The following is a 72,089-nucleotide window of genomic DNA, read 5'->3' on the forward strand; positions in this document are numbered from 1 at the left end:
AACACCTGATTATGCATGAAAAAAAAATACCGTGATACCGTGAAAAAATACCGTGATATGTATTTTTGGTCATACTGCCCAGCACTACAGTGTACCATAAGAAAAAGAAAACAATCAGAGTGGTGTTTGACTGCACTGCCTCGTTTCAGGGTAACTCCTTGAACCTCCAGCTACTCCAAGGCCCTGACCTGACCAACACTCTCCTGGGGGTCATCCTCAGGTTTAGACAGGAGCACGTGGCATGATGGCTGACATCGAGGGCATGTTCCACCAAGTGAGAGTTCACAGCACCGACGTGGACTTCTTGCGGTTCCTGTGGTGGCCCGATGGTGACGTACATCAGCCCCTTGCCGAGTACAGGATGGTGGTACATCATCTCGTTAGGCAGCAAGTGTTGGATGATGAGAGCCTGCAGACGGTTCTCTGTGAAGTAGAAAGTATCCTGAACGATCGACCCATCACTGTAGTTTCCAACGATGTGAGTGACCCAGAACCTCTCACACCAAACCATCTGCTCCAACTAAAGGGAAAACCCCTGCTGCCACCAGGAGTGTTTCCAAAGGATGACTGCTATGCTAAAAGAAGATGGAGACAGGTCCAGTACTTAGCTGACCTGTTCTGGAAGCGCTGGGTCAAAGAGTATCTTCCCCTAATGCAAGAAAGACAGAAATGGCACATGGTGAAGAGGAACCTCAAGCCAGGTGACATAGTCTTAATCATGGATGAGACATCACCACGAAACTCATGGCCAAAGGGAAGAATAACAGAGGTCATCTCAGACAGCAGAGGACACGTCCGACGGGTCAAGAGACGAACAGCAAGCAACGTCCTAGAGAGACCCATCACAAAGCTGTACCTTCTTCTGGAGGCCTGACCTGTCTGTTCTTTGAAGTTTTTCAGATTTTTGCCTTTTTGAGGATTATATATTTTTTGAAGATCATTTTTGTTTTTTCTGCCTTTTGAACATTACAATTTTGAGTTTTTTGCCTTTCTACGACGACCTTTTGAAGGACATATCCTTTTGATAATCTTGCCTTAAAAGAAAAAAAAAATTACTTTGATTTTCCTGCAGATATGGACTATGATGAGTTTGCATATATGCTTAATGGACTCTACGTATACCCTTAATCTCCTGAATTATACTTGATGGCTCCATGTTTATTACTGTAATTGTCAGATAGTGTAGACAATTAGGGGCCGGGATGTTGGAGCCATTTTCTATATTTTCTATTTTCCTCACTTTATGGTCATATTTAGTTATTTAGATTTATGTCTGCTTATTGATAATTATTCATTTAGCAATATCTAGTAAATGTACTATGCATTTGGGAGCGGCACTGGTGCTTGGGCTATAATGGGCTCTGATTGGTTGCTCCTCCCTACTCTCGCCTATCCAACCGGAGCACAGGTGGCTCAGTGATGAATTGGATTTCTGATGGCGGGTGTAGGAAGGGAAACAGTTTTTTGACCGTGTAGGTGTCGTGTAACCATGCTGAACAGTGTTAATTTCGTATACTTAGTTATTTGCTTAGTTTGAGAAGAAAACAAGAAGATCTGTAACGTAAAGAGACCCGAAAGAAAATAAATTTGAGCACTGAGAAATAAGAACGCGCGTCAGAACTTAACTGGATACTCCCGTCAAAGCGACTCCAGCTGAGGCAGCCAGGAGGCCGCTATAGCTGGGTTCCTTTGAGAGGCTAAGGCTACGGCTACACAAAAACGAAACGAGGGTTTTTTTGAAAACGGGTACGAAAATGATTGCGACCACACAGGGAAGCTTCTCTGTCCACATGGAAACGCCACACTTGCTGAAAACGATGCAGTACACACGCCACACCTCTATGTGCGCTGTAAGCCACCCCCACCGGTTACACCAGAACAATAGAAGAAGCAATGCGCATGCGTGTACGCCCCTACTTCTACCAGCGCATCACCTGTAAATGTTCCTTCAACAACGCCGCTGTAGTTAGCAGTGTCTGCAGCAGTGCTGCTATCAATGTTGTGGGGTCCATGATGATCGCTGTCTGTCCTTGTTGTGTTGTCTTCTTCTTCCGGATTTTGAATAGAAGCCGCTTTTTGTTCTGGTCACTGACGTATGTGTATACGTCACTGCGTTAGCCATGTGGCTGTGACGCAGATGTAAACAAATCCGTTTTGGCTGTAACAATGGAAACGAAACGACGCCGTTCTCAGATCTTCCCACTCTGGAACCCGTTCTCCAAAACTATCGTTTTGGGGTAGTGGGAACGCCGGCTCCGTGTGGCCGCGACAGCCAAACGATAAGCAAAAGTATCGTTTACAGTGAAAAACGTTTTCGTGTAGCCGTAGCCTGAATCTTCTAAGTCACTAAAACCTGATTCATCAAGAGTGCTCCACTCTTCACAATGGCTGGTTGATAGGCAGGAGGAATCATCCTCTCCTCGAAGACTGTTGTCAGACCTGGGCTTGAAAGGAGGACTCAGATGCAGATAATCCAATTGGCAGAGTTTATTAGAATATTCCAACCACCAATGCGACGTAATGAAAATAATCAGCTATGAAAATATACTTCTATCTATTATATAAAACTTAAGAAATAAAAGAGGACAAAACAACTTAAACTCACTCTGCTATGAGGAGGGCAATAAACTAAGAACTATAAACCAAAAATCACTCCCTAAGGCGGAAAAACAACTAAATGCACTCCTACAAAACCGGAGGCTCTACAAAATCTTGAAACGTAATCTATAACGAAAAATCACTCCTAGAGGAGGCTATCAAAAATGGCTGTGAAAACTTAGACTAGATTACCAAAATTTCTAAACAAAAAATCACTCGCAAGGAGGCAAGGAATCGAGGCTTGGAAAACGAGGCAAGATTTCCTGTGACTGTGGCAGGCTCGGGTGATCGACAAGACGAAACACTCAGGCACAAGACTTCTTCTTCTTCTTCTTTCGTTTATTGGCAGATTACATCTTTTGGTTGTTGTATACCGCCACCTACTGTACAGGAGTGTGTAGAATGATACTATGGTAAAATAAAGCTAGAGATGATAAGTAATAACAAAACAAAACCAACAAATAAACAATAAAAAATAAATAAAAATAAAAAATAAAATAAATAAATATATATATATATATATTAAATTCTTTTCATTAATTCAGTGTCTTTTAGGAAGGTAAATAATGCTGTAATTCTGTCTCTTTGCATTCCTTGTTCCCCAAGAATATCCTCAATATGATCATCTAAGTTTTGCCGTATCTTTCTTTGCTCATTGTACCTCCTACACCTAAATAAAACATGATCCACATCTTCCTGTGTTAGGCATTCAGTACATAGACCATCACTTTTACCTAATATTTTAAGTGTTGAATTCAATCTTGTCTGTCCCATTCTTAATCTTGAGTACACTATTTCTTCTTTTCTATTTTGCATATTCATTCTTTTTCCTCTAATATTTTTCTGAATATTGTAATAGTGCCTAGCCTTTGGTTCAGAGTCCCAGTCCTGTTGCCATCTCTTTATCATTTCAGACTTAAGTTTAGCTTTCGCTTCTCCTTTCCCAATTAGAACATTAATTTCTATTTCTTTTTTTTTTAGAGCCTTTTTGGCTAATCCGTCTGCCTTTTCATTTCCTCTAATTCCAATATGTGCTGGAACCCAACAAAACTGAATCATTAAACCTAGGCTTCTAATACTTAATAAGATGTGTCTAGCTTCTATTATTAAGTCTTCTCTGACTGATTGTCCACTTTCAAAACTCTGCAGTACAGCCATTGAATCTGAGCATATTAGGGATGCTAACAGTTTTATCTCTTCTATCCATCTTACAGCTGTTATTATGCCCGTCATTTCTATTGTATATACTGAAAGGTGATTATTTAATCTGTATTTCAGTCCTTTTTTAAATTCAGGAATGTAAATTCCTATTCCACAGTGACTATTTTGATCTTTTGATCCATCAGTAAAAATTTTAACAAAACCATAAAATGAAGAGGATAAATATCTTTCACTAAACCATGCAAAACTCTGATCATCAGGGTATTTCCTCTTTTCTTTCAGTATTTCTGTATCAACCTCTGGAACTGGTAGCATCCAGGGAGGAACCTCACTCAGAACTGTTGTAGGACTAAATTCTAAATCTTTGATGTCATATTGCTCTGATACTTTGTTTATGTTCCATCCAAACCCTTTAGCCTTAGTTTGATATTCCCAACAATCATTTAGTACTGATGCTGCTGGGTTATTACTATCTCCCATCAATCGCACCCTGTATGTTAAAGCCAGCTTAATATGTCTTAATTCAAGTGGGGCTTCCCCCGTCTCTACCAGAATAGCACTTGTTGGAGTCGTTTTAATAGCACCTATGGCCATTCTTAGAGCTCTAAACTGAATTCTGTCCAACTTTGCTAAATTAGATTTGCATGCTGTGCTATACACTATACTCCCATAATCTATGATCAATCTTATTAATGCAATATAAATATTAATTAAAGACTGCTTATCTGCACCCCAGTTATGTCCAGTAATCATTCTCATCAAATTCAAGACTCTTTTACATTTAGTTTCCATGTGATGCACATGATCTTTCCATGTAAGTTTTTCATCCATCCATACTCCTAGATATTTAAATTTCATGACTCTTTTCAGAGCTTGATTATACATAAATATCTGGTAGTTTTCAGTAATTTTCTTTCTTGTAAAATACAGAACATTTGTTTTTTCAATAGAAAATTTAAATCCCCAATCAACTCCCCATTGTTCCAAAATTTGGATTTTCTTTTGCATGATTGTTATTATATATGGGAAATTTCTGCCTCTTTTCCATATTACTGCATCATCTGCATATAATATTCCTTCACTTCCTTTTCCTTATTTAATAAATATGTCGTTAATCATTAAATTAAATAAAATGGGACTGATAACACTTCCTTGAGGGATTCCACTCTCTACTGTAAATTCTTTAGAGTGTTCTGAGCCCACTCTAACTCTAAAAGTACGTCGTGAAAGAAAGTCCAGTATGAAATTATACATTTTCCCTCTAATCCCCATTCTATCCAATTTAATCAGTAGCCCTTCCCTCCACAAAGTATCATATGCCTTTTCTATATCCAAAAGCACTGCCACCATTATCTCCTTCATCATCAGTGTTTTTCTCCACTTCATTACACAACTTCACCAAAGCATCTGTCGTAGATTTACCCTTTCTGAATCCGCTTTGATAATTTTTAAGAAAACATTTCTTCTCCAAAAAAATAATTTAATCTTGCCACAATTAATTTCTCCATTAATTTTCCTAAATGTGACGTCAATGCTATAGGCCTGTAATTCCCTGGATTGCTTGGATCTTTTCCTGGCTTAGAGAAAGGAAAAATATTTGCCATTTTCCATATCTTTGGTAATTTGCCCTTTTTCCATACATTATTGAATAGCTCTTAAATCTTAACCAATAATCCATCAGGTAGCTTCCTAAACATAGCATAGCATAAATTGTCAGGTCCTGGTGATGAGTATGCAGTAGTATTTAGGGCCATTTTAAGCTCTGACATAGTAAATTCTGCATCAAGTATATTATTTGACTCTTGTTTGGCACTTAAAATATTTCCATTTTCCCTCAAAATGTTCTCTTTCCTCTTTTTGAACCTTTCATCTAGGTGATTTCCTTTATGAATTTCAGCAAACCTTTCACCCAACATATTTGCTTTATCAGCATCTAATATAGCTTTATTTCCTCCATCAATTAACACTGGAATTTGAGCTGGTTTATATTTACCTGTCATTTTCTTCACCATCATCCTGTCCAAAGTCGTTTCTCTTCCAATCGTTGAGCAAAATTGTCTCCAAGCTTCTTTCTTGGTTTCTTTAATTACCTTTCTTGTTATAGCCTTTTTCCTTTGATAATCTACTAGATTATCCATAGTTAAAGTTTTACGCAGTTTCTTAAATGCTTTATTTCTGTCTGTTACCGCATCTGTGCATTTTTCATTCCACCATGGTACTTTTCTTCTCTTATTTTGGCTTTTACTGATTGGTATATTTTGACTTGCTACACTTAAAATCATGATGCTTAAGGATTCATTCATTTTATCTATTGTCTCGTCCTAGTTTGGGCATGAGTCATTTATCTCATCATTGCAACATTCCATATATTTATCCCAGTCAGCTTTCTGAAAGCACCATTTGTGATTTATATAATTTGGTTGTACATATACATTTGTTTCTATCTTGCATAAAATAGGAAAGTGATCACTACCAATACTTGTATTATGGTCCACTTCCCATTCACATCTATTAGCTATCCTATCCACTAAAGTTAAGTCTAAACATGATGTTTCATTTCTATATATATTTATACGTGTGCCAGAACCATTATTTAAACATACCAGCATTCTATCACTGATCATTTCTTCTATAATTACACCGTTTGAGTCGGTATTTTGACTTCCCCATAGCGTATTATGGGCATTAAAATCACTACACCATATTTCCCTATGACCTCTTTTCCTTAAAATATTCTTCATTAGTTCATTTGTCAATACTTTGCATGGGTTATAATAATTGATAATTATCAAGTTACCTTTATCCTCTTTATTAACTATCTCAGTTACAACACATTCATATCCTTCAGATACCTTTATTGGGCTGTATGATATTCCTTCTTTAATAAATGTCAAACATCCCCCTCCTCTGTCAATCTCTCTGTCATATCTTATATTATTATATCCTTTTAAGACAAATTCTAATTGTGGCTTTAACCATGTTTCTGCAAATGATATCTGGCTTAATTGGTAACTCCTTTACATTTCTTTTGAATTCTTGTCCATTTGCAATTAAACTACGTGCATTCCACTGTGGAATAGAAAAAAACATAATCCATTTAACCAATATGAATTCCATCATGGTTAGTATTTAACATTTCATGTACTTTATCAGCTATTGTAATGATTCAGGCACAAGACAAAGGGAGACGCAGACTATAAGACACATGAGGTAATGGAAAACAGGTGGACACAATCAGGAATCAGGGAAGACACTCCAACAGGTGAGACATGAGGAAGGGCAAGTGACCTGAAATAAGAGGAGAGTTACTCTTTAAAGTAAAACAGGAAATGACAAAACATGGAGACAAGACAAAAACCCAACTTGACCTCACCGTGTGACAACTGTAAAGCTGAAACAAACAAAAATACATCCCTGTCAGTAAATACTAGAGATGTAACGATATGAAAATTTCATATCACGGTTATTGTGACCAAAATGATCACGGTTATCATTATTATTACAGTATTTTTGAATGTGTTCAAAATGTTCAAAAGGTACTTTATTATAACTGTATTATAACTCTGATAAGTCAGTTGTGTTACTTCAAAATGAGTAATAAAAGCTGCTTGGAACTGAATAGTTGACTGTTATTACCTGTAGATTTAAAAAATCTTTCATTTGAACTTACATTGGATGCAGACCAAGACTTTCCTTATCTCAATAGGCTCCTGCAAGGTCCTCTGCTGCCACATAAATGAGGTCCTGGGTAGAGTCCACTCCAAGGTCCTTTATCACTTTAATCAATCTTTTTATTCCCTGGCTTTTAACCCAGCATGAGACTCTGTTTCTGTTATTGTTTTATTATTTATTATTGTTTTTACATTGTTCTTTTGTTTTATGCCTTATACTCCGTGCTGTTATTCCTGTACAGCACTTTGTTTCAGCCACGGCTGTGTTAAAGGGCTTTAGAAATAAAGCTGAGTTGAGTTGAGCTGAGGAGTTGACGTCCAACAAGTCTGAAACAACTTGTGCACACAGTGATGTGTAAACAATAATCTGATTGTAAAAAGATCTAGAATATAGCATTTGCTGAAGGGCAATGACATTTTTTAGGTTCGGGATGTTTTCGATGGAGAAAATGGCCTCTCTTTTTGTCCCTGTTAGCTTGGCTCCTGTCATGTTCGTTTGTCTGAGAGAGGAAATACAAACTCTAAGTGTAGTTCAGAATTTATTCAATGGTTCAAGGCTCAAGTTACACAGTGCTGTGGACCTCTCTCTGCCAGGTAGTCTGATCAGGAAAAGGGTACCACTCTTTCACAAAATAAGCTTTATATCGCCATACAAAACATGATGTCAATATTATTGGTCCAAAAGTTGGGGATGAGCCGTGGTTTAGACTTGGCTATCCCTAATTGGTCCTTGGTCTGATCTCAGCCTGGTACTCCATCTCTGCTGCATTCAGATGTCTTCTCCCTGTGTGGGGAAACTCCTCCCTATCTCCCTGTTTCCACTAATGTCCCACCACAGGCTTCACCCCACCTGTTCCGACTCCCCCTGTAGCAGTTTCTCTCAACACTCAACTCAGTCTCTTTCCTGTTTTAACCCTTCACACCGTGGGGTTAATGCTTGTTCCCTTCAAAGAGGAGTGCATCAACTCTGTAGAAGCACAATGCATAAATATGTAGAATAAAAGGTGATATTAAACCCTCAACACTCCCCCATGAAAACTGCTCCCTGCTTTTGGAAACAGAGAGTGCTCTGACCACCACCTGCTGCAGATTAGGCACTAACTATCTATAAGTACTTCCCTCAACCACACTACAAAAAACCTCAATTATTACTTTAATATACTTTTGTCCGCATGCAAGTTCAGATAAATTCCAAGATAGGTTCCACCAATGAGACATAGGCATATTCAGATGATGCATTTTTACATTTCAGTTCAGAGTAAGTAATGAGATTTTGTTAGAATTCAAAAGACATGATTTGAGACATTAAGAAAGGTAATGTGTCTGAATATTTTAAATTCATTGTGGCAAAAAGACCAGGCTGAAAGTTTGAAGTTGGAATGCATTTGTAATAATACAGATGTATTGCTCTGGGTTCATTCACTTTGTTTCACATACACCCTCTGGTAAGGGTCTGCAGAGGTATTCGGCCTGTGGACACCATTGTTGCTTTTAGTTCCTCTGAATATGTCAATCGTAAGATTTTTTTTGGAACTGGAAAATCTGACTCTTGACTCTTTTGTCCCATTCTACAGATATATATTGATGATGATACATCAAAAGAGTATCTTTCACATTATCCCTTTTTTTCGGCTGTGAGCTATTCCAACCTAGAAATCCCACTCTGCCTCTACTTCATCAACTTTTTGACACTTGTCATCCATTTGGGATACCTAGGCGTATACTGCTTCTTTATGCTCTACCTTCTCCACAATATATTGCCATTTGCAATGAGCTGATCCCCTCTAATTTAGCTAATTTAACTTTGTCCTGATGCATCTTCTCTTCTGGGCTCTTTTTCACCTGATCGAGGAAGCTTATATTTAGCTCCAATTCCCTTTTTTCTCCTGGTCAGTAATGTTGTTATCCTGTTAACTATTTGAGAACTTAAGCTCATAGTGTCTTCATCTTTGGTCAGTGGAGATGTTGACACACTTTTTTTCCCCCACTACAACCTGCACTGCCTGTATCTGCGCTGACAGGATCTCAGCCTGCTCTGATCTTTGTTCAGTAATTGCTTATTTATAGCCACGGTTATTGATTGATTGACTGTCCGCCCGCCCGCATAGCTCCTGTCCACTAACTTGTGAAAGTATTCAACCTTTTAAGTTTTTCCTGTTTTGTTGAATTGCAATTTGTAATTTGAATTGAAGTGTTTTGGGATTTTATTTAAATTGATAATCTCACTATTGCAGAGACAAGTTTTGCAACAGTTACAGCTTCTTTGTGCCACCTCGAGACACTGGGATTTTTGCACATTCTCCAAAACAAAAGCTTAGCTTCCTCAAGCTGGATGTGTTCAGGGTTTAGTAGGGGTACTACAATATTTTTGTCATACCACATTTTCTGTATGACAAAGGTCTACAACGCCATTCCAAGACTTTTTCTCTGGAAACTACTCAAGTGCCCTTTACATAGTATGCTATGCTTGGTGTCATTGGCATTTTGAATAGTTATCCTCTGCATTCTCTGCAAAACTGAAACAGATTTTCTTCAAGAATTTGCCACAAAGACAATCTCTAGTCTATGGCTTAAAGTGGTCCTGTGGACAGACACTACATTCTTTGCTGTGAAGTTTGCAGCTTCCTTGGTCTTTTTGTTTCCACTCTGATTAAATCCCTTCTTTTCTGGTCAGTGGCTTTTGGTAGCCTTCCCCCACTTGGCAGGTTTATGGTGGTGCCATAGTCATTCCAGTTAATAATGATCATATTCTAAGGAATATTTTAAGTTTTTGATAATTGGCATAATCCAACTGTAATCTATCTCCATGACATGTTGGGATAGCTCCTTGGTTTTAATCATTCTGCTTGCTTTATTTTATTAACTTGGCTTTGTTACAAAGAAATGTTAATGCTGATTTTAAATGTCGTTGGAGTTGGGTGCTTTTTGGTACTAAATGAGCAAATTTCAGAGGAAAAAAAAATAACAAAAAAATGACCCCATTGATTTTAAATGTCTTAATTTAAGCTCTCAAAAAAGCTAACACAGCACTTTCTGCAATTTCTGTTTTTTTTTTTAACAATCCATTTAGGACAGGCCATCTTAAATAAAGATATTTAAACTTATTGGATTTAACTTATTTATATTTTTTCTCAAAATTTTAATGAGATTGAATTCCTTTTCCAAATTTTTCCTAAATGCTATTATAATACAACTGGCGTCATTTGCTTTCTTAAATGAATTTATTTCTTGGTTATAGTTTATGCTGATCTGATCTATCTCAATTGACCAACTTCCCGCCTGTCTGTGGCCTGGAGTCCCTGCCACCTTATATGCCATCCATATTCTATTCAGGAATTTCAAAATGGTGAAGGACCCTAAACTCATATCCCATATCTCCCCAAAACATATTTGCCCCAAATGTCTTTTCAGTGTAACAATGTCCCTTTTAAAAGCATGATCAAACAGGCTACTGCAGACAGTCACTTGGGCTGCTAAGCCTAACACCCTCTGAGGGGGAGCAACCCTTTTTACCAGGGTAGCATCTCTAGGCAAAATGCCTTGAGATGAACCTGGGTCTAACTCGTCTGCCTCACCTGGACAACTCTTATCCATAAGTAACGTATAATTACCAACAAGATTTGACCCCAATATTTTCCAGCCTTCCACAGGAATGGAGCCCTGAGACAGAGCTGGGGTATCTTGTAGCAACCCAGTGGGTCTGAAAGGACTTGTGGGGCTAGCAGGACTTTTAGAGCCTTGGATAACAAGCCCTGAAACAGAGCTTTGGCTTCCATTGATTAAAAGTCCAGATTGACGCTGAGAACCATTGATTACAAGTCCAGATTGACTCTGAGTACCATTGATTACAAGTCCAGATTGACTCTGAGTACCATTGATTTGAAACAAACCTGGAAAATTCATTCCATGGGACCCATCATCTCGCAGAATCACGTTCTGTGGATTCGGTTTAACTGCATAGTGCATGGGTTGCAGTAAAGGGTTGGCTGAGTAGTAAATGGGCTGCTGTAGTAGCACAACAGTCTGAGTTGGGTAAGGCAGTTTAGCAGAATCCCTAATGTTAGAATGACTGATATTAGTAATCTTTGATTGAGGAACTGTCATGGATGGTGAGGTGGGGCTTACTGTGCTGACAGACGATGTAACGCTGTTAGCAGACGATACAACTTTCTCCGTCTTCATCTCAACATGCTTTGTCTCAACAACATGCTCAAAATTGGGCTTAAAAACAGGTCCAATGATATCAGCTGTGGTTTTGACTGCACCTGTTGCTTTATGTGTCAAGGTGGATTTAGGTGTTGATATAGTAGGGCAACAAATCTCAGCCAGAGTTTTGAACTTTGACTCAAGGTCAGTGAGGAATTCCAGGTCATTGTCAGACTCCAAAAGGCTGCAGCAGCTCACTGAGCCAGCACAGGAGCCCTGGCCCTCAAATTCATATTCCAACAAACTGTCTGTCACTGGTACAGCACAAACAGCTTTCTGTTTGGGACAAAGAAACAGAGAAAATATTAATGAGAATACACTCTCAGCATAGTTGGATATATAAACATGTGGCAGCAATAAACCGCAACATATTACCTGTGAGTAGTAATCACTGAGGAAAGCATCAGGAAGGGCAATGTCCTCATAAAGATCATTTGTGTGATGCAAACTATGAGTTTGCCTGCTAAATGAAAGAATGTCAGTGCCATGGTTATATGATTCTCTTGAAAGCCTGTAGGTGTTGTCAGCCTCCATTAATTTTTGGCTTGTGTCTCGAAACATCTGCACAGATTCATTATACATTGGTGTCTGACAAGTTTCTGTAATAGCTGAGGAAATGCTGTTGAAATTTGGTGCTGGTGCACTCTTAGTGTTTTGCTTTGTCTCCTGCATAATAGGCACACTTAGGAGTGGTATCGCCTAAAGAAAAAAAGAGGAAAAAATTCAGATACATTATTTGACACAATTTTAACTTTCAAGTTATTGCAGATAAGTCATTTGAATATGCAGTTGGATTCCTGGTCCGCAGATCCTTCCTGACTTTGCTGGATATGTATAACTGAGTTTTTTTGCTGGACCCAAATTAAACAGGAAGGCGAAATAATCCGTAAAACATTGAATTTAGCTTTCTCCAGTTTGCATGCAGCAAACAACAGTACAAGCCTCGCATAAAACTAACACCAAGGCTTTGCAGCAGCCATAACACTGAGAACTGCTGTGGAAAGTTCATAACCAAGAACTGCAGTGTTACTATGATGATAAAGTCAACAACTTTATACTGTACATATGGATACCAGAATCCTATGAGCTCCACACCAACAACAGCACCCTGAGAGCCTTCATCCAGGGACTGTGGAAGACAACTCCACAGGGGAGAAGAAGTATTTGACACATCAACATTTTTTCAGTAAAGGTATTTCTAATGGGTCTACTGACCCAATATTTTCACCACATGTCAATATCAAGTCATGTATTCCATTCATACAAAGACATCTAAACATTTGAGTCCATATATTGAGTTATGTGTAATAACGTAAAATGATGCAGGGAAAAAGTATTGAGCACATGAAGATAACAAGGTGCAAAAAGGCATAGAAAGCCAGGAAATTACCTGAAATCTGTCAATATTGAGAGAGAAAACCCGGCCCCCTATCAGTGATAATTTATATCAGCTGGTTTAGTTCTAAGTGATAAAGTTAGAGTGATAAACTGGCCTATAAAGGCTTCTTATTATCCAAGAGCAAGACACTGATCCCGATCACGAGGCCAAGGAAACAATTAATTGGTTTCAAAGAAAGAAAATCAAGTTGCTAGAATGGCCCAGTCAATCACCCGACTTAAATCCAATTGAGAATCTATGGAGAGAACTGAAGACCAGAGTTCATAAAAGAGGGCCCTGGAAAATGCAAGATTTGAAGACAGTTTGTGTGGAAGAAAGGGCCAGAATCACTCCTTAGCAATGCAGGCGACTGGTCTCTCCACACAGGAGGCGTCCAGAAGCTGTAAATACCAATGAAGGCTTTTCTACAAAGTATTAAATAAAGTGTGTTCAGTACTTTTCCCCTGTGTCTAACTTTAATTCATCATTGATAGAAGAGAATAAGAACAATCCCAGGTTTCTCTTCAGCACTGTAGCCAGTCTGACTAAGAGTCCGAGCTCTGCTGAGCCAGGTATTCCTTTAACTCTCAGCAGTGATGATTTCATGAGCTTTTTTATTAATAAAATTGTTTCTATCAGAGAGAAGATTGATGGAGTCCTTCCCACTATTATCAGTGATGTATCATCAAGTACAGCAGCTTTAGAAGTATCTTTAGAACCTGATTTATATTCAGACGGCTTCTGTCCAGTTGATCTCTCTGAACTAACAACAGCAATAGTCTCTTCTAAACCATCAACTTGTGTTTTAGACCCAATCCCAACCAGACTGTTCAAGGAGGTTTTCCCATTAATTGACACTTCCATATTGGATTTGATCAATCTGTCTTTGTTGACAGGATATGTACCTCAGACTTTTAAGGTTGCTGTAATTAAACCTTTACTTAAAAAAACCTACTCTTGATTCAGAAGTGTTGGCTCATTATAGACCTATATCCAATCTCCCTTTTATGTCTAAAGTTCTTGAAAAAATAGTTGCAGCTCAGCTTTGTGATCACTTACACAGAAATAATCTGTTTGAAGAGTTTCAGTCAGGATTCAGAGTGCATCATAGCACAGAAACTGCACTGCTGAAAGTTACCAATGATCTCCTCTTAGCCTCTGATAGCGGACTTGTGTCTGTGCTTGTCCTGTTGGATCTCAGTGCTGCATTTGATACGGTCGATTACAGTATCTTATTACACAGACTTGAACATGTTATTGGGATTAAAGGAACTGCATTAGGCTGGTTTAAGTCATATTTATCTGATAGATTTCAGTTTGTTCTTGTAAATGAAGAATCTTCCTCACACACCAGAGTAAGTCATGGAGTTCCTCAGGGTTCTGTGCTTGGACCGATTCTTTTCACTTTATACATGCTTCCATTAGGTAACATTATTAGACAGCATGGCATAAATTTCCATTGCTATGCTGATGATACTCAGCTGTACTTATCTATAAAACCAGATGAACCCAATAGGTTGGTCAGACTACAAGCATGTCTTAAAGACATAAAGACCTGGATGACTCAGAACTGTCTGCTTCTAAATTCAGACAAAACTGAAGTCGTTATCTTTGGACCTGAGCGCTTCAGGGAGAAATTGTCTAGCTATATAGTTACTCTAGATGGTATTTCCTTGGCTCTAGTTCTACAGTGAGGAACCTTGGAGTTAATTTTGACCAGAACTTATCATTTGACTCGCATATAAAACAGGTTTCTAGGACTGCCTTCTTTCATCTTCGTAATATTGTTAAAATCAGGAACATCTTGTCTCAGAGTGATGCAGAAAAACTGCTCCATGCATTTGTTACTTCAAGATTGGACTACTGTAATTCTTTATTATTGGACTGTCCCACATATTCTCTGAAAAGCCTCCAGCTGATCCAAAATGCTGCAGCCAGAGTTCTGATGAGAACTAACAGCAGAGATCATATTTCTCAAGTTTTGGCTTCTCTTCATTGGCTCCCTGTTAAATTCAGAATAGAATTTAAGATTCTTCTCCTTACATATAAAGCTCTTAATGACCGAGCTCCATCTTATCTTAAAGATCTCATTGTAAGATATTTTCCTAACAGAGCACTTCGTTCCCAAACTGCAGGTTTACTTGAGGTTCCCAGAGTTTCTAAAAGTAGAATGGGAGGCAGAGCCTTCAGTTATCAGGCCCCTCTCTGTGGAACCAGCTGCCAGTTTGGGAGGCAGAGCCTTCAGTTATCAGGCCCCTCTCTGTTGAACCAGCTGCCAGTTTGGGAGGCAGAGCCTTCAGTTATCAGGCCCCTCTCTGTGGAACCAGCTGCCAGTTTGGGAGGCAGAGCCTTCAGTTATCAGGCCACTCTCTGTGGAACCAGCTGCCAGTTTGGGAGGCAGAGCCTTCAGTTATCAGGCCCCTCTCTGTGGAACCAGCTGCCAGTTTGGGAGGCAGAGCCTTCAGTTATCAGGCCCCTCTCTGTTGAACCAGCTGCCAGTTTGGGAGGCAGAGCCTTCAGTTATCAGGCCCCTCTCTGTGGAACCAGCTGCCAGTTTGGGAGGCAGAGCCTTCAGTTATCAGGGCCCTCTCTGTGGAACCAGCTGCCAGTATGGGAGGCAGAGCCTTCAGTTATCAGGCCCCTCTCTTGTGGAACCAGCTGCCAGTTTGGGAGGCAGAGCCTTCGGTTATCAGGCCCCTCTCTGTGGAACCAGCTGCCAGTTTGGGAGGCAGAGCCTTCGGTTATCAGGCCCCTCTCTTGTGGAACCAGCTGCCAGTTTGGGAGGCAGAGCCTTCAGTTATCAGGCCCCTCTCTGTGGAACCAGCTGCCAGTTTGGGAGGCAGAGCCTTCAGTTATCAGGCCCCTCTCTTTTGGAACCTGCTGCCAGTTTGGGAGGCAGAGCCTTCAGTTGTCAGGCCCCTCTCTTTTGGAACCAGCTGCCAGTTTGAGAGAAAGATCCTTCAGTTATCAGGCCCCTCTCTGTGGAACCAGCTGCCAGTTTGGGAGGCAGAGCCTTCAGTTATCAGGCCCCTCTCTGTGGAACCAGCTGCCAGTTTGGGAGGCAGAGCCTTCAGTTATCAGGCCACTCTCTGTGGAACCAGCTGCCAGTTTGGGAGGCAGAGCCTTCAGTTATCAGGCCCCTCTCTGTGGAACCAGCTGCCAGTTTGGGAGGCAGAGCCTTCAGTTTTCAGGCCCCTCTCTGTGGAACCAGCTGCTAGTTTGGGAGGCAGAGCCTTCAGATATCAGGCCCCTCTCTTTTGGAACCTGCTGCCAGTTTGGGAGACAGAGCCTTCAGTTGTCAGGCCCCTCTCTTTTGGAACCAGCTGCCAGTTTGAGAGAAAGATCCTTCAGTTATCAGGCCCCTCTCTGTGGAACCAGCTGCCAGTTTGGGAGGCAGAGCCTTCAGTTATCAGGCCCCTCTCTGTGGAACCAGCTGCCAGTTTGGGAGGGAGAGCCTTCAGTTATCAGGCCACTCTCTGTGGAACCAGCTGCCAGTTTGGGAGGCAGAGCCTTCAGTTATCAGGCCCCTCTCTGTGGAACCAGCTGCCAGTTTGGGAGGCAGAGCCTTCAGTTATCAGGCCCCTCTCTGTTGAACCAGCTGCCAGTTTGGGAGGCAGAGCCTTCAGTTATCAGGCCCCTCTCTGTGGAACCAGCTGCCAGTTTGGGAGGCAGAGCCTTCAGTTATCAGGGCCCTCTCTGTGGAACCAGCTGCCAGTATGGGAGGCAGAGCCTTCAGTTATCAGGCCCCTCTCTTGTGGAACCAGCTGCCAGTTTGGGAGGCAGAGCCTTCGGTTATCAGGCCCCTCTCTGTGGAACCAGCTGCCAGTTTGGGAGGCAGAGCCTTCGGTTATCAGGCCCCTCTCTTGTGGAACCAGCTGCCAGTTTGGGAGGCAGAGCCTTCAGTTATCAGGCCCCTCTCTTTTGGAACCTGCTGCCAGTTTGGGAGGCAGAGCCTTCAGTTGTCAGGCCCCTCTCTTTTGGAACCAGCTGCCAGTTTGAGAGAAAGATCCTTCAGTTATCAGGCCCCTCTCTGTGGAACCAGCTGCCAGTTTGGGAGGCAGAGCCTTCAGTTATCAGGCCCCTCTCTGTGGAACCAGCTGCCAGTTTGGGAGGCAGAGCCTTCAGTTATCAGGCCCCTCTTTTGTGGACCCAGCTGCCAGTTTGGGAGGCAGAGCCTTCAGTTATCAGGCCCCTCTCTTGTGGAATAAGCTGCCAGTTTGGGAGGCAGAGCCTTCAGTTATCAGGCCCCTCTCTGTTGAACCAGCTGCCAGTTTGGGAGGCAGAGCCTTCAGTTGTCAGGCCCCTCTCTTTTGGAACCAGCTGCCAGTTTGAGAGAAAGAGCCTTCAGTTATCAGGCCCCTCTTTTGTGGACCCAGCTGCCAGTTTGGGAGGCAGAGCCTTCAGTTATCAGGCCCCTCTCTTGTGGAACCAGCTGCCAGTTTGGGAGGCAGAGCCTTCAGTTATCAGGCCCCTCTCTGTGGAACCAGCTGCCAGTTTGGGAGGCAGAGCATTCAGTTATCAGGCCCCTCTCTGTGGAACCAGCTGCCAGTTTGGGAGGCAGAGCCTTCAGTTATCAGGCCCCTCTCTGTGGAACCAGTTGCCAGTTTGGGAAGCAGAGCCTTCAGTTATCAGGCCCCTCTCTGTGGAACCAGCTGCCAGTTTGGGAGGCAGAGCCTTCAGTTTTCAGGCCCCTCTCTGTGGAACCAGCTGCTAGTTTGGGAGGCAGAGCCTTCAGATATCAGGCCCCTCTCTTGTGGAACCAGCTGCCAGTATGGGAGGCAGAGCCTTCAGTTATCAGGCCCCTCTCTTGTGGAACCAGCTGCCAGTTTGGGAGGCAGAGCCTTCAGTTATCAGGCCCCTCTCTGTGGAACCAGCTGCCAGTTTGAGAGAAAGATCCTTCAGTTATCAGAACCCTCTCTGTGGAACCAGCTGCCAGTTTGGGAGGCAGAGCCTTCAGTTATCAGGCCCCTCTCTTGTGGAATAAGCTGCCAGTTTGGGAGGCAGAGCCTTCAGTTATCAGGCCCCTCTCTTGTGGAACCAGCTGCCAGTTTGGGAGGCAGAGCCTTCGGTTATCAGGCCCCTCTCTTGTGGAACCAGCTGCCAGTTTGGGAGGCAGAGCCTTCAGTTATCAGGCCCCTCTCTGTGGAACCAGCTGCCAGTTTGGGAGGCAGAGCCTTCAGTTATCAGGCCCCTCTCTGTGGAACCATCTGCCAGTTTGGGAGGCAGAGCCTTCAGTTATCAAGCCCCTCTCTTTTGGAATAAGCTGCCAGTTTGAGAGAAAGATCCTTCAGTTATCAGGTCCCTCTCTGTGGAACCAGCTGCCAGTTTGAGAGAAAGAGCCTTCAGTTATCAGGCCCCTCTTTTGTGGACCCAGCTGCCAGTTTGGGAGGCAGAGCCTTCAGTTATCAGGCCCCTCTCTTGTGGAACCAGCTGCCAGTTTGGGAGGCAGAGCCTTCAGTTATCAGGCCCCTCTCTGTGGAACCAGCTGCCAGTTTGGGAGGCAGAGCATTCAGTTATCAGGCCCCTCTCTGTGGAACCAGCTGCCAGTTTGGGAGGCAGAGCCTTCAGTTATCAGGCCCCTCTCTGTGGAACCAGTTGCCAGTTTGGGAAGCAGAGCCTTCAGTTATCAGGCCCCTCTCTGTGGAACCAGCTGCCAGTTTGGGAGGCAGAGCCTTCAGTTTTCAGGCCCCTCTCTGTGGAACCAGCTGCTAGTTTGGGAGGCAGAGCCTTCAGATATCAGGCCCCTCTCTTGTGGAACCAGCTGCCAGTATGGGAGGCAGAGCCTTCAGTTATCAGGCCCCTCTCTTGTGGAACCAGCTGCCAGTTTGGGAGGCAGAGCCTTCAGTTATCAGGCCCCTCTCTGTGGAACCAGCTGCCAGTTTGAGAGAAAGATCCTTCAGTTATCAGAACCCTCTCTGTGGAACCAGCTGCCAGTTTGGGAGGCAGAGCCTTCAGTTATCAGGCCCCTCTCTTGTGGAATAAGCTGCCAGTTTGGGAGGCAGAGCCTTCAGTTATCAGGCCCCTCTCTTGTGGAACCAGCTGCCAGTTTGGGAGGCAGAGCCTTCGGTTATCAGGCCCCTCTCTTGTGGAACCAGCTGCCAGTTTGGGAGGCAGAGCCTTCAGTTATCAGGCCCCTCTCTGTGGAACCAGCTGCCAGTTTGGGAGGCAGAGCCTTCAGTTATCAGGCCCCTCTCTGTGGAACCATCTGCCAGTTTGGGAGGCAGAGCCTTCAGTTATCAAGCCCCTCTCTTTTGGAATAAGCTGCCAGTTTGAGAGAAAGATCCTTCAGTTATCAGGTCCCTCTCTGTGGAACCAGCTGCCAGTTTGGGAGGCAGAGCCTTCAGTTATCAGGCCCCTCTCTGTGGAACCAGCTGCCAGTTTGGGAGGCAGAGCCTTCAGTTATCAGGCCCCTCTCTGTGGAACCAGCTGCCAGTTTGAGAGAAAGATCCTTCAGTTATCAGAACCCTCTCTGTGGAACCAGCTGCCAGTTTGGGAGGCAGAGCCTTCAATTATCAGGCACCTCTTTTGTGGAACCAGCTGCCAGTTTGAGAGAAAGATCCTTCAGTTATAAGAACCCTCTCTGTGGAACCAGCTGCCAGTTTGGGAGGCAGAGCCTTCAGTTATCAGGCCCCTCTCTGTGGAACCAGCTGCCAGTTTGGGAGGCAGAGCCTTCAGTTATCAGGCCCCTCTTTTGTGGAATAAGCTGCCAGTTTGGGAGGCAGAGCCTTCAGTTATCAGGCCCCTCTCTGTTGAACCAGCTGCCAGTTTGGGAGGCAGAGCCTTCAGTTATCAGGTCCATCTCTGTGGAACCAGCTGCCAGTTTGGGAGGCAGAGCCTTCAGTTATCAGGGCCCTCTCTTGTGGAACCTGCTGCCAGTTTGGGAGGCAGAGCCTTCAGTTATCAGGCCCCTCTCTTGTGGAATAAGCTGCCAGTAAATGTTCGGGAAGCAGACACCCTTTCCACTTTTAAGACCAGGCTTAAAACTTTCCTTTCTGATATAGCTTATAGTTAGGGATGGCTCAGGTGATCCTGAAACATCCCATAGTTAAGCTGCTATAGGCCCAGACTGCTGGGGGGCCTCATCTGTCACACCTTTCCTCACTTTACTCTCTTTTTCCCCCCATTTAATTTCTCAAATGATATTATGTACATGTGACATTATTGTGGTCATTAACTCGTGTTTCCTTGTTCCAACAGATATCCTTTGAATGGTGTTACAGTGTTTGTTGTCCCCTCTTTTCTGTCCTCTCAAACTCCAGCTGGTCGAGGCGGATGGCCACCCTTCCTGAGTCTGGTTCTGCCAGAGGTTTCTTCCTGTTCAAAGGGAGTCGTTTCTCTCCACAGTCGCCTCAGGCACGTTCAGGACGGGAGATTGGACTGAAGACAAGTTTTCAGTGCAATCTGTTGGTTTCTTCAGCTAGGAAATAGTTTTTGAATTGGCTCTATATGAATGAATTGGATTATTTCGAAAATAATTATGATTACAATGAATAGAATTCCAATTGGCTTGAATTGGACTTCATTATTTAAGTGCCTTGAGATGACATTTGTTGTATTTGGCGCTATATAAATATAGTGAATTGAATTGAACTTTATTTCTTATAACTAAACTTGTATACTTAAATGTTCTATTTTCTTTGTATGAATTCAATACCGGGCTTACTGCCACTTAGAAATACCTTTACTGAAAAAAATGTTGATGTGTCAAATATTTATTCTTCCCGCTGTACAAAGGATATACGACACGAACAGAAGAGATGCTCTATCCCAGCTGTTCTGCAGAGGCCGGAACCGTCGCAGCCAGATCATCACAAAGAGAGGCTTGGTTCCAAAGTAGAACAGTCATCCTCACGTCCTCTTAATGCCAAGAATGAGTGAGGCGTCGAGTTACTGATTCTCCTCACCAGTATATACAGCAACAGTAATGGAATGTTATTTGGACTAAGCAACAACTGCTAAATATCATGGATGGAGTAGGCTGGGTTATCTTTAGCTCTTTTTCTTTGTTTTTCCTCAATGAATCTGAGTTTCAGGTGGTATGTTGGCTCCACCCCTGGCGAAGTGCTCCCTGTGTACCTGTTGGTCTGACACCTGCTCTGAATAAGTGCCATCAAGCTGAGACTATTTGAAGGCCGAATGAGCTGCGGTTATCCCTCCCGTATTGGTTAGGAGACTGATGATGACGATGCTCTGAGCATACAATGCACACACAGCCACAGTGAAGCCAGTTCTTAAATGTAGGTCAGGGAAGTCCACATTCAGTCCTGCAGGTTTTAGATGTTTCCCTGCTTCAGCACACCTGACTCAGATCAATGCATTATTAGCAGACTTGTGCAGAACTTTACAACCTTCTGAAGAGATCCATTTCATCTGAATAAGGTGTGTTGAAGCAGGGGAACATCTAAAACCTGCAGGACAGCGGCCCTCCAGGACATCCCTGATGTAGGTGAACTACAGAGTATTGGCTTGTGGAAATACTCAAGCTTGTGTGCCATGCATTTATGGAGCAGTTGTTTAGTTTCCCCATGTTCTTTACAATTTAGATGTTTCATACTCTCAAATCATAGCATAGTCTCTGTATTTTGAATATATTTTAGTAAACAGCGTAAAAAATTGCCATATTTTTGTCAATGTATAGGTGATTTGCACCAATTAATAAAGATATGGTATTTTTTTCTGTAAAGAAAAATGTCAACCCACCTTATCTTCACCTATGCCTTCAGTGTGATAAGATATCAGGTGGTCTTTGGTGTCAAATGGCAGGTCAAGAAACTGGTCAGGGAAAATGGTATCTTTTCCTCCACACTGGCAGAGCAACAGGAGAAGAGGGATGACTGCAAAGAGAAGACCACCTTTTTAATCGATACAAAGATTTATTCTTTAAAACAATAATGCCTTCATCTACTGTAAATCAGGAAGTTCCTTTTCCGAGGAATGCAGTTTTCTCAGTGATTACATTTTTGCTCATGTTTAGCTTCTTGTAAACACTTGATTGAGTCGAAGTAAGCAATGTTGTACAGTTATTAATATTTCTGCTTAGAAAAATGAAATAAAGAAAAAATATTATTTGTATGGGACAATTGCCCATTGTTTATCCATATTGTTTACATTCTTGCTGGCCCGTGATAAAGAGGTCCATATTAAACACAGTAGCGTTGGGTATTTCTTGATGATGAACTCACACAGCAGTAGGCAGGATGCCATTAAGAGCAGTCCAAGGGCTCCTGAAGAGAGTCCAGTTGTGGTTACTTGTTGAGATGATGCCCTCAAGCTGCAGTCCGTCACTGTTCCGTCACAGGTACATAATTCCACAAGAAAAACCTCATTGGATGGGCAGGACAGACCCTGTGCATCCACCACCTCCACCTGCAGCTCGTACATGCCGGCCCACAGTGGCTCTTGAGAATGAAGAGCAGCAGTTGTTTCTGGAGTAGCAAAAGACAGAAATGTCAAACATACACTCTATCAGTATTAGCTGTTATTTCAGCAGTAATGACACCATTTCAGTAGGATTACTACTGTGAATTTCCCCACTGTGGGACTAATAAAGGTTTATCTTATCTTCATCTTACTACTGTAGAAGTTGTAATAATATCACCATTCATTCAACTGAGTTTTATTTACAGTACACCTATAAAGTTCCAAATCCTAACATCACATCACAGTAGGATCCTCCATACATTCTAGACTTGTCGGTATGGGAGCATGGATAACCCCCAGGACTCAATGCTCAGTATAAGTATAGATATGCTCAGTATCTATATAATGTAAATTCATTGTAATGAACAGTTTTCTAATGATGACCAAGGTTCTGGCATTAGATAATCAAGTTTAACCATGTTTGTTTATATTCAGTACTCTCCAGGCCAAGTCCCACTATCTGAAGTTTGGGATAGATCCACTAAAAGTAATCTATCATCTATTCAATCTGGTTAGAATATTTAGGAACTGACGAATCCTTTCACATATTCACAGGTGGTGTCGTTAGGATTTGCTCTAAATGATTGAGTAGTACCAAAAAGTTATTGTTCTCGAAATTCTGGAAAGTCAAATAATACAAACTGGATAAATATTTATTCTAAACCTATCTTTTTACCTAAAAATCCTTTTTTCTCACCATTGATGACTTCTACAACCCAGTTGCCTTGTGTCCCATCAGGTATGATTCTGAATGAGAATGGAGCTGCGTTGGGAAAGGCATCTTCATCAAAGCCAGTAATATGAACAGTTTTTTCATCCGAGCACTGATTGGTGTATGTGGTGGTTAAAGTAGGACAGTGGTCGTTGGAGTCAGTGACTTGAATGGCTATTGTTCCTGTGGCTGTCTTTGATGGCATATCTGGGGGTGACAACAGCTTCGTTAGTGAAACACCACACAGAGCGTAATAAAACCCTAAAGATCTAGTCTGCACTGCAGGAGCTTAGCCTGTGGATCAGCTGGTGAATTTACAAGCACCTTCCAGGCTAAATAAACATCACAGCAGAAAAGTGTTGTTGTTTTTGACATTGCTGCTATTACCAATGTCTAGATGATATTCAAGTCTCAACTGTTGTTTTTGTGACTAAAACCAGGCAGTGGATGAGAATTATTTGGCCAAAGGGTTTCAGCTCATTCTTCCCACAAAGGGAGTCGTTTCTCTCCACAGTCGCCTCAGGCACGCTCAGGCCGGGAGATTGGACCGAAAAACAAAAAGTTTTCAGTGCAATCTGTTGGTTTTCTTAGCTAGGAAATTGTTTTTGAATTGGCTCTATATGAACGAATTGGATTATTTTATGAATTATGATTATTATTAATTAATTGAATTCCAATTGGCTTGAATTGGACTTACTATCTAAGTGCCTTGAGATGACATTTGTTGTATTTGGCGCTATATAAATAAAAATGAATTGAATTGAATTGAAAACACTGTGATTGACGTTTGACAGGTTCTGTCATGATCAATGTGCTTCATTTCGTGAATTAACTGTCCAACGTACATTTACGAATTCCACATGCAACTCAGAAACTTACAAGTGATAAATCATCAGTAGGAAAGACAGGGGCTCTTCATGAAGTCTTGTTGCCAATGGTATTTACCTTTGGTTATAGCCAGAATTTTGGCAACGTAGGTACCGTTGACTAAGAATGGTGATTCTCTGTCTGGTAGCTTGTTGAGCTTGATCTCAGCTGTCTCTTCATCAATAGTAAACCAGTTGTCTGGATCATAGGCTTTGGCATAACTGAGGCAAAAGGAACAATTAAAAAAAACCATTACAACATGGGTAGGATGTTTTATCACAGCTTCATTTTTAGTGTTTGATTTGGTTAAAGAGTAGTTTGACATTGTGGTAATGAAGTTTTTTTTAAAAAGGGCTACATGCAGTTGTTTTTGTATATACTGTAGTTAAAGCCAGGAGACAATGAACTACCCTGGCCTAAAATATTATGTTGTACACTTACAGTATAGCTGTTTCAGTTTTTATTCCAAGCTATTTTGGTCCCATCTTGACTTTGACATTATTGTTTAATGAGGCTCCACCTCAATACATTTACAAATTATAAGTGTATGACTGAATAAATACATGTGTTCTTAACTCTCTTAAGCCCCTCCAACAAAGCAAACACATTTTCTTTCAGTACTTAAGGATACTACTTTGTTGTTGTCAAGTGTCATTCTATAGTCAAAAAGTCATGAGAAAAAGTAAACCCATCCGATGGTAAATGGACTGTACTTGGATAGCGCTTTTCTAGTCTGGCGCTTCAACACTACATGCACATTCACCCATTCACTCACACACATACAGCACGCCAGAGTCTATGCAGAACTACGTGCTTCTCATTCATACACATTCATACACAGATGGATGCATCGGAAGGCAACGCGTCTTGCCCAAGGACGCTTCGACATGTGGCCCGGGGAAACTGGAGTCGAACCACCGACCTTCCAATTGTTTTAACACATACGAACAATAACAGTGAACTTCCCTTTGTCATGATCATGCTTGGCTGTGGTGTTTGTCTGGTTTCTGGCTCTGGCTCTGGGTCGGGGTTGAGCAGGTTTTCATAAGGATCTGCAGGAGCAACCAGTCTTTGCCAGAGTGTTCTTTCTGCCACAGTGGTAATCCCACCGACTTCTGCGCTTATTTCCTAGTGAAACTCTCTATGTGCAGTGTCTGTTCCTCCATTGCTCGTTGCACTCTGGATTTCCAAGATCAAGGATTTAGCTCTCCACTGTGGATCCTGAGACGCTGCCGGCTCACCACCTGCCTGCTCGCCCCACAGTTGATTCAGTATCTTCTGCACCACAGCCAGCACCCTCCCCTGCTGTCTGGAAACCCTCACAGATCAGTAAGGCTGGTCATTTTTTTACATTAAAAGAAACTAAGCTGAGGGAGAAGGGATCATGCTTTTCACTATTTCTTGATGCACACACATTAATCTTGCAAGGACGGATTAAGTTTATATCGAAGCAAAAATGGCCAGCAGATGATCATACAGAAACTTTGTATGCTTCCTGTATGCAGCAATCAAGTTGCATTAAAAGCTCCTCCTCTGATCATTTTACCTAATACATACATTCCGTGCCTTCCTGAGTATCCTGACTTCAAATTATTTTCTACATGTTCTGTGTACCCATTTTTTTTCCTTTTTTGCATTTTAACATTAGGTGCTTAATTTAAAAAAAACATGATTAAGATAAACAGTAGGTTGTTAGGAGAGATGAGTCCTTAACATTGTTACTGGTTTTGGATCAACTCTTTCTAGTATCTGCAGGACGCATTACAAATGCCAGGACAATCATTTTCAGAAAGAGGCTTAATGTCTAAACCATTCACAGTAGTGACATGTTGGCAACACCATGGCATTGAGTGAATAACGTTTTAAGTTCATCAAAGAAACATATTGTATGCATGCTTTTTAGGAAGATTGACTTACTTTTTCCATACTATTCATTGTGTTTATTTACTTAAACTCTTAAAATGCTTAAAAAACTCAATTTTATGTGTTTAAATACATCATTTTTACTAATCTATCAACTGTTTTAATGTGGTGTACTTTCTTTTTCTCGCAACAATTTCTGATACGAGACAACATCAACATCATTCAGCAATTAAACCACCTGTGGAGCACAATTTCCCCACCAACTAATGATGTTTCCATTAGCCTCAGGTGTACTTTAAGTTTAAAAGTTCATAATGTATTGCATGCATTAAATGCAAAAGCTGACTTTGGTAAACATTACAAACATCAATATGTCAAACATCAGTGTCTATGTACAATCCCAAAGAGCCGCTAGCTTGGCTGCTGACTACTATAATTTGACCTACTTGACATCTTCAGCTGGTTTTCCCGTATCTGGATCGATGGCATTGAATACAGCGATGATACCATCTTCAGGTGCCTCATTTGGGTCCTCAGACACTGGAATATTCTTGGTTTTGGGTACAAATGATGGACCCTCCGGCACATTATTTACTGCTATCTTAATAGGATAGCTTTTTGCTGGTGCATCTGGCTTTGGCTTTGGCTTTGGCTTCGGCTTTGGCTTTGGCTTTGGCTTAGGCTTTGGGTTAGGCTTAAGTCCTGGTCCTGGTTTGATTCCTGGCTTAACACCTGCCTCAGGTTTAAGCCCTGTGTCCAATTCCAAATCAACCTCTCCATCCAGATCTGCATCTAAACCCACATCTACTCCTAGGTCTACCCCGACTCCAACTCCAACTCCAACTCCAGCTCCAACTCCAACTCCAGCTCCAACTCCAACTCCAGCACCAGCTCCAGCTCCAGCACCAGCTCCAGCTCCAGCACCAGCACCAGCACCAGCTCCAGCACCAGCACCAGCACCAGCACCAGCACCAGCAGACAGAGGATCACCTTCCCCAATCTGAACATCCACATCCATAATTACAGCACTGCCAGTCACAAAAGGAGCAACATTCTCAATAAGCAGGCCAAGCTCAAGATTCTGTACTTGTTCAAAATCCACGGGCTATTTGATCCAGATGGAAGAGATATGGGTTGAGAGTGAAATAAACAAAAAGAAATAAGAATGAGAAAAAAACATGAGACCAGCTGCTGTAATAATAATAATAATTCAAAGTCATACTGAGAAAGTAAAAGAATACCTTAATCAGCTTCAGGATGCCCTCATTGGTATCTTTGTCTGTCTCAATGGAAAAGAGACCATCTTCATTTCCTTTGGCAATTGTAAAGACAGTGAGCCAGTTGTCACTGTGCTCGAGGTCTTTGTCCAGAGCTTTGATTTTCATCACAACTACATCAGCAACATTTTCATCCACCGAGCCGGAGTACTGAAAAAAAAAACAGAATTCTGAACACATAGCCTAAATGGCTAAATGAAGTGTTGAAACAGTGCAGTCTTACTATAAACTCTGTTCTCTGCACATGAAACAAAAAAGACTGGGAACAGCCAACAATATCTGTCTCTGAAATCAGCCCAAAATGAACAGATCCTATCCTTCTCCATACCTGCTACCACTTTTCATACAAACATGTGTCATGTGAAATAAAACTGAGAAAGTATTGATTGTTGGTAGGCTAGAGATTTTTATGTTACATGTACTGTTCTCTAACTTGTTCACATTTTCCTAATTCTACACCATCATTTGAAACATATTCAAAATAAAAAAGAAACAATTTTTACTAAAAATATGCTATAAATAACCACAACCACTTACAAAGTGTAAAAAAAAAAAAAGTCTTGTCAATGTGACATTGTGAAAATACCAAACTAACAATAACTCATTAACTGCAGTGCCCTGCTGCATAATTGTGTTACAAGGTGGTTAAAGTAACTGATTTATTCAATTACTATAAGACAACCAATGAGCAAATTAGCTCGGGTTGGTGAGAGGGTTGGTGAGAGGGTTGGTATGCCATCAAACTGAGCATGCCTTCTATATGCTGAAGAAGAAACTTAAAGGGACAAGCCCCCAGAACAAGCAGGAGTTGAAGGTGGCTGCAGTAGTGGCTTTACAGAGCATCACTGGAGAAGATACTCACCACCTGGTGATGTCTTCACCGACTTCAAGCAGTCATTACGCGTAAGGTAAATGCAATACAGTACTAAACTAATCATGGCTGCTACCATTACTTTGTCCCAAACATTATGGTGCCCTGAAATGAGGGGGAGCATGTATAAAAAAAAATGTTGTCATTTCTTTACGGTGGAACCAAAATACATAAAAACAATCAATTTAAATTAAAGCCAGGAACGTGCACTTTAATCACATCTGAATTGTTTGGAGGGTACTCCATAACGTCACCAACTGAAGAAAACTGAAGCTGTTTTTTGTCCTCATGTCCATACACTGTAATTTGATGGTGTCTACACAGCCTCTGCCCAGAAACATTTCACACCCAGCAAGATATGTGTCTCAGCAGGGAAACAGACTTACATTTGAGAAGGATTATTTTCTATATTAGCCTCTATATTTGTTTGTTTGTATTTAGTATTTTAGCTCTTCCTTTTAGGGATTTTATGCCTGGTATGTCTATGACAATGATTTTTATGGTTATACTTGAAAAGTATGTACCATGGTGTGTTCCCAAGTTCATTTTAGGATCTAATTCTTTGTTTATTTCTACATTAGGTTTAATTATCTTCAAACATCACCTTTGACAGCATCTACCGTATCAGGACAAGCTTCTAAAAATAAAAATAAGCCATATTTATTACCTCTGATTTTTCCAGTGTGGGGATGTTGTCATTTATGTCCAAGATCTTGATCTCCACAGTTCCTGTCCCTGTTAAGCCCCCTGGTCCTCCTCCCATATCAACTCCTTCTATAACCAGTGTGTAGAAGTCATGTGTCTGCCAGAGAAAAGGAAAAACAAAAATTACATTACGTTACGGTCATTTTGCAGACACTTTTATCCAAAGTGACTAACTAACTGAAAAACTATTTACACATAGCCTCCAGTTAGCTCCACGGAGAAAAGCTGAAAAGATCTGATGCCAGTAAAATTGAAGAGTGTTTTCAGGGTTAAGAAGTAGCAAAAAAAAAAAATTGCTGCTGTAAAACTTTTTTTTTTTAAGTACAGAAACCATAAAGAATAAAAGTTCACACCCCTATTCAAACTGTTTACAAGTGTCATAACATTGTTTTGAGTCATGGAAACGTATTATAAGTCAAGTAAACAGGTTAGTTATGCCTCAGGCCGCGAGATTGGACTGAAGACAAGTTTCGGTGCAATCTGTTGGTTTCCTTAGCTAGGAAATGTTTTTCAATTGGCTCTATATGAATAAATTGGACTATTTTGAAATTAATTATGATTACAATGAATTAAACTCCAATTGGCATGAATGGGACTTTATTATTTAAGCGCCTTGAGATGATATTTGTTGTAATTTGGCGCTTTATAAATAAACTGAATTGAATAACTTGAAAATTTGAAATTTCGAAAAGGCATATACTTGGGCGTCTGAAGTCGCCAGTAAGTAAAAGACAACCCAGGCTCTTTGTTTGAGCCCTATATGTGAGGCTAATGTTCCAGCAGAGTTAGCTAAAGACTGTGGATGTGCAGCAGCCACTTTTCATCCCGCTGTTTTAACAACTTGCTCCAGTTCAACGCTGGACTGAAGAAGCTGAGCCACAAAGAGGGCTCAGTTCCAACTCTCAGAGCCTGAACTTCAGAGCAGGGAAATGGAAGCATCTGAGAAATAATTCCTCATATTTATTGACCCATTTTTTTTTGTTTAGCAGTAGCTAACTCTTACGGCTTCGGTAATGAAGGTAATGTACACAAACTTGTAAGGATGGTTATAATCTTTACCCACAATCTGCACAACAGAGTTTACTGCAACAGATCACAACAGGCCGAGATCATCTAGCAGAATCCATCAAATGAGCAAACAAGAAAAAAAAAAGTACTGAGACAAGCCTTCCAAGTTATTGCTGTTCCGTTTTGAAAGAAAAACTTTTTGTTACACCAGCCTTTGGGTAATCGATTTCTTTCTAGTTGAACGGTTCCGTTCTGTAACTCATCAACCTGCAGCTGTGTGGATAAGGTGTGTTTCCAACACAACACCGGCCCTCTCCTCACTGAGTGCCGTGTACAACTCTCATACATAAAGTTACACTGCTAAACCATTTCTCTCAGATCAACAGAATAACCATCTATATCTATATATAGAGCTAGAGTGTTTTTGGTATGAAGGGAGGAATAGCTTAATTATATTTGCATTTAAAGTATTAAATTGCACAATGGATTCCGAAGTTTTGACGTCAGGTAATGTACATGAAGACACCACAACGTGCCATAGCCAGCATGATAGTGCGTTATAGTCATAGCGTGAGTAATTGCTGACCTCAATAGAAGGGCGTAGTGTGGGCGGAGCTGAGCACTTGGTAGTCTCTGCTTTCACCGCTGTGCTTAAACCAACAGGTGTTTTGACCAAATCCTATCTTATACATCTCAGTAAAACCTCAGAAAATTGCATCAAACTATTAAAAAAGGCTATAATATGTCACCTTTCAAAGAAAACGTCATAACTTAATGTGTCAAGTGTACAATTACTAATCTTTTATTATTACTATCTACTAAAAGGGTGATTGATATTTACAGTGTGTCCTGAGTGTGAAGTGATAATTACCTCTCTGTCCAGTGTGGGCTCCTTGACGTAAAGTTTGCCTGTCTTTTCATTGATAGTGAACATGTGACCTACACCGTGTGGCTTTTCACTGATGATCTTATAGTAGAGCTCTGAATTAATTGTTCCTGGCTCGTCATCATCTTTACCCTCAATCTGCATAACAAAGGTTCCTGCAACAGATTAGATCAGGCCAAGATCATTTTAGCAGAATTAATCAAATGAGCAAGCAAGAAAAAAAACATACCAGCTGTGTGGAGGAAGGCAAGGCATACGTTACATGAATCAAGCAGCAACGGAAATAAGTTACCAGAAACAGGAAAGGAAGGAGACATCCCTTTCTTGACCAGACACTGAGCAGACTGTTGGTCAGGCCACTATTTGAATGTCTGCTGATGGCCAGAATTGGTCAGGAAATGACACTGAGAGAAGACCCTCAGACAGACCACTTCATGGATCTCTCAATAAAATCCAAAAGAGAAAGACATTCTAATTGGTCATATTCTGGATGTTCATTGACAGACAGAACTGGTTAAAAAGAGATGTTTGATTAGTCCATTGTGTGAATGTTCAGAACTCGGATGAGCTGATAAATTCCTTGGAAAAAAGACTATTCTAATTTTTATGTGAGTTTCTTCATTCTCTGGTGGCAACTTTTTTTTTTTGTTCCATATTTTACAGTACTTTTTTACTTATACGTACATACCTAATTTACATCAATATTTCCACATAAGAAAAGAAAAAAGGGAAGCTTAGTGCTCTTTTAATACACCAAAGCTTGTGTCAATGAAAATGAGAATACCCAATTTGTGAAGATCACAACTCACTTTGGATAGGTTCTGCAAAGCTCATGTCAGCAATGTTTCAACTTAGCCTTATCTTATTCAAAATTTCATAGTCCATAGTTTTCCATTCACAATGTATATGTTTATGTTTATGTACTATATATACAATGGCAAATTTTTCATCAAGATTTTTGAATTTCAGTTGAGATGATGTTTAACTGGGAGCTGACCAGTCAGAGCAGATTTTTACGGTGGGAAATTGCCATAGCTTCTGTTCCAGAGGAAACATGTAAGAAATGAATCACTTTGACACATGTGTCCTTATTCTCACTGAATGAATAAAAGGAAATGAAAAAAAAAACAGTTGAAGAGTCCAGTAAGGGTCCAATATCACCTTGGATAATTTGTAGCAGAAATAACCCGAATCCACTGTTGTCCTTCCTGGTCATTTCCCACCAACCACTCCGAGTGCTCATTCACTCAGCAGAGGTGAACGACAAACTGGTGTTCAGTTGAACTGATGAAGTTATTTGTCCTAGGCCGATGGGCTATTTGGCTCCTCCCAGTAACATCCATCCATCCATCAATTTTCTTTAGCTGCCTAATCCACTTTCAGGGCTGGAGCCAAAGTCTCACCCAGACATCTTTGATATAAACTTGTCGACATAACTGCATTACATAATGGCTGCCGATAAAGCATTTAATTAATTTTTTTCACCAACTGACTGTGGTTTATGTGAGTTCACTATTTTTCCCCTGCCTTGTTGGAGACTCTGGGTGGTCTCCTGGAGGGGGTGCCACCTGGGGGACTCCATTGTCTCCTTTGGTGACTTTATTAAGATTAAGATCCAATTTATTGGTCATGCATACACACGAAATTTGTCCTCCGCTGTTAACCCATACAGGTTGCCACCTGTTGACACACACATGCACAGGGTCACACACTCAGAGACAGATGCCAGCCTGGAGCGGTGGGCAGCCGTGAAGCGCCCGGGGAGCATGGGGGGTACGGTGCCTTGCTCGAGGGCACCTCAGCCATGACAAGGAGGTGGACTGACACCCCTCCAGCTGTCAGTTCCACCAATCTTTTTTGAGTGGCGGTCGTCCAATAACCGGAAGGTTATTGGACGACCGACTCTAACCACTGAGCCACGGCCGGGTGTCTTAGAGGGGCAGGTATGGAAGTAACAACCTCCCTTTTCTAAACCTGAACTGTGCTTTGTTTTTGTGAATTGTCCATTAAAAGTAACCACGATTGAACATAAAGTGGTTCATAACTTGGGTCAACTAGGTTGATGATGATGATGCCATAACATCAGATCTGCAGTCGTACAGTGGCCTGCAAAAGTATTCACCCCCTTGGCATTTTTCATATTTTATTGCCTCACAACTTGGAATTAAAATGGATTGTTTGAGAGTTTGCACCAGTTGTAGGCATGTTCATTTTCAGAACATGCCTACAACTTTGAAGATTTTTTTTATTTTTTATTCTAAAGCAAACAATAAATAGGACAAAATGACAGAAAACTTCAGGGGGCATAACTGTTCACCCCCCTAAAGTTAGTCCTTTGTAGAGCAGGGGAGGGCAACTACAGCTGCAAGTTGCTTTGGATAAGTCTCTATGAGCTTGCCACATCTTGCCACTGGGACTTTTGCCCATTCCTCAAGGCGAAACTGCTCCAACAGCTTCTTGTTGGATGGCTTTCACTTGTCAACAGCAATCTTCAAGACGAACCACAGATTGTCAATTGGATTGAGGTCTGGACTTTGACTCGGCCATTCCAGCACATTTAAATGTTTCTCCTTAAACCACTCGAGTGTTGCTTTAACAGTATTGCTTCGGGTCATTGTCCTGCTGGAAGGTGAACCTCCATCCCAGTCTGAAATCACAGGCAGACTGACACAGGTTTTGCTCAGGAATATCCCTGTCTTTAGCACCATCCATCTTTCCCTCGACTCTGACCAGTTTCCCAGTCCCTGCTGCTGAAAACCATCCCCACAACATGATGCTGCTGCCACCACCATGTTTCACTGTGGGAATGGTGTTCTTGGGGTGATGGGATGTGTTGGGTTTGCGTTTTCCTTGGTGGCCGAAAAGTTCAATTTTAGGCTCATCTCACTAGAGCACCTTCCTCCATTCATTTAGGGAGTAGCCCACATGCCCTTTGGCAAACTCAAAACACGCCTTCTCATTTTTAACACTAAGTAATGGCTTTTTTTGGCCAATTTTCCATAAAGCCCAGCTCTATGGAGTGTACGGCTCATTGTGGTCCTATGGACAGATACTCTGCTGTGGAACTCTGCAACTCCTTCAGGGTTACCTTTAGTCTCTGTGCTGCCTCTCTGATTAATGCCCTCCTTGCTCAGAATGAGTTTTGCTGGGTGGCCCTCTCTTGGCAGATTTGTTGTGGTACCATGTTCTTTCCATGTGTAGATGATGGATTTGATGGATTTGGATATTTTTTTGTCCCTGATTTTTTTTGGATTAGATTAGATTAGATAGAACTTTATTGATCCCTTTGGAAGGTTCCCTCAGGGAAATTAAGATTCCAGCAGCACCATTACAGAAAATTAATTTAAAAAAAGAATAGTATAAAAATTATACACGCAAACATAGATTATAATAAAATAAAGAAATAAAATAAGGAAATCCTATTTGGAGTGCTCCTTGGTCTTCATGGTGCGATGCCTCTTGCTTAGTGGTGTTGCAGCTTCTGGGGCCTTTCAGAAAAGCTGTGTTTATACTGACAGATCATTTGACACTTAGATTCATTTCACTAATTATGTAACTTTTGAAGGTAAGTGGTTGCACCAGAACTTTTTAAGGGCTTCATAGCAAAGGGGGTGGATACATGCCAATGTTCAGTTTTTTATCTTTATTTTTTTTAATATATATGTTTCTTATTTCATTTCACCAACTTAAACTATTTTGTGCAGATCCATCACATAAAATAAGATTTAAAAACATTTAAATTACAGGTTGGAATGTAACAAAATAGGTAAAAAAAACCACGAGGGGTGAATACTTTTGCAAGGCACTGTAAGTGTCTTGGGCACTCAGGTGAAAAGAGGGGCAGAGCTATCAACTGATCACCACCTGGTAGTGACTTAAATGCAGTGGTGGGGAAGACTGGATTTTACTACCTGTTTAGGTCTGTCCAACAAACAGAACATCAGATGGAGGCTTCAGTCTTTGAGACCAGGAGTTTTTCTCAACTACAGAGTGAGGCTGGGGCAATGGAATCTGAACCGACCAACAGTCAGTGAAAACAAGCCACACCTTTTTCTGCATACAAGCCGGTATCTATGAAGGAAGACTGCTCACAGCGCAGTTTTCAGCCAACAAGTACAGATGTTTTTACAGCGATGAAATCCTGACATGAGGTGGAAACAGAAGAGGAAGCAATGTAGTTTAAGAAATTGTAAAGGGCCTCCATTGTGGCTTTCAGGAGATGTGACCAGAAGGTTGTAGATGTCTGTCATGGTGGCAACCACTCAGCTACCTTGAGAAAGTTTACTCCTGGGTGTTGGAAAAAGGCTCAGCCCATTGTAAAACCTCAGATTAAGGGGGATCAATGTGGTATTCATCATGGGCCGTGCAGCAGTGGACTCGAGCTTTACCCCTGGCGCTCCTTCATGGAGTTATCATAGTTTGACCATAGTTTGACCAAAACACATGTGTTTTGTGAAGTTGTTGAAAGCATTTACATTCAAACCCTCACCTATATGGTCATGAGATTTAGGTAGTGACCAAAAGAAAGAGATCGCAGATACATGAGACTGAAACAAGTTTAATTTGAAGAGTGACAGGGTTAAAAGCTTGCATATCAAGTGGAACCTTGGAGTGGAGCCACTACTCCTCTTCATCCAAAGGAATCAGCTGAGGAGATTTGGACATCTGATTAGAATGCTTTTTGGTTATCTCTCTTTGGAGATTTCTGGGCACATCAAATTGTAAGGAGGCCCAGGGCAGATCTAGAACTCACTTGAAGGATTGTATATTTATCTTCTGTTCTGCAAACATCTCACGATCCCCTAGGAGGATCTGGAGAATGTTATGTTTGTCCGAGTTTCAATCAACTCGGACAAACTGCTTGCCTTATTGTTTAATGTAATTATTTTCTTCAACTTAACCCGTCTAAACTTAGCGCTTTGTTAAGAAAATCATGATTACACAGAAACAGTGTTTAAAAACACTTGAGTTTTTGGAAAAACTTCAAACTGCTTAATAAAGCCTTCTCAATCTCTATAGAAATAATTTGAAACTAAATATTTAGCTTATATTGTAAATCATTGACAATGTCTTTATTTTGTCAACAATTCTGAAATAAAGTAATTGCTCATGTGTCTTGAAATAAAGCATCACGTTAGCTCTGAATCAAGTCTAATGCAACATGACCACTGCATAGTAAAAGCACACAAATATCCTTTCAGGTCTGAGAGGGACAATAACCAAGACTGAATAACAACAAAGTAATAATAATTATTATTACTTAATAATGTAATATATAATGCGTCTTTTGAGCTTTTAGTTACTCGTGAGTTTAATATTAATGAACTATACATGCTCTTACGCGTGTTTCTTTATAAACAATGCTGGTGGCATAGCCAAAGATACCAGTCTCATCACACTTTGATTTAAATGTTGCCAAACTGTCATTGACTCAAAGTTTTTTCAACTAAATGACTGAGAAAACCAAATGCATTATTATGATACACAAGTTTCTATACTTCCATCCATCCATTTTCTATACCCGCTGAATCTGTCGGTCGGGTTGCGGGGGGGCTGGAGCCTATCCCAGCGGTCAATGGGCGAGAGGGGGGGTACACCCTGGAGGGGCCACCAGTCCATCACAGGGACACATTAGAGACAAACCAGACAAACAACCACTCACACTCACTCCTAAGGACAATTTTAGAGACACCAATGAACCTAACAGGCATGTTTTTGGACAGTGGGAGGAAGCTGGAGTACCCGGAGAGAACCCACGCATACACGGGGAGAACATGCAAACTCCACACAGAAAGAACCAGCCGGGAGTTGAACCTGGAACCTTCTGCTGTGAGGCGACGGTGCTAACCACCACACCACCGTGCAGCCAGTTTCTATACTTTTTTAACAAAAAATAATCAAAGTCTTGTGATATTTGTGAATATTGTACATTTTATATTTTTTCATTTATTCTCTTGTATTATTCATTTTAATTTTAATTCTTATTTTTATTGTTAGCAGGACGAGAAAAAATTTCACTGCACATTGTATGATTGTGTATGTGACAAATAAAATATCTTGAATCTTGATTTGCAGAGGGTACTGTTTGTACAATAACTCAGACTAGAAGGTTGGTGGAAGTACAGTGTGAAGTCTGGATTTACCTTTTTTGCTTTCCTCTGTGATGCTCCCAGTGTGCAGTGTAAAGTAAGGAGGGTTGTCGTTCTGGTCCACGACATTGACACACAGTGGAATGTTTTCTTCTGCTGGGGTCCCATTTACGAATCGAGCACTGCCTGTTAGCTGCAGGGTTACATGAGTAAATAGGACACGGTTGGAGTATATAAATGGTCCTTGACCATGTAAAACAGTATTCTAGAATCAGCTTTACTGTTATCAGATGCAAAACACCTTATGGAATTTGTATACCTCTGCTTTTAGAGCCAGTTCCTTTGGTACTGGTTATCACATTCAACTTCTTCTGAATAAATCCAATAAATCAAACTCCAATAAAACTGAGCTGAACTAAGTTCATCCACTGAAAAACTATGAAGGAGATTTTGAAATCTGGAGATCTGAAGTTTAAAGGCATAACTTCAAAAATGAACCCAACCGTTTTGGACAGTTGGCTCAAAGCATGTATTGACTTGGATTATTCAATCTATCTTCTTTGGGCACTTATATTATGTGCAGGTTCATAACCTCTAAAGCCTATAATTATTGTTGTTTTTAGTATTATTTTTTGGGGCTTATTATGCCTTTAATGGCCAGGACAGTTGAAGAGAGACAGGAAACAGGGGGCAGAGAGAGGGGGAATGACACACAGCCAAGGCTGTCTGATCCAGGACTCGAACCGGGGCCAGCTGCAGCGAGGACTGTGGCCTCTGTACATGGGGCGCCTGCTCAACCCACTACGCCACCGACCACCCCAAGCCATTGGGTGAGAGACATACAACATCTAGACAGATTGTCTGTCGATCACAGTGCGAACAGAGACACACAGCCATGCATGCTCACACTTGCAGCTTGGTCAATTTAGAAAAACAAGTTAATATAATAGGCTTTTGAGTATGCAAGGTAAACAGTGTATCTGGAAAATGTCCACACAGACACAAGAACAACTTCTAAATTCCACACAGAAACACCCCACTGAGATTGAAACAATTAACCTCCTTGCTTTTAGTTGAGAATGATAACTCATATACCAGCACGCTGCCCATTGTAAAGAAGCTTGGGAGTTCATTGTTACTAATAAAAACCCTTTAACTGACTTAAATTAATATTCTTAAACTGCCCTCTTTCACTTGCACAATGTTTGGAAGTGCACCAGACCACAGAGACCTACCTTGTCTGTATTAGCTCTCACAGGCCTATTTTAAGTTCTCAGGCTAGGCCTTAGTTTGGGGGGGTTTGTGAGTGGCAGAGTTGCTGGTGGAGGCTGAAGAGGTTTACAACACCATACTACAGTATAACTATGCTTAAGAAAGTTGGTATAGCTTACATGCATGCCGCAGCCTATACCAAGGTCCATGCTTCTACATCCCAAACCACAGCACAACCCAGTCCACAGTTGATGTCAGGTGTCAGCCCTGATCCTGCCATGGACTTTGCTGTCAACACTCATTCTGTCCCAGTTTATGCATAGGACTTGGCCTTCCACGCCTCACTGGTCCTTGTTCCTACCAAAGGCACTGATGATGCCCTACTAAGCCCAGTTCCTGTTCCTGCCCGGGGGTTTGCAGGCAGCCCTCTGCCTGTTCATGCCCAGGGGTTTCCTTGTTTAAAGAGGGCATTATGTGTGTTCTTTAAGTTTTTCTAACCTCTATTAAGATCAGATTTATTGGTCATGCATACACACGAAATTTGTCCTCCGCCATCCAGGGTCACACACTCATAGGGACAGATGTCAACCTGGAGCAGTGGGGAGCCATTCAAAGCGCCCGGGGAGCATGGGGGTACAGTGCCTTGCTCAAGGGCACCTCGGCCATGACAAGGTGGACTGACTCCCCTCCAGCTGTCAGTTTCACCAATCTTTTTGAGTGGGAATTGAACCTGCCAACCTTCTGGTTATTGGACAACCGACTAACCACTGAGCCACGGCCGCCCCAGTCTATGAGCCAGTCTATGATCATTGATGCCAATATGCACCAAAACTGAGGGAAGCTGACGCAGCTGCTGTAGGGTGGAGTTGTTGGCGTCTTTAACGAGGGCACCAGGTGCACCAGGTGCAGCACCTATTCAGCTTTAAGGATCTAAGGATCTTTAAGGAGATTTAAGGATCTGCAGGAGCAACCAGTCTTTGCCAGATTGTCTCACTACTTCAGTGGTAATCCGTCCAACTTCTGTGCTTCATGTTTTGCATCTTCCTTTGTGTATTTACCTTGTTCTCCTGTATTCCCAGTACCAATTCCTTCATTGCTCACCTCGTTCTGGATTTCCAAGTTAAGGATCTTGCATTCTCCTGTGGATTCTGAGACACTTACCTGCTCACTACCCTGTCTGCTCGCCCCACCACTGACTCAGTACCACTGCACCACAGCCAGCATCCTCCCCTCCACTCTGGAACCCAACCTGGACTCAGTAAGGATAACCCCAGACCATTACCTGGATAAATCTCTCAAGTCAAGCGAGAGATTCAGTGCTGTAGAAGACTTTCCTGCCTCTCTCTGGCAAATTAAAAGTCTCGTCTATCTGCCTTCAGTGATTATAGACAAGGACTGAAACAATTTATTGAATAATTTAAACTTGATTACAAAAAAATGTTTCATTTTATCCACACAACCTCATAGCTACTGCTCAGTGGTATGTATATTTCACATGGACAGTCAATACTTTCACACCACAGACTTCAGCTAATGTACATGTGAAGGGTTATGTCTATATTTTTTTAGCGACAAGCTGAGCTGCACTCAGTTAGACCTTTTTGTCATTGTAACCGACTATTTTCACCAAAAGCGTGGCTAAATTCTGTTTAAGTGTACCCAAGAGAGCCCCAGAAGTGAAAGCGCCCCCTTTTCCTCCCTCAGCTCCCTGGCTGTGAGCTGCAGGTGAAGTAACATTCTCAGTAGGTTTACAAGGGCGCACAACAGAAAATGAAACACAGGCTTTATAAGAAATGATTTTATCTGAAAAAGTCACATTATCTAAATCTGTGACAGCTAGTTGAAGAGTAGAACATTTAGTCACAATTTCAGTTGCTATTTCTGATTTGTTGATCTCTGAAGACAGAAACCGAAGTAGAGTAAATAAGAGGTTTTATTAGGGATTCAATCATTATAGTGGGCAGAGATGGAAAGGAAAAAGCAACAGATGTTAACAACTGACACTTGTTAACACTGGGTAGAATACAAATACTGTAGTGTTCTATAATATTGTTATTATCAATACCATTATAGAAAATATGAAAAGACAATATTGACAGTTTCAACTTAACATATAAATACACTAATATGCTAAATTATTTTTCATATATCTATGCTGTTTAAGAATTTAATTTGTTGTATTTTCTGAAAAGGATCTGAGTGGTTCATTTTAAGAGACCTGCTTTTTATTCTTTTCAATAGTTATCATTCTCTTCAAAATGGCAAAAATATTTCTTGTCTGATGACTGATGCACAGAACTGATTAGCTGATGGAATGACTTATAGTATACATGATTGTCAATAAAAAGATTACTGTAGCAGTTTTGCTGAGAACCAATTGCCTGAAGCCTTAAAAATTGTGTATGTGCATTTAATTATGTTATGCAATGGTTGTTTCCAAAAACCATGGATGTTATAGAAAAAAAAAAGTTTAAATATCATGCAATCATTGGTGGATCTTTAGAATGTATATTTAATTTACAACTTGTATAAAAACAATCCCGTGATGAAACTGAGATATTTGAAACATGTATTAGTCACTGTAATGTTCCATCACCTTTGTGAGCAAGAATCCAAAAGCATTCTGGACTTGAGGAGACCAAGTGGTGTCGGTTTTTGCATTCTTGCTGGATATAGGATATAGGATTTTAACTGATCTACAGTTTTTGACGTTGTCAATAAATGAGAGGTCCAGTTTAACACCTGCTCTATGGAGCCATGCTGTCAAACGTTCAGAATTAGATTAAGCAGACAACATATTTTCAGCTTTGTTTTGAAAAATAAGCAAAACCTTCCTCCAAGCTTTTTTGATGGAATGATGTTATAGTTCAAATTAAACCTGTGGTTTTGTTTAATAATCAGCTATTTTAAATACAATCACTTTAACATTTTAAATAAGCCTTTGGTCATATGTGGACAGCCATCATCCCATATCAACAGTATAGATGCTACAGGAAATGGCAAAGAACCTATGTCCTCCTTAAAGAATGACTTACATTGTATGATGAATATTTTTCCCGGTCTAGAATGTCAGTGATGCGGACAAATCCGGTGTTATGATCCACCACAAAAAGGTTGTAGGGTGGTCTATCAGCTCCTGGTCCTGTGAGATAATACTCCAACTTATCATGTTCTTCTTTATCAGAGCGAATCTAGAAATAAAAATAAAGACAAAAAAAGAATGCCAATATGAGAAATAATCTTAGCTAATAGTGTTAATTTGTTTTTTTCCTGGGCTGCACGGTGGTGTGGATGTTAGCACCGTCGCCTCACAGCAACAGGGTTCCAGATTTGAATCCCGGCTGGGGCCTTTCTGTGTGTAGTTTGCATGTTCTCTCTGTATATGTGTGGGATCTCTCTGGCTTCCTCCCACCGTCCAAAAACATGGAACGTGAACATGATGGACTGGCGACCTGTACAGGGTGTACCCTGCCTCTCACCCAATGACAGCTGGGATGGGCTCAAAGCCCCCCGCCACCCTAAATTAGATCAAGCGGGTATAGAAGATGGATGGTTGGATGTTTTTCCCACAGTAATATTATAAATGTGATCTTTATTCTACACTCAACACATGAGACATGTTATCTGTAAGAAAGTCACGGTAAGAAAGCAAATATGCATTTCCAGACATTAAAAGCCATGTAGGACAAAAAAACGCACCTACTTTAGCATCTTTTATCAAGTATGAGTTGAAGAGAAATCTTCTACCCAGCAGATGCTAACTGACAGTACTTTTACTCTCAGGATCACCTTCACCTTGAACAAAAAATATAATATTCTTTACAAAAAACAAAGGCCTTTCCTCAAAATCTTGAAAAAATGGATGTTCATGGTTTCTTGTGTGAGAGAGTTTTGTTTGGCTCCCTCCTAACAGTTAAAGAAACAAAACAAGTTTTTGAAACTTTGTTTTGGGCTTGTTGCCTTGGGCCAAATTCTCTATATTACTGCTTTAACTGTCTCTTTTCAAGTTGAAACAGGCCTGTTCACATTTGGGTTAGTGGGAGACCAGCCAATAATCTGTTTAAAACACGCTGATCATTTTGTTTTTAGATATTTGAAGCTCATTTAGGAACTTTTCCAACTTTCTTGCCCATTATGATGGCAATGTATGTTAAGTCTTATGTCAAGTTAAGCAAAATGACCTTTGCAATGAATTCCAAATGACTGTAGTCAGTGTTCTCCTTCAGCTTGGCGGGAGGAAGGATCCACTCTCTCCTCATCCTCCTCAGTGTCTTTGTCCTCTTCTCCCGTGCCTCAGCACTGATCATCTGAAACCATGAAGGAGGTTGTTGTTAGCGATCATGGCTCAGATATTAGAGTGGTCATCCCCCCATGGAAGATCGGCGAGCCTCTACATGTTGAAGGGAAGACACTGAACCCAACATTGCCCCTTATGTTCCATCAACTCATGCATACTTCAAGTTAAGATCAGATGTTTTTCAACTGTTAGTGTGAATAAACGCAAACTCACTTTTGTTTTCATTTACTTGTCATTTTCTTTTTTAAAACGATCTTTCTTCTTTCAGATTTTTAAGACACATGAAACAGAAGACAAATAGGAAACAGAAGTAAAGCATTTGACAAAGCAACATATCTGTGAGGGGCCTATACAACAGAGAGTCGGCGCCACTATGGGTGACACTGCTCTCTCTGGGGTGGTGGAAGCACATCTGATTACCCCCCGGGGAAATACCCATGTTTTTGTGTAACTCACAACAACGTGTTCATACAGTAACGTGCAGAAGTGCGCCGGGGAAAAGGTGAGGCTGATTGAGACATTTCACACTTTAGGCACGGGGTTATTAACATTTGCCCACAGAGACCTTCAGGTGCTTGTTAGAAAGATCTTAAGCTGAAGTTTAACCAGCAAAAAACAGCAAGAAACTAACTTTTTCCTAACCGCTTCCTGAGAGTTCACATAGAGCAGAAACTGACCTGGGACAAGAACACCACTCAGGTGGTGAAGAAGGCACAGCGAAGACTCCACCTCCTGAGAATCCTCAGGAAGAACAATATCAGCCAGAGACTGCTTGTGTCTTTTTACCGCTCCACCATGGAGAGCATCCTTATGTACTGCCTCTTTGGCAAAGTCCTAGAAAAAGTTGTATACCAACAGCTTAGTGACTTTCTCCTGTCTAACAATGCTTTTGATACTTTCCAATCAGGCTTTAGGCCCCTCCACAGCACTGAGACAGCTCTGATCAAGGTGACAAATGACATCCGCCTGAACACAGATGCTAGTAAAGTCACAGTCTTAGTTCTGCTGGACCTGAGTGCTGCCTTTGACACAGTTCACCATGCGATCTTATTACAGAGGTTAGAAGACTGGGTGGGAATCTCTGGTCGTGCTTTAAACTGGTTCAAGTCCTATCTGGAGGACAGGAAATATTTTGTTGAAATTGGTAACTGTGTCTCAGACCAAATGGCTATGACCTGTGGGGTTCCCCAGGGGTCAATCCTGGGACCCGTATTGTTCAATCTGTACATGCTTCCACTAGGCCAGCTAATACGCAGCTATAATGTGTCCTACCACAATTATGCAGATGACACTCAGATCTACGTGTCACTGACGGCAGGAGAACACGGGCCTGTAGATACACTGTGTCGCTGCATCGAACAGATCAGTGTGTGGATGCAAAACAATTTCCTCCAGCAAAACTCAGACAAAACTGAAATCATTGTCTGTGGCCCACAGAAACAAAGAGAAAGTGTTATCAGTCACCTTGAGACTCTCTCTCTAAAACCTAACTATCAAGTTAGAAATCTCGGGGTAATATTGGACTCAGACCTGAACTTTAACAGCCACATTAAATCTTTAACATCAGCAGCTTTTTACCATCTAAAAAACATTGCCAGAATCAAAGGAATAGTCTCTAAACCAGACTTAGAGAGACTGATCCATGCGTTTGTCTCCAGCAGGTTAGACTACTGTAACGGCCTGCTCACTGGGCTCTAAACGGGCTGTAAGACAGCTGCAGTACATCCAGAACGCTGCTGCTCGAGTCCTGACTAGAACCAGGAAATACGACCATATTAGTCCAGTGCTCAGGTCTCTGCACTGGCTTCCTGTCGCTCAGAGAATAGACTTTAAAACAGCTCTGCTGGTGTACAAGTCTCTTCACGGTCAAGCGCCAAAGTACATCTCTGACATGTTAGAGCCATATGAACCAACTCGGGCTCTGAGAACCTCAGGGAGGGGTCTCCTGCCCCAGGGAGGGGTCTCCTGCCTCAGGGAGGGGTCTCCTGCCTCAGGGAGGGGTCTCCTGCTGGTGCCCAGAGTCAGGACTAAACAAGGTGAGGCTGCGTTTCAGTTTTATGCCCCTAAAATCTGGAACAGTCTTCCAGAAGATGTGAGACAGGCCTCAGCTCTGACAATGTTTAAATCCAGGCTGAAAACAGTTCTATTTAGCTGTGCATATGACACCTGAAAGTATTTTATCTGCACTCTTCACTTTTAATTACTTAATGATTATTTTAATGGGTTTTAAATTTCTTTCTTTTTTAATTTCTTTCTTTTATTTTTTTTTATTCCTTTTTAATGGTTTTATTGCCTTCTTGTGATTTTATGTAGCTGTAAAGCACTTTGAATTGCCCTGTGTATGAATTGTGCTTTATAAATAAAATTGCCTTGCCTTGCCTCTGGACGTGGTTTGCCATATAGCTTAATGATCGATGATATTGTGACAATGGTCTTATGTTATAGAGTTGCTTTTTTTCACAGAACTGATTAAAAAATGACCAAATATGTACAGTAGTAGGTGTATATAAGATAGACTATATTTCCAAAGGTATTCACTTACCTATCCAAATAATTAAATTCAGGTGTTCCAATCACTTCCACAGGTGTATATATTTAAGTACCTGGGCATGCAGACTGCTTCTACAAACATCTGTGAAAGAATGTATCGCTCTCAGGAGCTCGGTTAATTCCACCATGATAGGATGCCACCTGTGCAACAAGTCCATTCATGAAATTTCCTCGCTACTAAATATTCCACAGTCAGCTGTCAGTGGTGTTATAACAAAGTGGAAGCGAGTGGGAACGACAGCAGCTCAGCCAGGAAGTGGTCGGCCACGTAAAATGATCGCTGCAGACCTCCAAACTTCCTGCATCCAAGCCATACATCACCAAGTGCAATGCAAAGCGTCGGATGCAGCGTCGGACTCTAGAGCAGTGGAGACGCCTTCTCTGGAGTGACCAATCACGCTTCTCCATCTGGCGATCTGATGGAGGAGTCTGGGTTTGGCGGTTGCCAGGGGAACGGTACTTGTCTGATTGCAGTGTTCCAAGTGTAAAGTTTGGTGGAGGGGGGATTATGGTGTAGGGTTGTTCTTCAGGAACTGGGCTTGGCCCCTTGGTTCCAGTGAAAGGAACTCTGAATGCTTCAGCATACCAAGAGATTTTGGACAATTTCATGCTCCCAACTTTGTGGAAACAGTTTGGGGATGGCCCCTTCCTGTTCCAACATGACTGCACTAGTGCACAAAGCAAGCTCCATAAAGACATGGAGGAGCCAGTTTGGTGTGGAAGAACCTGACTGGCCTGCACAGAGTCCTGACCTCAACCCGATAGAACACCTTTGGGATGAATCAGAGCGGAGACTGTGAGCCAGGCCTTCTGTCCAACATCAGTGTCTGACCTCACAGATGTGCTTCTGGAAGAATGGTCAAAGATTCCCAGAAACACTCCTAAACCTTGTGGAAAGCTCCCCCAGAAGAGCTGAAGCTGTTATAGCTGCAAAGGGTGGGCCGACGTCATATTAAACTCTATGGATTAAGAATGGGAGGTGACTGAAGTTCATGTGTGTGTAAAGGCAGATGAGTGAATGCTTTTGGCAAAATAGTGTACATATTGAGATTCTGCTATTGTTGATTGTTATTGAATTATGAAAACATTGCCGAGATGGCAAAACTGTTTTTGCAGTTTCCCAAATTGGATTAACAAAAAGGATCCACTGTCTCCCTAAAAATGATTAAATGTTTGGATCTTTCACAAGCGACGGCATTAAGGTACCACATCTGAGCAGCTGTGATCACATCCAACAGTTAAATGGATTGAGTTACTTGTTATGTATTTCATGATCATAATACTGGTGTGGAAGAAGCCTACACAGGAGAATGACAAATTTAGAGGTGAAATGTACAGGAACGTTTTGGTTGGGTCCAAGTATTGAATGTACTTCTTTCCTATATGTGCTGTATCTAATTCAGAGTTTTGGGTAGCTGAAATACTTTTTCCCTGTGTCATTTCACTTTATTTACACATACAGTCCCCTCCAAAAGTATTGGAACAGCAAGGCAAATTCCCTTGTTTTTGTTGTTCACTGAAGACATTTGGGTTTAAGATCAAAAGATGAGAATGAGACAAGAGTTCAGAATGTCAGCTTTTATTTCCTGGTATTTACATCTAGATGTGTTAAACAACTCAGGACATACCACCCTTTGTTTGAACCCACACATTTTTCAAGTGAGCAAAACTATTGGAACATGTGACTGACAGGTGTTTCTTGTTGACCTGGTGTTGCCTTAAAGGTTGATTGTTCAAACATTAAATAGCTCTGCATGTTTAAACCTATAAAGACTGAATTTCTTGTTAAAGAGGATAAACCAACATGAAGACCAGAGAGCTGTCTATGGGAGAAAAGCAAGCCATTTTGAAGCTGAGAAAATAAGGAAAATCAATCAGAGCCATTGGACAAACAGTGGGCATAGCAAGCACAACAATTTGGAATGTCCTGAAAAAGAAAGAAACTACTGGTGTACTGAGCAACAGACGTCGAACAGGTCGGCCAAGGAAAACAACAGTAGTTGATGACAGAAATATTGTGAGAGCTGTGAAGAAAAACCCCAAAACATCAGTAAGTGACATCACCAACGACCTCCACAGTGCAGGGGTGAAGGTATCACAATCCACTGTTCGAAGAAGACTCCGAGAGCAGAAATATAGAGGCCATACCACAAGATGCAAACCACTCATCAGCAGTAAGAATCAGAAGGCCAGATTGAAATTTGCAAAGAAGTACAGAGATGAGCCGCAAAAGTTCTGGAACACAATCTTATGGACTGATGAGACCAAGATTAATCTCTACCAAAGTGATGAAAAGGCCAAAGTGTGGAGAAAGAAAGGAACTGCTTATGATCCCGAAGCATGGTGGAGGTAATGTCATGGCTTGGGCATGCATGGCCGCTTCTGGAACGGGCTCATTAATATTTATTGATGATGTAACTGATGATGGTAGCAGCAGAATGAATTCCGAAGTGTACAGAAACATTTTGTCTGCCAAATGCATCCAAACTAATCGGGAGGAATTTTATCATGCAGCAGGACAATGACCCAAAGCACACTGCTAATAAAACAAAGGACTTCATCAGGGGGAAAAAGTGGAAGGTTTTAGACTGGCCAAGTCAATCACCTGACCTTAACCCGATAGAGCATGCATTTCACCTCCTGGAGAGGAGACTGAAGGGGGAAACCCCCCGAAACAAACAAGAACTGAAAGAAGCTGCGGTAAAAGCCTGGAATAGCATCACAAAGGAAGAATGCAACAGTTTGGTGATGTCGATGGGTCGCAGGCTTGAGTCAGTTATTGCAATCAAGGGTTATGCCACCAAATATTAAATGTTACTTACTTTAAGATTATTTCTTCCTTTACTTTTGCTCACCTAAAAAATGCTGTGGTGTAATACAAATGGTGATATATCCTAAGTTGTTTAACACATCTAGATGTAAATACCAGGAAATAAAAGCTGACATTCTGAACTCTTGTCTCATACTCATCTTTTGATCTTAAACCCAAATGTCTTCAGTGAACAACAAAAACAAGGGAATTTGCCTTGCTGTTCCAATACTTTTGGAGGGGACTGTAACTCAATTTATCAACAGTTGTCTACACCCCTCACCACCAGCATCGTGTGTTTCTCAGGCTTGGAGAAGAGAGATATGGCCAAGTAAAGTCATATGTGTGCTTGAACCCAGGTGAAATTTTAAAATAAACTAACTGAAAACTGAAAGTGGTCAGTTTATAGAAGCTTGTCATTTAACTTTTATAGTTTGATATTATATTGTAAATGATACATTTATTTATTTTTTCTATACTTGCTTGATCTCAAGTTCCAGGATATTTTTAATAATCAGAAATTAAATGTCCCCAAATTTCACTCAAGTGTTCCAAATAATACTCAGAGAACAGTAACATCGCTAACGAATTATGGAAAATGCTACTCTCTAGCCTCAACTTTTAACACGTACAACAGCAAAACACAACATACCCATGTATGCAGCAGTAATATTTACCTAGAAACATCACAACTATAATAGATATTTCAGCAGAATAAGAAGTGTTATTTTTCATTACAAAAATACATACGACACATTTAACACATTGTATACTTTATTGTCATTAAAATGTTGATTAATGTGTAATTGTATCTGGAAATTTTGCAGTAAAGTTGCAATCATGATCTTTATTTCGACTGGAAATTTTTCAGTGTGACAATACAGTTTGTGAAGTAAATGTGAATATTTGCTTTGAAACTTATCAGAGTTTGTGCACGAGATAGCCCCCATACCCAACATTTTAATGACATGGATGAACTTTAGCATGCTGATCTTTTTTGTTCAATTTTTTTTTTCTTCAACCCTTTCCAATGAGCTACTTTAACAACTCCTAAGGACTAGGACAGATTAGCACTAGAAATGACTTTATGTATGCTCTGTCTGAAAGACCATCTGTCAATATTCAGTTATGTCGTAAGGCTACTGGAAACAGGAAGTTAGACTCATGTGACATGTCCCCTGTTTATTTAACATTAATGTGGTCTTACATTCTTAAGTACGCTGAACTTGACTGACATTTTGCTAAATAAACACTGTTACACAACATATAAAAACAAAATATAATAATGCATCGATGTCTTTCTCAAATTTTTGTGAAACTGTCAGATTTCTTGCACTAGTTTATGGTCTATTGGAAACTAATCCCATTCAGTGCCACATACCCATCTCTTTTGTCAAACATAAACTGCACACACCAAGTTGTGTGCTCTGTCCGAAGGTAGCCTTCATTCTTGTTTCCTGTAAATTTAAGGTTTAACCTGTGTGGGTTTTCCATCTCTATCCTTTTATTATTTTCCACTTGAAATGTGCATTCATTTTTTTGTAAAACACATTTTAACCATGGGTTGCATGGTGGAATGGCACTTTGATCTATATTGAGTGAAAGTGAGTATGCATGGTTCACAAAGATCATGTGCACCAATTCATTTTATTGATACTTTTATTTTTATTATGTGGAATATTCTGCATAATGAAAATAATTTTTTATCATTTTCCCCTTTTATTCATAGAACAGAAATCTTTCACAGCTTGTAGGCTCTATCTTACATTACTGTACTGTTTTCCAGGGAGGCAGTTGACTGACTGTCAGAGAAAAGTCTACAAATGAAATTATATTACATCTAGGTCATTTTAAATCATGTGAAATTAAATTTGATGTGATTGATACACAAGCACATGTTAAATGGATGTTAGATCTTTTTTCCTGTTTGACATTTTGCAAATTCTGAAGAATTTTTCTACACTCTTGGTGATAAAAGAATGTTTAGTGTGTTTAAATTCCAACATGTAAGGCTAAAATTGCAGAGCACACTTTTGTAAGGCATTTTGAGACATACGTTGCAGTTAGGTGTGTCTCAAAAAAGCAGTTCCATTTCAGTGTGGTTCATCTATGCTACCGCAACATAAAACGAGTTCTCATGGAGTGTCAAGCAACTTTTAATTTATCTGTTCTGACTGCTGTACAAAGGGTAGTAATGCTGTAGGTTACACATATGTGGGTAGTGGAACTAAAAAGGAAACAAACCTCACACCTGGCCTTAAAAAAAGATTTAAGTTGATCAAAATGCTGTCATATCTAGTGTTATCTAATGTTTGTCATTATTGGTTATATTTATTACAGTCGAGCACATAAGGAAATTGATTAATCTGTCCTGTAACAGGTTCAGTCTCTGTTCCAAGTCTTGTTGCGTCAAGCTGAACGTTATGAATAGCTTTATCAATAGTACTCACCAAGAACGCCAATAGAAGAAGCAGGCTAACTCCTGGGAAGGAAAACCAAGCCATAAGGATAAGCCAGAGTATATGTCAGCCTCTGGTTTCTCAGTGTGCTAGAACAAGACTTTGAGACTTGTTTGTCATCCTTTTCTATACCTTATGTCAGTCGTTGCCCCCACCCCCCGCTACATTTCAGTTTTGTAACTTCAGATGTCACAGGCTTGCATATTTCCCAAAGGTGTGTCTGCTGTGCTGTTCAAAACGTTCAGGTTATGCCTCAGGGTGAACACCTGGAAACTCTTAAAAGGACAGACAAGTAAATGAAAATAGGGCTGTAGTTATAAAGAAATGACCAATCATTAAAAGCTTCTCCAGTTTGATAATATGAGCTATTATGTTCAAGGAGGTTTTAGATCAGAGGTGGACACAGGTTTTATCTGGGAAACATGAAACGTGGGATGAATCCACATAGTCCTTAGTAGTTTGAGCTGAACAGTAGATCGATGATCCTTTCGATTTCAAATGGGCCAAGAGAGTGGCACGAACATTTTTTGGATTCAGAGGTGTAGGGAAGTGGAGGTTGATGTTCATTCAAATGGTGATTTTCCAGAGGCTGAACTGATGAAGGAGTTATGAGCATACTCTAGCTAAGTAAAATGCTCACTCCAAGTCCTTTGGCTGGAACCAGTCACACAATAGATTGCTGCTTCCAATTCCAGATTTAAAGGGATAGTTCGCCTCTTTTGACATGAAGCTGTATGACATCCCATATATGCAGACATCCCAAGTCTCCCGGAAGCTCCGGGAGTCTCCCTGATATTGATAGTTAATCACGGATGCACGCGAGTCGGATAAAATATTCCGGATTTTAGACTATGCGAGGGAGTGTTTTTTTTTTTTTTTCAATGCGAGTGAGAGCGTGCAGGCGACACAATAACTCGTGCACCATGCGCGTTTGGACTGCGCGGGCAAGAGAGAGAGACAGAGGGGTGTGGGCCGTGCGGAGAGGTTGCTTGTGAAACCTGTGCGTATCTGTCCAAAGCGATGCTCTGCTCAGGGCGACTGCTTGTCAGAGGGCGCTGATTGGTTTAGTCAGCAAAATAAGCCAATAATGTTCGGTGTGGGAGGGCTTCGATTTACTCTCTGACAGTCACCTAAGTTACCACTCAAAACTGTGCATCCTGCCAAATGGCAGAGGGTGAATCCTTGAGTAAAAAACGAAAATATATGACTCATTTTACAGCAGAATATACTAAAGTATACCCATGCCTAGTGAAGGTGAAGAATGATGACACCGTGGCGAGGTGCACTGTATGCAATAGTGACTTCAGTATTGCCCACGGCAGACTTAATGACTGTAAAACATGTGGAGGTAGGCTAAGTTGAACGCACCATCATCTGCATTTTATTTCTGTAGGTTAAAGGCTGTTATAAAATAAAGCAAAACGTATCAAACACTTATTTAAAGTATCAATACACATTTAGTTACTAAATTGTGTAGGCCTATATTTAACTAGCCAGCTACAGTATCTAACTATCTGTATCCAGCCTGTCAAAGCCTTTAAAAAAATCCCCAATTTAATATGTTGATAATAAATAGGATAGATAAATATGCAATGAGTTTTTGGAACTTGGGATGTCTGCATATCAACAGCATCATTTCTGAACATCTTCTTACCCCCTGCTGCATCCTGTGAGCAGAGTTCCAGCCTCGTTTTGGTGTTGATGAAGGTAGTCCGGCTAGTTGGCTGGGGTTTAAAAAATAAAGCGTTTTGCTTCTCAGAACAATATGCGTTCAACAGAGTAATACATTTGCATCACAAAATCGTTCTCCAGGAAAAAGTCAGACCTCACAATCTCTTGGCCCTATTTTCTCTCCCTTCGTATCACTGCCTGCTGCCGCCTGCTGACAGCCGCGCCTGTTACGGTGTTTGCTGCTTGGAAGCAGGGACTACACAGATTATCCAGCTTGATAATGAGAAATCAAAGAGTTGAGGTCAGAAGGGGTATCACAAAGCACTAATTTATCCTTAAGACTCTCAGATAATGAATTCAGAAATACTCTCATTCCACCTGGAATCCACTTGCTAGTGTACGAAACTCCACTGAGAACTCGGCTGCACTCTGTGAGCCTTGAGTTGGAATAGCCATCTAGCCACTTCCTCATTTCTATTGTGATGGTCAAACACCCTCCGGGGGCCCGTTGCACAAAAGTAGGATAAGGGATTAAGCGGGGATATGTTGGCTATCCTGGATCAACTTATCCGTGATCCAGTTGCACAAAAGTGGGATAAGGGAAGTGGGATATGTTCAGACGTTAGTTACCATGGAGATTTATTCTGTGAAGCTAGCCTGCTCCAGACCAGGCTAAGTTCCAGGATCTATTTAATCTCATTCCTTATCTCAGTCAGCGGTCGCCACAATTGGAAACCAATATTTATTCCACTGCCTAGAACATATTGTTAAAACATTTAACCCACTATCATTATTGAAACATTTGTGATCATTAGTAATGAAGATATCCAAGGCACTCTTCTTCTTTATAAAAAGCTTTTAATAAACTGAGCTAGTTCATACTAGAACAGATAAAATTGCCAACATGTTTCGGCCTACAAAGGCCTTCATCAGGGCTTACAAACAAATTCAAAATACTTCCTTATAATCATGTAAATGTAATGTTCATGTGCGCGTCGTCAGGTCTCCAGACCGTGCGCGTCTGTGAACAAGCGCGCCCTGTCCAGTCTGTGCTTGCGCAGGTACCCAAATCAAACATAGTGGACACATTACCCATACCACAGTATTCAAGAAATAAATACATCACACCAAACTCCCTAAAAACAACCACCAGAAATACACACACAACACCAAATCAAAGAAACGCAATCATATCAATGCTATCGTTTAAACCCGGGTGTGACATGGCGTTTAAATTATGAATCCATCTGCTCTCTTTTTGGTTAAGAAGTCTTTGTCTATCCCCTCTTCTTGTGTTTATGGGGATGTGGTCAATGCCTATTGCAGTGAAAGAGGCAGTTCCGTTGGGATGTGCTTCTGTAAAGTGCTTTACAATGGCGTAATCGCAATTGCCACTTCTCACTGCATATTTGTGTTCCGCCACACGGTCCTTCAAGCGCCTTTTGGTGCGTCCGACATAAAAGGCATCGCAAAGAGAGCATCTCAACATATAAATGACATGAGTAGTTTGGCAGTTTATAAAATGTCTTATATTAAAAACCTTGTGCGTATTAGGGTGCGTAAAAACAGTAGATTTCATCACAATGTCACAAATCTTGCAATGCCCACATTTATATGTGCCATTAGGTTTTTGCGGGATCCATGTTTTTGGTTGTTCCCTGGTGGATATGTGACTGCGCACTACTCTGTCACCTATTGTTGGGGCTTTTTTAAAAGAGAAAATCGAGGGTTCTTTAAAAGTGTCCCTTAATGCTTCATCACATTGGAGAAAGCTCCAGGTTTTTTTGATGATCTTGCGGATGTCGTTGGCCTCTGTGCTATAGCGCGTTGCGAAAAACATTCTGTTGTTGTCGTTGCCTTTCTGTTTTCTTTTTAACAGTTCGCTTCACTCCTGTGCTTGGGCTTTAGCAAGGGCTGTGTTCAGTACATTAGATGGATAACCCCGTTCTCTACAGCGATCCAGCATCTCTTTGCTTTTCGTCTCAAAGTCGTCTTCCTTATCGCAAATTCTGCGCAGCCTTTGAAATTGTCCATAGGGGATGTTGTTAATTAAGGAAGGAGGGTGAAAACTTTTTGCATGTAATAGTGTGTTTTTGTGTGTCTCTTTTCTGTAGATAGAAGTATGTAGATGTCCATTCGTGTCTTTGGTGATTTCCAGATCTAGGAAGTTGATTTTCGTTTTGCTGTACTCCAATGATAGTTTTATATTTGCGTTAGTGTTGTTCAGATAGTTATGAAAGCCTAACAGCTCCTCTTCGGTGCCATCCCATATCAGTATGACGTCATCAATATATCTTGACCACCAGGCTACCTTGTCTTTGTAGATATTGTTATGTCCAAATACAAAGTCCTCTTCCCATTTTCCCATAAACAAGCCGGCATAAGACGGACTAAAGCAAGCACCCATAGCGCAGCCTTTGATCTGTTTGAATAGTTTCTCTTGGAATAAAAATATATTATTATTCAATGTCCACTCCGTTAAATCCATTAGAAATTCAGTAGGTGGGTTATGTGGGTATGGCCTAGTATTCAGAAAGTGCTTAAGAGCTGTCAAACCCTCTTGGTGGTCAATATTTGTGTAAAGCGCTTCAACATCCATAGTGGCTAGAATACAATCTGAATTGACAGTCATGTCCTTGATTTTACATAGCACTTCAGTTGTGTCTTGTATAAATGCTGGCAGTGTGAGGAGCAACGGCTTAATAAAAAAATCCACATACTTGGATATCGGCTCCAGTAGACTTTCATTGCCGGAGATGACTGGTCTGCCAGGGGGGTTGGTTATGTTTTTATGCACTTTGGGTAAAAGATAGAAAGAGGCTATCCTTGGGTATGGCTTGTATAAAAAATCAAATTCTTGAGATGAGATGAGGTTGTCATCCTTCGCTCTTAGTAGTCGCTCTTGAAGTTCTTTAATTAGTGTTTCCATTGGGTTTGTTTTCATAGGTCGATAGAACGACTCATCATTGAGTTGTCGTTGTGCTTCCTTGACATATTGTTCGTATCCCCAAACCACAATAGCTCCTCCCTTGTCAGCTCTTTTTATCACAATGTCTTTATTGTTAGTTAATTCTTTGAGTGCATCACTTTCATCTTTAGACAGGTTTTGTCTGTACTGGGTGTTTTTCTTTGTGAGCACCTGCTCTATCTCATAGCTGACTTTCCTCTCAAAAGTATTCAAGGTGGCGTTTTGTACTATTGGGCAGAAAACTGATTTGGGCTTAAAAGGTGTATTAGAATAATTGGTCACTGAGGGCCCAGATGGATTCAGCTTGTACCATGCTTTAATGTGTAAAGATCTGTAAAACCTATAGAGGTCAATTTTTACGTCAAAGTTATCAGAGGAAGTTGTGGGTGAAAAAGTAAGTCCTTTCGACAGTACACTGACTTGTGCTTGTGAGAGGGATGCGTCTGAGAGATTTATAACTAAGTCCTGCGGCTCCGTGTAGGATAGGGACTTGGGTCGTTTACGGCCTCTTCTCGTTCTTTTCCTCTTCCCCTTCCTCTCCCTCTCCCTTTTCCTCTGTTGTTCGTTATCTTGTGTCTTTCTTTCTGCATTGGAAAATTGTCGTTTCCCGAATGGTCACTTATGGAAGTGTGCGGCATAGCGTGATCTTCTTCATCACTAGTGAAGTTAAAAGACACAGTACGGGGTCCTCTTTGTTGCGTGCCATGATGGAATGGATTTTTGGTCTTAAAAGTTTATATGTTGAGATGCTCTCTTTGCGATGCCTTTTATGTCGGACGCACCAAAAGGCGCTTGAAGGACCGTGTGGCGGAACACAAATATGCAGTGAGAAGTGGCAATTGCGATTACGCCATTGTAAAGCACTTTACAGAAGCACATCCCAACGGAACTGCCTCTTTCACTGCAATAGGCATTGACCACATCCCCATAAACACAAGAAGAGGGGATAGACAAAGACTTCTTAACCAAAAAGAGAGCAGATGGATTCATAATTTAAACGCCATGTCACACCCGGGTTTAAACGATAGCATTGATATGATTGCGTTTCTTTGATTTGGTGTTGTGTGTGTATTTCTGGTGGTTGTTTTTAGGGAGTTTGGTGTGATGTATTTATTTCTTGAATACTGTGGTATGGGTAATGTGTCCACTATGTTTGATTTGGGTACCTGCGCAAGCACAGACTGGACAGGGCGCGCTTGTTCATAGGCGCGCACGGTCTGGAGACCTGACGACGCGCACATGAACATTACATTTACATGATTATAAGGAAGTATTTTGAATTTGTTTGTAAGCCCTGATGAAGGCCTTTGTAGGCCGAAACATGTTGGCAATTTTATCTGTTCTAGTATGAACTAGCTCAGTTTATTAAAAGCTTTTTATAAAGAAGAAGAGTGCCTTGGATATCTTCATTACCTTTGTGACAAGTAAGTCTAACCAAAGAGCACCTTCGCACTACTAAATTGAACGCCGAAGCCCTCTGACCTATCGTATTTGTGATCATTAATTGAAATCATTTTAGATAACTGATGATTTTAGATGAATCATTAGATAATTTAGTTTCCCACAGACTACACATAAAGTACATCACCATATAAATATAAATACACATTAGAGAGTACCATGATGTTCCTTTATTGAACAAGGATGAATCAAAGCAAGTAAACCATCAGCTCCTTTCAAAACTGAAGTCACACAGTGCTCTACAAGACAAAAAGCACAGAATCAAAGCATGCAGTTTGAGACAAACTGTTTGGAAAAATGGGCTATACAAATAAAATTCCCTTGCCTATACAGCACAAAAACCTAACAAAAATTCCTCTGCCATTGCAGGCCCAACTTAAATAAACATGCAATATTAATTAAAATAATTTAACACATATTGGTCTCTGACCAGCCGACCACAGCCGTCATCCGGGAAGATGGCAGGATTGTCCCAGTCTATGAGAGCAGGCACTCTGGGGGCCCTCTCCTTTCTCATTGTGGAGGACAGCACAGGCCACAATGATATCACATGCCCTGTCTGGGCTGACTCTCAGGTGGGTCAGACACTGAAAGCGTGCCTTCAGTAGGCCAAATGTCATTTCTATCCGGGCCCTTGTTCTGGCATGGGCATGGTTGTATGCCAGTTGTGCCTCCAGAGGGTCCGCAAATGGAGTGAGCAGAAAAGGCTGGCAGGCATACCCTCTGTCACCCAGCAATACACCCAGGAATTCACCTGTGAATACAAAATGTTACCATCACAACCTCATAAGTAGTGACATTCTTAACACAGCCATGATGTTAAAAGTGATTATCAATAGAGGTTCTGTGGCTCACCTTGTGATAGGCGCCGATAGATCTCTGAGTACCGAAACACTCGGGAGTCGTGGACCGAGCCGGGCCACTTTGCCACAACATTACTGATCAAATAGTCAGCATTGCAGACCATCTGAAATGATAAGATGTTAAACCAATTAATGCACAGTACAGGCAATGGCCCTCATTTATCAAACTTGCGTAAGACGAAAAACATGCGTAGGTCGTGTGTACGTTCTTTTCTGCGCAAAGGTTGGCATTTATCAAATCCATCGTGAGCGCAGGAAAGATGAAATCGCCACGACAGGTCTGAAGCCGTGTACGCACTTTTCCATTTTGACTTGCGGTGACTGCAATAGCATACATAAACAGCAGCGTCACTAGCGCGTGCCTCATGAGTCGCAACAAATCCCTAGGTTAAAATTACAGACTTATCACTTCAAAGAAGGCCCATGTTTTATTTGACTTCAACATAAATATAAACATAAACGCAAATTAAATAAATAAAAAAATAGTACAACTCCATAATTGGAAGAGTGATGGCTCATTATTCAACCGCCTATTTAAGAGCTGATTCTAGCGGCGCGGTAATGGCGAAACGATGGCAGATCTGGCTTTGTTAGAGGACCTGAACGCACGCATCAGGCAGGACTTCTTTCGGGAAAATGATGAGTGGCTTATGAGCCGTACAGGAGAGGCGCTTTAACACTGCGCAGTTTGTGACATGCTGCGTCAGAGAGCTGCATATCGGACCACTTCTTCCTGATCTTATTAGCCGGATTTATCAACAGCCGCTCGGTCTTACGATGGGATTGGTGTGGTACGCATGTTCTGTAAATCTCACTTGAGCCTCTGCGTACGACGAGTTCTCCGCTCATATCAACGATGCTTTCTACGACGGCTTGATAAATGAGGGCCATTGTGTGGGCAGGCACATTCTTAATAAAAAGTACACTTGTTAAGTATTTGTCAGGGGACTTACCATTCTGCAGGATGTTCTTATATTTCACTTTGACTTGCTGCCATGTCCGTTTTGACCCAGTCATGTTAAATCTACACACACACACAATGAAACAGTGGAGGAGCATGGAGTTACATTTAGATAGTTTCACTCACATGTCAATGTCAGTCAATTTCAACTTATTCATAATAAAAGTAGGCTACAAATATCTTTTCAAATATCGTCACCTTCCTAAAATAATCGCATAAGTCATTTTTTCATGTTTTTCAGGAAACACAAAAAACTCCCCCCAAAAGTGAAATTATAACATAAAATAATCATTTCAGTCAGTAAGTATGTATCAAAGGATGCATGACATAAGAACACTTATTGTTTTTCATAAAAACTAAGATTAAATAAATGACTTAGGCATTTTTTGGACCACACCTTTGATGCCAAAAAATGACTTGGGCGATTATTTTAGGAAGGTGACGATATGTTAATTAACATTTTATTTGGATTGTAGCCTAATTGTGATAGTTTCAGTGGAGTGCTGAGTGTGTATTTGTGCACTACTTACGCCAGTGTTTCCCAACCTTTTTTGGCCTGAGTACCCCTCACACATACAACACGTGTGATGATTCTCCAAAAGTAGAGCAACACAGTGGTTATTACATGAAAATCATTTTATTTAATATCCTTAACTTGAACATAAAATTCTCAGGCTTTCTCTCTCTTTTTTTTAACCTCAGTTGAATTCAACATAAGAAAAAAAAACATTTTCTTGAAATTTAAATAATTAACCAAAATAGTATAAATACAAAATCAAAATAATCTTCCTTTGTTATCTAACTTAAACAAGTAACATTTCTCTTTTTTTTAAGAATACATGAACATAACTAATTTGTCACTCTTTTTAAGAATACATTAACAGGCCAAACTCATGTAGTCCTCCATAAAAGTGTGACGCCTTAATAAATTAAAAAAAACTCCCCGTTAGCCACGTACCCCCTGCAGTACCTCCGTGTACCACTAGGGGTACGCGTACCCCCGGTTGGGAAACACTGACTTACGCATTCAGGCGGTCAGCAATGGTTTGCCACGCTTGCTCCCTTTGTTTTTTGACTGTGGCAGTATTTCCTTTTCGTTTTATTTTCTCCTTCACCTCTTCATAGGTTTCCATTAATAATTATTGCTCCGCTGGGGAGAAATACGCCGCCCTTGTTGCCATGGTGAATCAGTGAATCTATGATCGATCGTGGGGTCTATTTAAGCTAGCCGTGTGCAGCACTTATCCAGGATTGCTTTCACCTGGCTTAATGAATCCGTGTCTGCTCATCCTGGCTTGGCCTTTGTGCAACCAACTAAGCCTGGGCGCCATGTTTTGGATTCCTTGAACCTGGCTAAGTAACTCATCCTGGATGTCTAAATCCTACTTTTGTGCAACGGGCCCCGGAACTCAGAAACAAAATCATGCAAGGGAAGAGAAGTTACTGGTTGGTGAGCATTAAAAGCTTCAGCTCAGACCAAACTCTTCCCTGAAGAAGTCCCATTATATCCAGAACCCGAGCCTGGTCTGTGGCAAAAGTTATAGATTTCTGTTGAAAAACCATTGTGCATTGTAGTAGAAAACTTTTACACTTGTTCAACTCCCCAGAGAATGGCTCAGGAGATGGTCTGCGGAGAGGGAGAGAACATGTAAATCTCCAGGTGAAAGTTTGGAATCCAAGCTGAAAATCAAAAATGTTTACTGAACAGGCTGGGTCTCCCTTGTAACTGTGTTAGTAATCCTCCGGAGAAATTGGCAGTGCAGAGTGGCTTGAAAAAAGGTAAGTGATGACTGATTTGAACAAAAAACTGACAAATGCTCCTCATCCAGGCTCTGGGTCGTTGACTCTTGTCTTGAGGAGAAAAGACCTCAGTGAAAACAGATCCAAAGTTTACTGAGTCCTCTTCCTGATGCAAAGACAAAAAAGGGAAAGTTTACACCAATGATCTTCAATGAACACAGGACAAAATCTGTTCAGCCAAATTATACCACATGTGAGCAGACAAACTGGCAACAACTGGAGAACAGACCCAGACTTAAGAGCAGGAGCAGTCAGACCATCACAGGTGAGTTGCACCAGTAATCAGCCACTCCAGGAGCTACGCCTGTGGAGAAAACCCAGAAAACCAACAGATCTCTCTCTCTCTCTATTTCGTTTTTTTTTATTGGCGGTTGGCAAACAACTTATAGAAGCATTACCGCCACCTGGTCAGGAGTGTGGATCACATGACAATTATATATATATCCCTATATTTATATATACTTGTGCTATATATATACATATATACATAAACACATACACTCATCTATACACCCTTATAGCTACACCTACACTTTTACATAGTCCCTATGTAATTTGTATACAAATTATACAACCTACACTGTTTTAAATAATAAAAAATGACCTGATATCCTCTGTTTCCTGATTCTTTTTGCAATAAATCTACTATATCCAATTTCATTTTCATCCTACTAAGTTTTCTAATTAAATAATTTCTCTGAGCCTGATAATTCCTACAAAATAAAATTACATGTTCAATTGTCTCATCTTCCCCACACTCACATTTCCCTGACTGTTTTTATTTAATCCATTATGTCCAATTCTAAGTCTTGTAATAATCGTCTCTTCTCTCCTACTTCTTTCTGATCTTCTCATTTTCCCTATTTTCCTTTGTATTTATACAACCAACGTCCATTTCTTTCTTCCTCCCATAACTTGTGCCATTTCTCTTCCATTTTTTGTTTTATAATACCCTTTACCTCTTTTACACTCAGTCTTACATTAATATCAATCATTACTCGTTTTACACTCTGTTTAGCCATTCTATCTGCCATTTCAAATTTAACTTTTGTAGATTTGTATCTGCAGCTGAATTATACACTATGTACCCATAATCCAACACTGACCTAATTAAACCTGTATAAATAGCTTTCAATGACCTTCTATCAGCCCCCCACTCAGTACCAACTAAACATCTCATTATATTCAAAACCTTCCTACATTTATCTATTCTTTTCTTAATGTGTACACCCCAAGTCATTCTTTCATCCAACCATAACCCAAGAAATTTAAATTGCTTAACTCTTTCCAATTCCTGACCATATATTTTCAACTTAATTTCTCCATCAACTCTTTTCCTTGTAAAAAACATTATTTTAGTTTTTTCCACAGAAAACCTAAATCCCCATTTATATGACCAATTTTCCACCATTAAAATTGCTTCCTGTAGTAGAGCCCTGCACTCCCGCGGGACCCAACGCAAAGCAGTGCGGCGCGGGACACATTTTGAAAGCTCATTGCGGGCGCGGGCGGGAGCGGTGATAAGCTGCAGTCCCGCTAACTAAAAACGTGAGAGAAAACTGAGAAGAAATAAAGCCTAACTAAAAGAAGTTCAAAAGCGCGATCCATCTCTCCTTTTATTCAGGATCCACTTTGATATAAGTCCTTTACTTTCTATATAATATAACAATCTTTCATTTATCATTCTCTCCATTATTTTACATATATTGGATGTTAAAGCTGTTGGTCTATAATTTTCTGGTTTTGATTCATCTTTCCCTGGCTTTCTAATTGGTATAACCACAGCTTCTTTCCAACTTTTTGGTAATTCTCCCTCCTCCCAAATTCAATTATACAATTCCAATAAAATGTTTTTAGAAAATTCACTTAAATTACCATTACATAACAAATCTGATCTTTCCCTGGTGCTGGTAATTTATATTTTTTAAGTGCCCTATTTAAAGGGATACAAGGTAGTTTAGCGGCAGTATAGCGATCTCTATTGGTCAAACTGAAATTCTACACTGTCGTAAAAATCCCCACCTCTACACACCCACTAACTAAACATCGTGGCGAATGCTGCCGTTGTGTTATTTAGTCAGTGCAGTTAGGTCATCTGATTCACAAGTGTAGACTGCCCATGTAAGATACTATAATCAGAGATTTTCTGTAGAGAGAACTCAAGATAATATGCTATAATACTGTTGCTGGAGGAAGTGGCCGGGGACAGGGACGTCTGGGTTTCTCTGCTCAGGCTGCTGCCCCCGCGACCCGATCCCCGGACAAGCGGAAGATAATGGATGTATGGATGTATGGATGAACTGTTGCTGATCTTGAATGGGATTCTTCCCTCATCATGGTGTATTCGTGGAGTGATTCCTTTGTATTAGCAGACACTTACAAAAGTTACATCTTAGACAGATGTGCGCAGGCACTACCAACATACACGCCGCAATAAACGCAGACTAGCTCTACACTATTCCGATTACAATCACAAATGAATCAATTTTCATTTGTAGATAACAATTCTTGTTCGGATCAAAACGCTATTCTTATTCTAATCAGGTCAGTCCGTGTATTTCTGAAGCTAGGCTACGTCTCGAACTCAGGAGGAATTAGAGCACCATCATCACCTGTCTCTTTGCGATCTAAAACGCAGATCACTATGGTAGATGAACAAGATCACGCTTGGAGAAATTTCACAAAGATGGGAAGTGCCAACATCGAACGTTTCATATTCAGTCTGTGAAAGGCAGAATATGAAACGCTTGGTGTTGGCTCTTCAACGCAAGCGAACACATAGCCTACAACTACAGCTAGCATACAGTACCTAGCTAAGTGCCGTAAACACAAACGACTCTTCTCGCGCATCACGACACTTCAGAAGCGGGTCGCTCCTGCCGAAGTTACATATGGGATTTTCAGCATACAGACCCCTGCTGGGAGCGAGACAGGCTTCATTCGCTTACTATTGACTTGTTTAACCTTTGGTAAACTCCTGAAGGCTATAATTTTAGGTGAAAATGCTACCTAGTGCCCCTTTAATTCCATTATTGTAAATGACATATTCAATAAATCATCCGATTCTACCATTTTTTCCAATAGCTCCTTATTTTCCAGAATTGTTTTTTCTCGCCCTTTTTTCCCTTCTACACTGATATTTTCAGAACTATGAATTTTAACAAACACTTTTGCTAACATCTCTGCCTTATCTTTATCTGTCACTGCTGCTACTTCTCCATTATTTAATACTGGATATCCATTCACTCTTTTAATTCCTTTCATTCTTTTAATCATTGTCCATACCTTATTTCTGTCTCCCTCCCTATTGAGTTACAAAAACTCCTCCAATAATCTCTTTATTTGCATTTTTAACAGTTCTTCTTACCATCGCCTGTAATTTCTTGTATTCATCCAAATTCCGAGGGTTATGATTTTTTTTTAATACTTTAAACGCTTTATTTATTTTCTTAATAACTGCAGTACATTCTATTGTCCACCATGGTACCAACTTCCTTTCCTTTTTCCCGCCTTTTATCCCTATAGTTTGATGAGCCGCTTCTACTATAGCATTACATATATAAAGATTCAAATCCTCAATACTACTATTTAAATCCACTTTTCGTATTTTTAATTCACTATTATTACTAAAAGTTTTCCAATCTGCAGATCTAAAACACCATTTTTCCATCTCATTTATACAATATTTCTCTATATGCATTTTAACTTCTATCATAATAGGGTAGTGATCACTTCCTATAGTTGTTTTATTAAGTACTTTCCATAAACTATTACCTGCTAAAGAATTTGAAACTATTGTTAAATCAATGGCTGACTCTGTATTATCTCTAAAATGAATTCTTGTTCCACTCCCATCATTTAATACTACCAAATTTTTACTTCCCCATTATGATCATTATGACTGCCCCATAATGAGCTATGCCCATTAAAGTCCCCACACCAAATCACTTTACCCTCTAAATACTTCCCAAATTCCTCCATTAACTCTAAAGATAGTTTTTTACATGGATTATAAAAATGTATTATTTTAATGTTCCCATTTATTGTCCAAATTTCAATAATAATATATTCTAATTCTTTTCCTTTAGCTATTACTCTAAATTGAACTCCCTTTTTTTATAAATATTATACATCCTCCTCCAGACCCTCCCTCTCTATCTCTTCTAACACTTTCATATCCTTTAATAACAAAATCTAAACTAGGTTTAAGCCAAGTTTCCTGAATACATATAATATCCAAATCTTTTTTAAATTCTTTAATAAATCCTTTAAACTTCTGTCCATTTGCAGTTAAACTCCTGGCATTCCACTGCAGGATGATCATTATGTTCTGTCTTCCTGTCCTCCTGTCTTCCCTTCTCCCCCCAACTTTTTATTTATGTGCTCCCAAGATATGTCCTTTATCCCAAAGAACTTCTCTGCTCCTTTCACTATTATTTTGATTTTTTCTGTTTTATATTTTACTTGCTCTGTACAGTGAATGACATATGCAATGAACAACATAATCTTCTCAGCTGTCACCACTGTATCTGTTCTTATCTGTCTTTGTTCTGATGTTGTATTTATTTGAGTTTCCCCTGACACATCTCTTGGCTTCTTCATTCTCTTTGCAGCTTCTGCATAGCTTATATTTTGAGTGACTTTAACTTGTTCTATTTCCACTGCTTTTCTTCTAACTTCGCATCCTCCATTAGTCACCCTATGTTGCCCTCCACAGTTACAGCAAATATCCTTTTCATTTTTACATTCTTCATATCCATGCTCCCCTCCACACTTTGGACATCTTTGTTTCCCCTTGCATGCTGCTGCTACATGTCCATATCTCTGACATTTAGAACACCTTAGCGGAGGAGAATTGTATGGCCTAACAGGAAAGACCATACATCCAACTCTTATCTTTTCCGGAAGAACTTCTCCTTGAAATTCCAACATCACTGACAGGCTTTCCTCTCTCTTTCCTTCCACTGTTCTCATTAATCTTTTAATTTTGCCTACCTCACTTCCACTAATACCACGTCTGAACTTTTCTAGATTTTCTTCCACTGGTATTCCATAAATTACTCCTCTTGCTATTTTAGCTTCTCCCAAAATCTGTGTCTCATTCACCATTTTTTTTGCAAATGTTCTGAATATTCAACACTTTGTTTTTCTGCTTTTCACTCCCAACTATAATCAAAAGATTCCCATCTCTCAGAATCTTAGTCAGAATCAACTCTCCAAACTTCTTTTTTAGTTCCCTCGATAAAACTAATGGACTTAGTTGAATTCTTCTTTCCTGAATTTTATAATTATTTTGGTTTCCTCCCTGACAACCTTCTTACACACTATATTATTTTCGTCTGAGCTATTTCCTTCAAGACTTCGCTTACTACTTTGCGTTCCCCTCATATTATCTTCCTTTGTCCTTCTTTCTTTTCCTGACCTACCACTACCACATACATGAGTCCAATCTCCATTATCCATTTCATCATCTCCCTCATCTTCACCCTGAGACGCCATAACAATCCAATCACAAACCAGTTTATGCCAACCGCCCTGACGCCACGTCACTCCAAACCTCCAACTCCTCCGAACTACGATTTCAAATCCACTCCACGTCACGTCCGTCGACACACCCTCTCTGCTCAATTCTTCAACCAACAGATCCTGACACTTCTCACCATTTAAAGTAACAGATGTTTTCTGAAGAGGTACAGTGGGACATCTTCTGGGGTTCCTTCAAATTAAGAGCAAAGGAGAAAGTGGTGAGCTCGCCTTTGTAACCTCTTATTTCCTCTGGGCAAAGGGGCTGCTGAAATTATTCAGGAAAATTGTTGAGAGCACAGAAGTGCTGAATGTTTGAATTAGGACAATAATTGGGCAAAACTTGGCTTGTGAGATGTGTCTCTGAAGCAGATGTGTGTGAAGTAATGATGGCAAAACGAGGCTTCATGAACCAATGAGGCTTTCCAGCCCAAAGGTTCGCCAAAAGGTTCATTACCCAAAGCCTCATTGAAACGGTCTCTCTAGTGACACCTGCTGTGCAAAAGGAATATATGACAGACTAAATTAACCCTGAGTTAGAGCATCCTGCAATATAAAATAAACAATTGTTGTCACTGTGTCTCAATGAAAATAAATGTGTGAAAACTGCATATATGGATCACTATGTTGATCACTCAAATGAAATATATCAGTGATGTACACAGACTACAGTGCTTATGGAACTGGGAGTCAGGAATAAACTGCAACGGAGCAGTATAGGCAACGAGACAAATATAAGTTATTGGTTTTTATTTAAAAAAAGAAGCTTTTTAACAGTATTCGGGTTCAAACGATTCCTTTTCCTCGCCAGCTTTCGAAAATACCCTTTCACATGGTCAGAGGTAGCTTGGCAACGCCATCCTACGTACTTCCGCCCAAAGATTTTGGCTCCGCACATAGTCTGGCCAAATCCCCCTACCTCGGTTCGCTCAGTGTTTTGCCAATCAGCAAACAGTTGCGAGTGGTGACGCAGAACTCACGCGCGGAGTCCATTGTAGTCCATATAATTGTAGTTCAACCGCAGCGGAAATAAACATGGCGACGGAAGAACGCTAGAAGCTATCCATGAAGTTGTCTCAACTCTGGAGAGCATTACACAATTTAAACAAGAGCAAGAGGAATGCCTCGTCAATTTTGTTAGTGGCAAGGATGTCGTAGCTCTCCTTCAACGCATAACCTACGTCATTTCTAAACATTACTGATTGGTTAAGGGAACTCCAATGAATTTAAGTTGCTGAGTAAGGTCCCACCCTCCATGGAAACGGATTCCTCTTGGGTTTTTCCAGACTGTTTGACGGAGTCAACAGTCGGCTTTCGCCCAGGCTAGGTCAGAGGATGCCGGAGTGCATAAAAATGTCAGTGCCAGCTGATACAAATGTGGAAACTGGTGCTTTTGTTTGCTCCAATATATGAGTGGATCCTCATGTCTCTCCAAATTAATCTCAGCTAAATAGTGGTCTGCTTCAATTGTTGCATCTGCTGTCGCATTTGAGCTTTGCCTGCTCTGTCCAACAGTGCTATCCAGCAGATGCCAAAAGTCACCTAAAGTAAAAGGGGGAAAAACTATTAATAATTGAGATTACATAATATTACCGTTTATTATATATATATATATATATATATATATATCTATATATATATATATATATATCCTACTATGTCCTATCCTATATATATCCTATATAACTATTCTAACACTATTCTAACCTAATTACGATATATTCTAATGCAGTATAATAATAATAATAATAGATGATATAATGACTGATATAATAATTGAACTTAACCACTAACTCTGATACAACCAACGCATGTCAGGGTGGTGAAGAGAAGGGGAGGACACGGATGCGGACTTATAAAGAAAAGGGTGATTTATTAACAAAAAAACAAAGTACAAAACAAAAGGCGCGGCAAAGCCGGATTCAAAATACTTGACTTAAATAAATACTTGGAAAAACAAAACAAAACACTTAACATGGCATAGATAATAAATACTTAACTTTGATGGAAACGTGGCGTGGAAACGTGGCATCACAACTAACAGCAACAGTAACACTGACATCAACATGCAACAACACCAGTGACATCAACAAAGATCCGGCAAACTGAAAGGGGAGGCAGGAAACTAAATAGGGATTGAGTGATTAAGTGAGTGGGTGCAGCTGGTTGGGGAATGAACAGGTGAGGGGAATGAACTAATGGCCTGAGTGAGGGAAGTGAAGTGAAAACTAAACATGGACTGAAAAGAAACATAACCTAAACATGAAAACTAAAAACATGAGTCTCTGGGCGTGACAGAGCCCCCCCCTCAAGGGGTGGATCCCAGACATCCCAAAAAAGTCCAAGGGTGGGAGGGAGGGGCTCGAAGCCGGTCGGGGAACCAGAAACGGGCGTGGTACCGGCTTTGGGCAGCAGGAGGCAGTGGTCTGGCGGACGCCCAGACCGCAGACGGCGTAGCCGGAGCAGGCGGTGGTCTGGCGGACGCCCAGACCGCAGACGGCGTAGCCGGAGCAGGCGGTGGTCTGGCGGACGCCCAGACCGCAGACGGCGTAGCCGGAGCAGGCGGTGGTCTGGCGGACGCCCAGACCGCAGACGGCGTAGCCGGAGCAGGCGGTGGTCTGGCGGACGCCCAGACCGCAGACGGCGTAGCCGGAGCAGGCGGTGGTCTGGCGGACGCCCAGACCGCAGACGGCGTAGCCGGAACAGGCGGTGGTCTGGCGGACGCCCAGACCGCAGACGGCGTAGCCGGAACAGGCGGTGGTCTGGCGGACGCCCAGACCGCAGACGGCGTAGCCGGAACAGGCGGTGGTCTGGCGGACGCCCAGACCGCAGACGGCGTAGCCGGAACAGGCGGTGGTCTGGCGGACGCCCAGACCGCAGACGGCGTAGCAGGAGACGGCGGTGGTCTGGCGGACGCCCAGACTTCCGTCGGCGTGGCGGCAGGAGACGGCGGTGGTCTGGCGGACGCCCAGACTTCCGTCGGCGTGGCAGCAGGAAGCGGTGGTCTGGCGGGCGGCCAGACATCCCGTGGCGTGGCAGCAGGAAGCGGTGGTCTGGCGGGCGGCCAGACATCCCGTGGCGTGGCAGCAGGAAGCGGTGGTCTGGCGGGCGGCCAGACATCCCGTGGCGTGGCAGCAGGAAGCGGTGGTCTGGCGGGCGGCCAGACATCCCGTGGCGTGGCAGCAGGAAGCGGTGGTCTGGCGGGCGGCCAGACATCCCGTGGCGTGGCAGCAGGAGGCGGTGGTCTGGCGGGCGGCCAGACATCCCGTGGCGTGGCAGCAGGAGGCGGTGGTCTGGCGGGCGGCCAGACATCCCGTGGCGTGGCAGCAGGAGGTGGTGGTCTGGCGGGCGGCCAGACATCCCGTGGCGTGGCAGCAGGAGGCGAAGACCGTCCCCCGGTCGGACGGACCTCCGACGGGGGGGGAGCCCCCCCTTTAAGGGATGGATCCCAGACATCCCCAAAGTCTGGGGGTGGGAGGGAGGGGCTCGAACTAGTGAGTCCATGTCGGGCTCTGCCGCCTTATGGTCAGGCCCTGTGGCCTCTTGGTCAGGCCCTGTGGCCTCTTGGTCAGGCCCTGTGGCCTCGTGGTCAGGCCCTGTGGCCTCTTGGTCAGGCCCTGTGGCCTCTTGGTCAGGCCCTGTGGCCTCGTGGTCAGGCCCTGTGGCCTCGTGGTCAGGCCCTGTGGCCTCGTGGTCGTGGTCAGGCTCTAAAGCCCCTTGGTCAGGCCCTAAAGCCTCGTGGTCAGGCCCTATGGCCTCTTGGTCATGGTCAGGCTCTAAAGCCTCGTGGTCAGGCTCTAAAGCCTCGTGGTCAGGCCCTGTGGCCTCGTGGTCGTGGTCAGGCTCTAAAGCCTCGGGGACGGCTGGGGCCGGGGCCAGCTCTGGGACGGCTGGGGCCGGGGCCAGCTCTGGGACGGCTGGGGCCGGGGCCAGCTCTGGGACGGCTGGGGCCGGGGCCAGCTCTGGGACGGCTGGGGCCGGGGCCAGCTCTGGGACGGCTGGGGCCGGGGCCAGGGATGCTGGAGTGGTGAGGGAGGGTGTGTACAGCGCGGCTACCTTCTGTGGCTCCATGCCAAAGATATCCAGCATGGCAGCGCGCTGTACACACCTCACCTCTTCCCAGATGTGCGTCACTCCTGACATGTGCAGGAGGACCTGCTTCTGTAAAAAAAAGTCAATGAGCTCATTGGAAGAGTTCAGTTTCTCCCAGGAGGTGCAGCTCGATCCCGCTAGGCACCAGAAGTCCCCAGCCAGCTCCCAGAAGGCAGTGTAGTCCGCCGCGTCCATTTGTGGCCGGATCTTTCTGTCAGGGTGGTGAAGAGAAGGGGAGGACACGGATGCGGACTTATAAAGAAAAGGGTGATTTATTAACAAAAAAACAAAGTACAAAACAAAAGGCGCGGCAAAGCCGGATTCAAAATACTTGACTTAAATAAATACTTGGAAAAACAAAACAAAACACTTAACATGGCATAGATAATAAATACTTAACTTTGATGGAAACGTGGCGTGGAAACGTGGCATCACAACTAACAGCAACAGTAACACTGACATCAACATGCAACAACACCAGTGACATCAACAAAGATCCGGCAAACTGAAAGGGGAGGCAGGAAACTAAATAGGGATTGAGTGATTAAGTGAGTGGGTGCAGCTGGTTGGGGAATGAACAGGTGAGGGGAATGAACTAATGGCCTGAGTGAGGGAAGTGAAGTGAAAACTAAACATGGACTGAAAAGAAACATAACCTAAACATGAAAACTAAAAACATGAGTCTCTGGGCGTGACAACGCACACTCTACCTCTCACCAATACCAAACGCCAACTCAAAACCCTCGAAGTGCCGCGAGGTTCAAACCCTTTTTATGCGGTAGTGACCATAGACATAATATACGTAGACGCCTCATTAACTGACGCTGCCTATTGGAGCTGACGTATCAGCGCGGCCGCCATCTTGGCTGGGTCTCCAATGCCTCCACATTGCATTTATTTCCACTGAGGACGGTGTATATCCCCAAGTACAATGATCATAACTCCCCGAATATTTACCGGATTTTCACACGGTTTGCTTTGTTACAAACGACAGAGATTTAGTTATGATACAGGACGCTGTCACACATTAAAAATACGTGCTTTCATGCTGAAAGACTTTGTATTATGCTCTTTAACAAAGACATATGGTAGGCTATGGCATATTGATAAATGTATAAATTAATTTAAATATAAATTTTATATTTTAATAAAGAGACAAGTTTGACTGTTCATTTGAATTTATTTCTCTCTCTCTCTCTCACACACACACACACACGGCCCTTCTGTAACACATATACATACAAGCTCCCATATAGGATTCAAGGATATTTTTATTTGTATTCCTACAGCAAACTTTTGTTGGCACTCAAGAACAACAGACAAAACAACAACAATGAAGAAAATAAAGTGTTGTGGAAAAAAAAAAGTGTTGAGTAATAAAAACAGTTATAAATATATTAGAAAAAGATATATACAGTTCTAAAAATGGTGGAATTATAAATATGATGGAAGTAAACATTGAATAAAATAGAATAGAAAAATACTTTATTCATTATTCATCTAGATGACTTATTACTCATTTATTGAAGCAGTATATGTAACTCTCTCAGTGATGGTGGTGCTTCTGAATTTCACTGGTCACTTTATATTTGAAACAGTTTTTTAAATTCTTAGATTGTTTTTAAAGTGTTTATAATTGTATAAACATTTTTATTGCTTTATTATGTCTGCTACTGGATGCTTGAATTTCCTTTGGGATCAATAAAGTATCTATCTATCTATCTATCTATCTATCTAATATAATATTGCACATACTGTACCAGCTCAGTACATTTTTTTTATTTAAATAACTGAGCTGAAAAAGAACTGTTTTGCACAGCTTCTCGCGTATTCTGGCACTCCGTAACTTCAGGGTAGTTAATTCTGCGATGTGGTGCAGCCTTACTTTGTGAAATACAGACACCACAAATGACACAAGCATCATCTCTAAGCCTGACAATCTCACCCGCCCTGTCAAAATCACCAGGCTAGAAGTGCTCATTACAGAGCTTTGACGGCTCAGTCCCAACAAAACCCTCCCGTCTTACAGCAACTTCCCATTGCCTCCTGAAGTCTGTATCACTGGGAAACCTTCAAAATATGAAGAAGAAACAAAAAAACAGCAAGAGACAATGAGAGAGAGTACCAGTCCCCGCTGTAATAACGTTGCACGTAACATTAGTTAAAGCTGCCGTCTGCAACTTTTTTTAAGTCATATTAGCTTGAACTGTCATGGGATTCTGGAAGTAGAATATTAAATAGGCTGTTTAGGAAAAATCCAGAATTCTGTAGCTCCCTCTGAAGCCTGTAATCGTGCTTGAAAAAATTGAGCGCTCCCGGCTGTTTTTAACCAATCACGTTAGGTTTATTATTTATCTATTATCTGAGCAGAACAGTCACCAACCATGCTGAGCGTGAGTCTGCCCCAGCTTGTGTGCACGCACACTGGTGTGAACTCACGTGCACAACCTCATCCACAGAGGGGGAGGGACCTGAAAGTTGTAACAGTTCGAATTTTCCGACTTTAGACTCGGAATTTTGAAAACCTGCCGACTGCAGCTTTAAGATGACATAATATTATATATGGTAAAATAACCAGTTAAGTTATTGTTCAATCTTACTTGTGAAAGGTAATCCAACGCGATCTGGTATCAATACTGCGCCAGTTATTGCAACCGTAAACTGCACTAAATACGAACATAGTAGCTCACTCTCCGTCGACTCCAATTGAT

The 72,089-nt window shown here is 41.5% G+C and overlaps 1 protein-coding gene across 1 annotated transcript; it reads right to left on the reverse strand.

The window, feature by feature from the left end:
• Positions 1-7,986: 7,986 nt before the first annotated feature.
• Positions 7,987-50,182, reverse strand: LOC142400021 (desmoglein-2.1-like). The gene is made up of 14 exons (XM_075484579.1): positions 50,031-50,182; positions 42,106-42,231; positions 40,960-41,115; positions 36,767-36,905; positions 30,609-30,778; positions 28,692-28,826; positions 27,118-27,303; positions 26,323-26,981; positions 24,092-24,234; positions 23,132-23,353; positions 22,197-22,439; positions 21,715-21,848; positions 12,012-12,335; positions 7,987-11,912 (listed from the first exon to the last, which is right to left on the reverse strand). The coding sequence occupies exons 1-14, from the start codon at positions 50,082-50,084 to the stop codon at positions 10,512-10,514; spliced, it is 4,092 nt and encodes a 1,363-aa protein (XP_075340694.1). The 5' UTR covers positions 50,085-50,182; the 3' UTR covers positions 7,987-10,511.
• Positions 50,183-72,089: the final 21,907 nt, after the last annotated feature.

The sequence above is a fragment of the Odontesthes bonariensis genome, chromosome 15, assembly GCF_027942865.1.
Source record: "Odontesthes bonariensis isolate fOdoBon6 chromosome 15, fOdoBon6.hap1, whole genome shotgun sequence".
NCBI classification, from domain to species: Eukaryota; Metazoa; Chordata; class Actinopteri; order Atheriniformes; family Atherinopsidae; genus Odontesthes; species Odontesthes bonariensis.

Excerpts from the sequence above, each read along its gene's own strand:
- LOC142400021 (XM_075484579.1), bottom strand. The coding sequence starts at position 50,084 with ATGGCTTGGTTTTCCTTCCCAGGAGTTAGCCTGCTTCTTCTATTGGCG. Across the intron at positions 26,982-27,117 it reads GCATCCTGAAGCTGATTAAG|CCCGTGGATTTTGAACAAGT; the intron begins GTATTCTTTTAC and ends TGGATCAAATAG. Across the intron at positions 24,235-26,322 it reads AAACCAGCTGAAGATGTCAA|TTATGCCAAAGCCTATGATC; the intron begins GTAGGTCAAATT and ends CTTTTGCCTCAG.